Below are 72,089 nucleotides of genomic sequence, written 5' to 3'. Positions count from 1 at the left end.
GTGCGCGGGTGTCCAGATGAGCGCTACCAGTTCTGCCGGTGGTGGACTGCCGGCCAACACTCGTGCTGCTGTAGCTGAAATGCAGCCCGCGTCAAAGTTTCTAATTGCTGATTTTGAGTCACTCACGATAATTTTAACCTGTTGTTGAGTTAGAGCCAGCGCAATGGCCAACTCTTCCGCCTCCGTTACTGTCGAGTGTCTGGTGCTGCAGCACGCTACCGGGCCTCCGTTTTCCCTAGTGGCTACCGAAATGTGCCCCGAACTGTTTGTGCATTGTGCGGCATCCGTATACAAGACATCCTGTCTGCCCTGAAAGCGGGCTTGCAACGCTACTGCTCTTTCCTTCCTCCGGCTCTCATGGTAGATGGGATGCATGTTTTTGGGGAGTGGGGGTATCTTTAATTTGTCCCTAACCTGTCTAGGAACCAGGTCCGTACGTCTCGAGCACGCTCGAGGCTCGTGCCCCAGCTTCTCCAGAATGCTGCGACCAGTACGACTGCGTAAAAGTCTCTGATACTGCGAGGTCCTTGCAGCCTCAATGAGCTCTTCGAGGGTATTCGAAACCCCTAGACTCAAAATCTTTTTTGTTGGCGCACAGGGTGGTAAACCTAGTGCTGTTTTTATCCCTTTACGGATTAAAACATCCAGTTTGTCCTTTTCCGCCTGGTAAAGCCGCAAATAAGGTGCCACGTAGACTATCCTGCTGATTATAAAAGATTGCACTAGCCTAAGGAGGTTAGCTTCTTTCATACCCGCATGTTTGTTAGCGATTCGTTTTAGGAGTCGGCAAGTTTGACTGGTGCTAGCCTCTAGTCTCTGAATCGTTTCCGAGTTCCTGCCGTTCGCCTGAATTCGTAATCCTAGAACCCTAATGCTTTCCACCGCTGGAATTACATTACCGTTGACCCTGAGTGTGATTCCCGCGTTATACGGTCCGTCCTGCTTTATGCGCCGACGCTGTGGCGACCGCATGGGCGCGAGAAATAGCGCTTCCGATTTCTCGGCCGAGCACCTGAGACCGATTGGTTCTAAGTATTTTTCTGTTACATCTATAGCTCTTTGAAGCGTCAGTTCAATTTGGCTATCACTGCCCCTGCACATCCACAGAGTCAGGTCATCTGCGTACAACGTATGGTTCAGCCCCGGAATTTTGTCCAGTTGTGCGGGGAGGCCAAGCATGGCGATATTAAACAGGGTCGGGGACAAAACCGATCCCTGCGGTGTGCCCTTGTTGCCCAGTTGAATACCCGTCAGTGTGTTACCCCCCATGCTTATAGATGCCGTTCTGTTTGTAAGGAAATCGCGTATGTAGTTGTAGGTACGAGCTTCACTCGGTAGCTGGTTTGACCTCGTGAAGTAATGCTTTCGCATTGAATATTTTCTTTCTTTTTCAACTACAGATTTTTGGAGGCTTTTCACATCCGCTTGGAATCAGATAGCTGCATTAGTGATCCTTCTGTCACACTAACTGATAAAGAGATGATGTTCTTATCCGGCCAAGATGTGTAGCTTTGCGCTCGTGCCGATTGTCACCGTTGTGGGCATGATTATTAGCTTTTGTGTTGTTTTCTTTTGGTTTTTTTCCTCTTGTTTGTGTTTGGCGTACTTACAGCTTAGTATTTAGGATGCTTTGACGTGAATGAAAAATGTACTTGCGAGTAAGCACTTGTGGTGTCCTTTCTTCGTTGTGTCCCATCGTTTTATTGCGCTGTTCAAATATGTATCAATACCAACTCGCCCAGTTCGCAGCTTTAATACAGATACGTTCAACAAGGAGAAGAAAATATAGAGCCTGATCTTAGAACATGAATTGATCAGCGGGGCGTGCTCTGAGAAGTATTAATCCGGTGATTCTATCGACACTGATCCCCTCTCTGGAGCTTCGATGTTAATTCGGCATGTTCTGGTGTCTTATTCAGTTTTATCACGTGCACTAAGCCTTAGCGATGGCTCGAATGTACACCCGAAAAACTAAGTCCGCATGAGCGGGGACTAAATACGACACAGTTATGCTAAAGGAGCTCCAATGATCTCACTTCGCGCTCGATGGCACAGGATTAAGATTATATCTGATCGCGAGCTTCGACATAATCAGGAATTACAAAACTGGGCGCTCAGTTTTTGCGCCTGTCACTTCTAATCTATTCCCGTCGTCCACTCGAAAATATTTCTGTCTTCCATTTCATCCTCTCCTGTTCCCTCTTGTTCATACACACAGAGTTCTAGGGCCAAAACGCACATAGATGCCCTTTAAATTTTTAGCTTTCTTTTGCTCTGTATTGCTGGATGTAACTTTATATAGCGCTGAGGAAACGCTGGGCTAAGCCTGCCCTGCTTATCTCTTGCGACAGTATAGAGTTGATCGCTTTATTGCAATCGAGTGAGCATGTTTCTTGAAGCGTTAAGTTAGCGTGCAAATCCCGCAGCTCGGTTTCTTGAGCTAGCACGGCATTTTGCTGCTCTTTTAGAATCATTGCTTCATGTATAATTATGCTTATCTTTGTCCTGCCGACATAGAAGGAAAGTTTCACCAAGAATCGCCAAAATCTGTTTGGTCTAAATTGCGCAGCGTATCTAGCAAGGCGCATTACGACAATGCACGTCGTGTTCAAAAAAATAGTTCTAAAAGTTCGCGAATTTCAGCGATACTTGAAATAGTTCGTCAACCAAGAAAGCACGACAGGGGACTTTTATTGTCGTGTACACCACATTCTTATTCAACATTCTAATTTCTTCTCTGTTTAAAAGCTTCTGTATCGAGCCAGAAGGCAGCACACGAGGGCAAATATATTGTGAAGTTGTGATGTGTTGCATTTCTCTGGAGATATAAAAAAAAAATTATTGTAGCTTCGCAGGAGACAAGGTCTCCTCCTTTACTCATTGGTGACTACGAGAAAACGTGAGTCTAACGTTTTTTGTTTTCATTTACAGTAATCACGATAATGCACTTTTACGACGAGTTCCACCTGGTGTGTCTTTAGTTCAAATTTTTCCTTTCTATTCCGCCCTCTATTGAACTGTTTATCTTTTGTGTGGATACGCCAAGGAATAAGAAAATCCGAGTGTGAATGCTCGTGCCAATTTCAGCACTATCTCTTTCGAAAAGTTTGTCGATAAATCATGTGTTGCTTTCGAAGTTCCGAAAAGCTTCCGTAAGATACTCGCCTCACGAAGGAAATGGCGACAGGAGAAAAACGAGCGGCAAAGCATGGTCACAGACGCAGTGACCGAGGCCAATTAAAAGTATGATTTTTGGTGTTACGCTAAATGGAACAACCCGTGCTGGCAAACACAGATTGCGAACAACTTAAATGATGAGAGGCAATAATGCGCCAGTCGCTAACCTCAGGAAAATCGATACAACAAAGTGGATGTAATGCAGCCGCTGGGCTGTCGTAGGTGTATCTTTTGCAGCATGAGCCTGTGAAGAAGTTTCAGCAAACCTAAGGGGGAGAGGTATAAGAACGTGTTCAAGGTGCAGTACAAAAAGCACAGGTTGGAGCGCGTAATGCTACTTGGGCACGAAAAGTTAAGCATTCAGTGCCAACTGTTGATACGGCTAATGTGATAAAGCTGTGCCGAAGAAAAAAAAAACCATAAGAATACTGACCAAGCAGTCAGGTTGGGACTTGATGTATATGCGAACAGCGCCACGCCCAATCTTTATTGTTGTCTATGACAAAAGTGAAAACGTTCTCGTGTTAATACTGAAAGATTTCCTTAAAAACCAACTTTTAATATTCCTAAAGGCACATGCAGCAAGGAGGAGGAACGAATCAAAGTTTGCATTCGTCGAGCAAACAACGCGGTTGTTTACGGTGGTCAACATCGGCGAAGTGACCGCGGTAAGAAGATCGCGGATAACAAAAACCACAGTTCTTGTGCGAGGGACACGGACCCCTGTTTTACCCAAATTACGGCCTTTATTCGGGAGCCGCTTATCTGGAAAGACGGGCTCAAAATCGAGGCGACCAGTTCTCCTCGACAGTGCTGACCACGCGAGAGGGATCTCTGTCGCCACATCCATCATCCGGACCTGAGGCACTTGAGAGGAGAGACGGTGGTGATCGATACAGCTTTCCCTTCCTAAGCTACAAGTTCGCCTATCTCAAAACATTCTACTGAATAGCGCTAGAGGATTGGCGCTATCAGCTCTTTTCATTTCCAACCAACAAAGTTTGGGCCCAGCGCAGTGAGCCATCGTACGGATCTAACTATGAAAAGGAGACCAGCCCGAATGAGTGTGATCGAGCGGACGCTTCACAGCTAGCGTGGAAGGCTGGGTGACACTGAAGGGACAAAGCAGCCATCAAGGGCGCTCCTGCTAGCGCTGACGCCAAGCCAGTGCTTGCTTCTGTTATCACCTCCACTTCGGCTCGATTGGAGAACTTGATGACATGCATAATGCCTGTTGGCGTGGAGACTGTAGGCTCATCATGCTGTGAATGTGGGCGGGTATCTTTTCCGTGCGCATAAACCACCGCCTTAATGCCCCTCTCGGGGTGGCTGTACATATAACCGTTTGGAGTTGAGAGGAGGTTCCGACGTAATGATGGGCGCGTCGCAGTCAATTTAGTAGCCACGCCTCCTCAGCCACGAGGTAAATGGTGTTGTCAACAGGCACCAAACTCCGCCTTCAACCACTTTTAACATTTTCCCGCCCATTCCTACGACCCCAATCTTATTTTCCCGCCGCTGTCGAATCAATTCAGCGAACTTTATTTTGGTCATGTGCAGAAAAACCATGCGATTCCCAGCATACTTTTTGTTACGTGGGACAGCCTTGTCGGCTTTGCCCTTTGACGGTTTTCAGTGCAACAAGCATTGGGCTTTTATCTAATCATGCGTACAAGGAGGCGTTACTCTCGCGATGCGATCATATGGGAACAACAATCTTTCGGACAGCCGTACCCTGCTCGGATCCGGGTTCAGAGTCAGCTCGGCTGTTATTGATAAAGGATTAACAAGGAAACATGCTTAATGCATGTTTAATGCTTAATTTATGAAAACATGCTTCGTGTATGGCTGGAGTAAACACACTTGTAGCCCTTAAGAATGCGGCAGTGATTTTCTCTGGTTTGGGAGCTCGTAGTTGTTGTTATCCTAATACTATGGCACATGCCTACATAGGGGGATTGGTCATGATTTGGGGGGCACAGAGAGTTTGTCAGGTAAATATTTCCTGGACGAAAATAAAATGAATGTTAAGGAAGGAAGAAGTAAACGAAAAGGAGCAACGAAATGAAACGGGAAATGCATAACGCACGCAGGAGATTGAGACTGATGTTTATAGCCGAGTAGATAAAAGATAATAATAATTGTAAGAATAAAAATATTATTCAAAAATTAAAAAAAAAAATTAACAAGGTAGCCGACTTGATTTCATTAAAAATTTTGGACGGCAGTAAAAACAGATTTGTGGCTGTACCCAAGTATGGTGGCTCCAAACGACAATATGACTGGGCTGCTCAAGCAGAGGCCAAGCTGTTGTAGTGGTTTCTCTAAAAGCCGTCTTCTCAAAATGGTGCATCGGCGACAAAACAACAAAAAAATGGTCTATGGTTTCGTGCTCACCACAGAATACGCAGACGGGATTAAGCGCCAACCCAGACCTGTGAAAATAAAAATTTAAGGTTGGTATCCGGCAGCGGAGCCTTGATAAAGATACCTCAACCTGCCGTGAATGGCATGATTGCCTGCTCCACATATACCTCAGGTGCTGGTAATCATCAGATCTTAAAAGAGATCCAGTTGTCATTCGTAACAAATTCTGTCTCTGAAACTTCACTGCTGTAATGTACGCTGTAGGCGGAACGATAGGTAGCACGGGGCCATTGAGGGACGCCTTTGCCAGGCAGTCCGCAACTTCATTGGCTGTCACACCGCTATGACCTGGCACCCATATCATGTGAACAAGGCTCAAATGCAGAGGAAGTAATGAATGGAAGGTGTTTAGGATCGGCGAATCTACAGCCGAAGCAAGGGACGAACACGAAGAAAGAGAGTCTGTAATGACAGTCACTGAAGAGAAAGCTGGCTCGAGTTTGCGAAGAGCAAGCACCACCACCAGAAACCCCGCTTGGAAAATTGGGGTGTAGTCGGGAAGCCGCACAGAAAAAGACCAATGTAGAAGCGGGCAATATATTCCCGCCCCTGCCTTTTCATCACATTGGGAGGCGTCAGTAGCTATCGTTAAGCTAATAGGTAGGCTTTGTAAATAGTCTTCTAATAATTCATTCCAAATGCGGGGTGGTAAATGCTTAGTGTTTTTCGGAAAAAATGTCATCACAGACAATTTCTACAAAGCACCCATTGTTTTTTGTCGGAAGGATGTTAATCAAAAGAACATTTAAAGGTTCAAGCAAATTTTGTACCATAACTAACTGCGTATTATGAAATATAGGCCAGTGAACTCTAAAAAGGAAGTTGGCTGGCAACAAAAAACAGACAAGGAGCGGTGTAAATCTGATTCATATATAGGTACGTCTGAACAGTTAGGAATTGAAATCTAGATGATAAAGAAGGAATACGGGCTTCAAAATAAAGCACGTTATTGGCCACAAATTTGGGGAGGCCAAGGCACAACCGAAGCGCTTCCCGATCCAAAAGAATGAGCAGGCGAATTTTTTAAGCAGCCGTACCAGAAAACAGCACAGATCCAAATTCTAAAATTGGTCGGACATACAAAACATATACCAGCAAAAGTGCATCTCTCCGCATTCCAGACCGGGGATGACTTAATCGACGCGGATTACTTAATCAATGTTAGAGCGCCATGTGAGGCGGTCATCATAAATGACACAAAGATATTTTAATGACAACTTGAGGAATATTTTGTCGCTGGTAACTGAGAGACAGGTGAACAGGATCTTTCATTTCAAAAACAAGTACAGCGGATTTGTTTACATTTAAGGGGAGCCGTAAGTCACACAACCAACTTTCAAGCAAATTCAGGTACGATTGCCGGCGCACATAGAGAGATTGAATGTCAGCTGCAGCAGTAAAAAATGCAATGTCGTCCGCATAGACGTACGTGCGAATGTTCTGATGGCTGGGAACAGAGCTCATTAGAATATTAAAGAGCACAGGCATATTAAAGAGCACAGGAATATTAAGAGCCGGGCGGCCCCACTTCTCGTCTTCTTCTACCTCAGCGGTTAGGCGCAACGTCTTCACTACGAGGCTGTTAATTAAAAAAGGTTTAACACGGAACTCTGCTTAAAGGCTTAGGAAAGCCACTTGCTGCAAGATCTGCCTCATTATCAACGAGCACAGGACGGAATTCAATTTATGCAAACGAGCAGAGGTCATCATCATCATCATCATCAGCCTTACTACACCCACTGCAGGGCAAAGGCCTCTCCCATGTCTCTCCAATTAACCCTATCCTTTGCCAGCTGCATCCACCTTTTGCCTGCAAACTTCTTAATCTCATCCGCCCACCTAACCTTCTGCCGCCCCCTGCTCCGCTTGCCTTCTCTTTGGAATCCACTCCGCTACCCTTAAGGACCAGCGGTTGTCTTGCCTTCGCAATACATGCCCTGCCCAATCCCATTTCTTTCTCTTGATTTCTACTAGGATGTCATTAACCCGCGTTTGTTTCCTCACCCACTCTGCCCGCTTCCGATCTCTTAACGTTACACCTATCATTTTTCTTTCCATGGCTCGCTGCGCTGTCCTTAACTTAAGCTGAACTCTTTTCGTTAGCCTCCACGTTTCTGCCCCGTAGGTGAGTACCGGTAAGATTATGCTGTTGTACACTTTCCTCTTGAGGGAAATTGGTAAACTGCCACTCATGAACTGAGAGAGTTTGCCATATGCGCTCCACCCATTCTTATCCTTCTAGTTATCTCCCTCTCATGATCCGGATCAGCTGTCACTACCTGCCCTAAGTATACGTATTCCGTCACAATTTCTAGGCTCTCGCTGCCAATTGTGAACTGTTGTTCCCTTGCTAGGCTGTTGAACATTACCTTGGTTTTCTGCATGTTAATTTTTAGACCCATCGATCTGCTCTGCCTGTCTAACTCGTTGATCATGATTTGCAGTTCACCTCCTGAGTGACTCAGCAAGGCAATGTCATCAGCAAATCGCAGATTATTTAGGTATTCTCCATTTATTCTTATTCCCAACTGTTCCCAATTCAGGCCTCGAAATACCTCCTGTAAACATGCGGTGAACAGCATTGGCGAGATCGTGTCTCCTTGCCTGACGCCCTTCCTTATTGGAATTTTATTGCTGACTTTATGGAGGACTATAGTAGCTGTGCAGTTGCTATATATATCTTTCAGTATTTTGACATAAGGCTCTTCTACCACCTGATTACGCAATGCCTGTATGACTGCTGAGGTTTCCACCGAGTCGAATGCTTTCTCGTAATCAATGAAAGCTATATATAGAGGTTGGTTATATTCTGCGCATTTCTCTATCACCTGATTGATAGTGTGAATATGATCTATTGTGGAATATCCTTTACGAAAGCCTGCCTGATCATTTGGTTGATTAAAGTCTAACGTTGCCCTGACTCTATTAGCGATTACCTTAGTAAATTCTTTGTAGGCAACGGATAGTAAGCTGATCGGCCTGTAATTTTTCAAGTCCTTGGCGTCTCCCTTCTTACTACACGCTGAAGCCGAATCAGCGAAGCAAACAGAAAGTACTTCCGTCACGCCTCGAAAAGGAAATACACAGGACTTGCAGACAAAACAAAATAAAAAGAAAAAAAATGGAAGCCGTACAGCTGCGTAAAATACCGCTGTTCTATGTGGCAACGTAGTTAAACACAGGAAGACGACTGATAACAGCGCCAGAGGACACCGAGGCGGATAAAAAGTGAAAGTGAGAGAGAAATAAAAAAATAAAACTGACCGGGGTAAATCCACCATCTTCAAGTAAGTCTTAGCGTTGCACGGAATTGCAAGAAGCACAGCTCTTAGCAGGAAGCAAAAGAGCAGTGGGCGAAGAGCATCTTAGTGCCTCACATGAAACCACCACCGTTATCCATCTTGGGAGTTTTGTCGCGCCATCACTCGAGCTCTTTTCAAGATCACCAGCCGACGGGAAATCAATCAATCACCGGCCATTGTCGTGCACATCCGAAGCAAAAGTATCTATTTTCACCTTTTCCTCGCTTCAAAGAAAAGTGTTTAAGGACTCCTCTTAGACAGAACCAATTCACTTTTCAGACCTCTTGCTTTCTAGCCGATTCCTCTCGTGATCTATCAGTCACCGTTAGACTCTGTCGTCCTTTAGCACTGCTGTGGCTCCGCCAGAAAGTACGCTGCAGAAGTTGGAGGAGAGGGTATGAGAAAATGGATGCTTCCAGGAACTGGTTAGGAACCGGACCTGGTCAGTCTGAGCGGCAGCAGCTGGTCTACACTCGAATCAAAACGGTGCTTGGCGGCATTAAGCTAGGCTCCCATATCTGATAGGCGTAAAATATGACCAAAGCGTCTTTCTTGCTGCACACTCGTGGAACAAAAACTTAAAACTTGTAACAACCGGCAGCCCCCCCCCCTCCCCCCCCCCCCCCGCCAGAAAAAAAAGTCCCTAGAAAGGGCGTCACACAGTACAAAAAATGTCGAAACACGTTCTCTATAACCGTAAGAACTGCCTGCGTGAACACGTGCGGTCTCCTTTACAAGGATGTTTTGCAAGCAATAAAGTTCTCCAGATTTTTGGAAATGAAGATGAGCACGCTCGTTCATATTGTTGTGCTTGCACGACAGGATGCAACAGCGTCGGGATCTCTTCCGTTCGTTTCTTTCTTCGTCCTTGTCATTATTCTTCTGTTTCTCATTTCTTTCTCTACTCCCAGTGCTCATTAGCCAACCGAAATCCTCTTCTAGTTAGTCTTCATGCCTTCTTTCTCTCTCCCCCCCTTTCTTTTTGAGCTCAAGCTAAGGCCGCAGCAGTTAAAACGAACACTGCAGTGGAGGCGAGACAGTGAAGCTAGTCTCATGTGATGCCTTATGGGCGGAGAAAGCTCGCTTACAATCGGCCGGGTTCATTTGCAACTTCGCGAAGATGCTGTTGTCCCGATGAAAAAAAAAATGGCGGTGGTGTAGTTCTGGTTAGACCTGGAGTGACGCGATAGCTACAGTTCGCCGAGTGAAACTTGCTCAGTTGAATTACAAAGTCAGTCTTTCACCGCTCCGTTTCGCTGGGCGTTCCTTCTTCATATTCGTCCCACTTGACACGGCGCATGCGCACAGCTGTGGCAGCTGCTCCGCACCACGTGGCTGGTCACGTGACAAACCAAGTGACGAAGCACGTGATCAGCCACGGCGCAGCGCCGCCGGCAGCTGCTCCGCACCACGTGACCGACCACGTGACAGCGTGGCGGCGCCGCCACGCTGAAGGCTCGAAATGCTACCGTAATGTAGCTATCGCCACAAAAAAAAAAAACAACCTTCGGGGAGCTTTAAATTATATCTCGCCCCTCCCCTTCATTTTAATTAATGGCGGCTGGGTTTATTTCCTGACCTTGCGTCTCTGCAACCTCTGTGCTGTATTTGTAACCAAACACGGAGGCCGCGCACACCAGGACCATTAGTTTGCGAGGAGGAGCGAATAGATTGCAACACAGGCCCATCTACCCTGTTAGTCCTGGCCCCAACCCCCTTGTTTGCTTCTCCGAACCCTTTGAAAAACTAACAGCGTCAAGAACCACGTTGCGGGATATTTTTCAAGGGCCAGACCTATGAACCGATATATAAGAAATGAGAACTAATAAACGACCGCGTTTCTCTGCTTTCCTGCGAAGCTCATTAGCGAGTCAATCCAAGGCTGAGGGCGGCTTGTCGGCAGAAAGGCAAAGGCATGCATCGTAAGGAAACCGGAAAGAAAAGGAAACATTCTTCCGATCATAAATTGCTGGAATCAGTAAAAGCGCCGAAGGTGAGGGTATCGTGGGATCGTTCGTTAATCTTCATTAGCCTCGCTCAGATTGAGTCGATCGCCCTATACAGGTTGCCGTTCAAGCTTAGCACCCTCCGGCCTTCTGTTTTATTTTTGTTGTCCTTGTTTTTCCCCATGAATGTGTTTACTAGGGTGGCAGGAAGTGATCTCTTGTAGCGGTATCATCAGGGGCTGTTTCATAGAGGGTTACTGAAAGAATGTTCACTTGGGCTACGCCATTGTCTATGAATGTTTTTGGCGAACAACGTCGCGGAACGTTTACACGATCCAAGATATGCGACCCTCATGTGTAGCATGTATCATCAACTCTCGGGAAAATAGTCAGGTTTATAGTTAAGCGGGTTTGACGTCCCGAAGTGGCTCGGGCTATGAGGGAGGCCGTAGTGAAGGGCACCGGAAATTTCGGCCACCTGGAGCTGTGTAACGTGCACTGATATCCCACAGTACAAGGACCTCTGGAATTTCATCTGCATCGAAATTCGACCGCCGCGGCAGGGATCGAACCCGCGTCTTTCGGTGAGTAGCCGATCACCGTAACCACGGACCCACCGCGCTGGCGGGAAAGAACCATCTTCAATACAGTGAATGCGTTCCTTTCGTGCTGTCCGCCTGGTTCGTTTGTAATCGCGTTACTAACCGGAACAAATTGATCACTCTTAGTTCTAAGAAGTCATGCGGCATCAAATTTTTATATTAGGTGATAAACAGACATTGCTCCGTAGCTTTGCTCACATCCTACATTTTCTTGCTTTTTTTCCTTTGGGAAGCTAATAGAAGAAGTTCAAGATTACACTTTTTCTCTCAAAGAATAATTGTTTTTAGCATTAATATCTTCGAAGGAAGATGAAGCACTGGAAAACATACTAATAATGGAGTAGTACAGATGTGCTTAAGTTGTTGCTTTCCCGTTTGCAGAGTTCCATGTTAAAGTGTTTGGTTCCTCTGTGTTCAGTGGGCTTTTTTAGTTTGTTCGTGCTGTTTTGCCTTGCACCTTTTGGTATTGTTGGCATGCCATGTTCTACGAATCTTCTTTGTTACTTTGTACCTTTGTGTCGTGTTGCTGCAATTTATAGGTGTTTTCTTTTCCAGCCGGTTTGTGTGGCTGCATTACTGTGTTCCAACCCTGCTAAAGTCCTTTTTTAGTATTATAGAAAAAATAAACTAAACTTGCTCACTCGCGCGCGAAGTGTTCATATCGCTGGTCTGCTCTATGACAGCTCGGTGGATTGGAATCCAACATTAAAAGCTAGAAGAATATGAATGAAATGAAGGGGAAATACTAATCTTATGTCGTACCGGCCTCTTCGCTTATGAAATCTGCTTGTCGAAAGTGACAAAAATCTTCAGCGAGAAACGTTATTTTGTTTTTGTTGCTTACGCAAGCACTCAACAACTGCGCATAGGACTGCACCGTAACGTTCTAAATGAATACATATTTTTGTTATTTCTTTTTCATGAAACAAAACAAACGAAGGTTTAACAGCTCTTCTTGAAGCAGTTATCGCATGTGTTAAGAATGGTTAACAGCATATCTCGCGATGCAATGAACCAATCGCCACATAAATGTATGCAAGCTAGAAGACAACAAAAGGTAACATCAACATAAACGAACAGACTAATAGAGCCGAAATGGAGCGAAACTCCGAACCAGACAGAAAGTTACTTTACTTTAGTGAAACTGAATCGGCAATGTCCTTCCAGCTATATATACTAGCCTGGTTGATATAACCTAGTCTTGACCTAAAGTGATGTTCCAGTGCGGGCTGCTCTGATGGTTACTAGGTGGGTATATATTACTCAAGCAGAATCGACATTTGAGCTTGTTGGTATTGCATCTTGTAAAAATATATAAAGCGCACTCAGGACAACAGACAAGGAAGACCAAACAACACAAGCGCTTCCTTGTCCGTTGTCTTGAGTGCGCTTTATATATTTTTACAAGGGTCAATACTACGGTTCCAACAGACCGTCCCACCTTTGCACGTGTTTTGTGAACTGCGTAATACATCAATCGACGGGCGCATAATTAAATTACTACTCCCAACCCACTTTTCTTGATGCCGTGCAAACAACGCTGACTTAACGGGCACCTTCCCTCTCTCCCGCTCCCGTGAGTATGTCTCTCCGAGTCAGTATTTATAGAATCCATCTGGGCAATGTCATCTAGAGTATTCCCTATCGCTTAAAGAACACACACACACACACACACACACACACACACACACACACACACACACACACACACACACACACACACACACACACACACACACACACACACACACACACACACACCACACACACACACACACACACACACACACACACACACACACACACACACATATATATATATATATATATATATATATATATATATATATATATAATATATATATATATATATCGGCATTCGCCGCTCCGTCATCACTTCTCTCTCAGCCCACCTTCTGATCTGTGGCCTTAGATTCGGTATTCACTTGCATTCCCCGTCATGTTTACAATAGAGTGCTGTTCAACCCTCTCCTCACTTTTACACCCACACGTCATAACTGGCCTCAAGAAGTTTCCTAATGACCGCATAACTCCGCTTAACTCCCCGCTTAGTTTTCTGTGCCCTGGCCAAGAAGTGTGAGAGTATGGTCAGCAAAGCATCATTTGCACAAGTCGCCATTCTATTCCCGCTCTTCGCTAGAACCCTTCTAGTCACTGAGAAGAAGAGAAATCGGCGTATCAGAGCCTGTAAACATGCAGAAGATACGGCTAATGTGTTTCTACATAACAACGATAAAAGTAATGGAAGGTTGCCCATGAGTGTTGCTGTTAGCAGACGTAAAAGTTAACACCCGCTCATAAAAGCCAGTAGATTCGAAAACATTTCGTGCTGCTGCAGAGACACGAGGCAACAATTCAGCGGCAGCAACAAGCGGCCCCGCCACGAAACGCTCCGTTCATTAATCTTCATTAGCGTGCCATGCGTGACTGGGGCGCACGATGCCGCCCAATCACTTGGCCGCGATGCCCGTCCCGTTTTAAGGAGACTCAGATACGTATAAACCCTATTTCACCACCCTTCGTTTCCAGCATCGAGTAAATGTAGTTTTGTATCTCGATCAATGGCCGTGGTCTTCTGTCTTTTCAGAGATATTTCACCCCTCTCTCCGCTTTTAATGCCGCCGCTCTACTCCAGAACACTGGAAAGAAAATATGCGCATGCGTTGGCACAGTTAAACTTTTTATCGAAGTTAGTGACGGCCACCTCCGAAAAGCACGCAGGCAGACTCACCGCAAGGCTACGTTCTCCCCTTCCGTTACCCCCACCTTTTCGATTTCATTCTCCTGAATGGCGTATTTTTTATTTCTTTTAATTTTTTCCATAACATATTTGTTTCTGTCTCTTCCTTAAACTTTGCGATGCGGACATCGTTATCTGTTATCTTTAGTTTATTTAAAGACGCGTTTCATGGTGCACAAACTAGCTTCTATATCAGATCCCTCAGACCGATATTGAACGGCCGCTTCGGCTTGCTCCGCTGTGTGTCGCCCGGAAGGACTGGTTTCGATTTGTTTTGTTCTTCTCTGGTTTTTCTAGAACGTCAGATCTCATTACGTCATTGCTTAGTTTCGCGTCGTCGTCATCGTCCGCAGCGCCACCTGCCACTTTCCACCTTCCACCTGACTTAATGGGAAAGTGCCAAAGTGGAGGGAGAAAATTCTCGCTACTCTTGCTAATGAGAATGGAGATATCAGTCGGGGAATGGGCGGGAAGAGACAAGTGTTAAAGTGTAGGGAGTGAAGTATCTATATCCACTTTAAAGAGAAGGGAGGGAGAAAAAAAGGGGTTGAGAGAAATAATATAGGGTGGGAGGCGACGTGGTTGGATTGAAACGCACCGAAAACCACTATAGAAAGCTACTGCTGAGTAAGACTGCAGCACTGGGCAAGTGCGGATTCACTTCTGCTTGTCTGACTTTATCAGATAAAAAAAACGTAATGTGCGCATGAAAAATTATTTGCTGTCTCAGAGCAGCTGACGTTCAAATACTGGACGAACTCCATCCAAACTCGATAAGACGATGGTGACCTAGAATTCTAAATTTAAAAATGCAAGCAAGCCCCAAAAGGCGGAGCCGCTTCTTTCTCCTCTGACTTTAACAGTACGTTGAAAATTAGAGCTTTATTGATCGAAAACACATACGCGAAGAAGCAGTACAACATGATTGAAAAGTGGCATAACTCTGCATGTTGAGAACTCAGAGCCTGCTTGGTGAAAAATAAATGAAAAGAAATTCAGATGCAACGCAGCCCGAATGACTTTACGTTTCCTTGAGCTAAGCGTAAAACACATTTTGACAAATGAAAACACAACTTCTGCTGCGTTCACTCATTCCTTCACAAGTGTCAGATGACACAAACTTCCGCACTGAAAAAAACATAGTTGCATCCAACAAAACGTAATCCTGGATAAAATTGTAAGCAGGAAAAGCACAAAATCTTTTTTAGAGAAAATGCACTGTTTCAAAGACTTCCTAATGACAATCTGGTTGCATTACCAAAGGCCTTCCCTTCACATATGACTTTCTTGATTTATTAAGGCCTGTCGTTTAGCTTTACGCTCGAAATCTCCTTTTTGGTTCTGGTTCGGCTCGTTTCGCTCAGGTGCAGGAAAATAATTTACAATTAGGACCTAATTAGAAAAGCGTGCTGGAGGGTTAAGCTCTCCTCGTGCGCATTACCTGGCTACGTTGCGATCAAGAAGCGAAGTATCTAAGTGAAATAGAATAAATAATGATAAGGGAAAAACCAGGAGTTAGAACAAAAGGCAGCTGAAGAACAAGATAAAGGAAGAGTCATTTGCGAGGAAATACTCAGAGCCCGGAAAGCGCCCCCTTGGGAGTATTTATACTAATGCACGCCTTTTCACCTCGTTCTTTAACGGTCGCAAAATGCAGCGCGCTTTCGGTGTATAACGGCTATGCTAAAACTTCTTGTTTTCCATTCAATAACAGTTTCGATTCAAGATTCTGACTGCATTCTCTGTTCGTTTGCATTTTCTTCCCCTGTATCTTTTTTCTTTCTTGCTTTCTTTTTCCTTTCTTTCAATTTCCTTCTTCCCTCCTCTATTTTTCCTTAGTTCTCTCTTTATTACTTTATTTCTTCCCTCTTTTCCTTATCTCGTTATATCTTCTTTTCCTTTTTCATTCCGATCAGTTTTTTTTGTTTTTTTTTTCTTTCTTACTTTGTTTTATTTATTTCTGTCTTCTGTCATTGTTTCCTTTCTTTCTTCCTTCTATTGTTTACTTCCTGTCATGGTCTTTCTATTTATTTCCTTTTTCTTGCCTACGCCCAACAAAGACCTTACTTGTTCGTGTAAGCTGGCACGTTGGCTCAGTGGTGATTGCGCTCGGCTGCTGACCAGAAAGACGCGGGTTCAATGCTTAACAAACAACGTCTCACTAGAGACACTGAAGAGATCGCATGCGCAATTACCTAAACTAAAACCTGCGTCTCGACCTCTGCATCTTAGCGACGAAAGCGCACTTCGTGCGTAGTACCAGAAGAGCTATGCACACGCCCAGGCGATCCGGAAGAACGGAAGTCTTGTCCGAAAAACGTCAGCAGGAAGGAGAACGGTCACTGGCGGTGCGAACGCCTGGTGTGTTTTGGATGCCTCCATGTTTCTTTGCGAGAGGCTCGGATCGGCGAGGACGGTTCAGGGTGGCCCGGTGCACCCTTTTGCGAGCAAACGGAAGCCGTCACAAATATTGTCTCGTTTACTCTCCGTTTTTGCAGCGTATAGCTTATGCAAGGTGTTTCAGGGAAGACTTTAAGTAATCTTGAAAAATGGGCATTCTAAGGTAATAATAATAATTCGGCTTTTTCAGCACAGTGAAAGAAGAAAGGAAGAAAGAGGTGCCGTAGTGGAGGGCTCCGACATAATTTCGACCCCAGGTGGTCGAAATTATTCTGGAGCCCTCCACTAGGGCCCCTCTTTCTTCCTTTCTTCTTTCCCTCCCTCATTTATCCCGTCCCTTGCGGCGCGGTTCAGGTGTCCAATGATTTATTTATTTATTTACAGAATACTTACATCGCCTCGAAGGCATTATCGTAGGGGAGACAGTTTGAAAACAACGTGTTCTTTTCAGAAAAAAAGCAACAAGAACATTAAGCGAAGTTAACATCAAAGTAAAACAAAACAATCAGTGAACAATATTAAAGGTAACAGAAAGCATGAAACAATAGTAAGACAGGAGTATAGAAAGTATAGGAGTTCAGAAATTTGGGTTAATATTTCCAAAGATTTTAAGACTGCATTGATGCTACCCTTCCCTTCACAAGCAGCAATGTCTTCCAAGCCAAATTTAGCTAAGCCATCCATCCAAGCAAGTCTTTCAAGCCCAATCAAGGCAAAATGCAAAAGTCTGGCCAAGTTTTCACTTCCCGGCCACCTCGCCCTGAATGCACAGCCCCTCTTCCCCTTTGTGTAATTTCTGGAAACTGTTTAGCTTCGGGAGGCCTACCGACATTTATCAAGTGACTGACTCCTGTGACTCAATCGCTGAGACGGGCTGGCTAGTGGGTGGTGTGGGGAGTAGCAGTTTGGGGGCGGGGTTCATGATGTAGCGAGAAGTAAACTGATCAAAATGACGCTTTGCATAGTCAATTCAACATGGAGGCTGGTGGAAGCAGGTAATACCATTCACGCCTGAGTGAACCCCCAGTTCCACTTTCTCGTGGTAATACATCACCACCTCGAAAGAAGGGCTGCCTCAGAGCTCGGTAGTCAGTTCTCTCTTGATACAAAAGTTGAAAAATGTGTTTACAAATACTCCGCCAACTTCCTTGCAGTGCGAATTTCGAGCAGAGGCGCAGCTTTTCTGACATAATACGGGAAACTCTAAAAAAAGAGACAAAAGCAAGGTTGGGAACGGTAATCAATCTCGTCATTTTACTGTGAAAGTTTCTGCCCCACTGAAATAGAGGAAAGCGCTAAGAAATTTTTAGAATGAGCATTTTTAGGAGCTCGCGAGAGGGAACGAAGCTTTTCTACAGAAAATAGCTTTTTTACAGGTGCTGATTAGAATGGTCGTGTAATTGAGATACGTGGTCGATAACCTTGACGTTTTCACGAACGCGTGCGCCTCAGTACCGAGTACATGGCACTGATCTATGCGTACGCTGAATATAAGGCCTAAGGCAAATGATTCGTGGAAGGACGAAGTTGGAAGGAGTGCTTTATTTCTTTATTTTATTTATACTCTACTTCCTCACAACGTGCGCAGTCTTAATTGGGTGGAAAATTGAAATTTGAAGGGCCTAACGTCTAACAAACTTAAAACTGCGTCGCCTGAGCGGTAGCTTTCATTTATTAACATTTGCGTCCTCCGTTTTCCACTGTTCATTGCTTAACTATTACGTATTAGTATTTTATCGCGTTTTAGAGTTTTAGAGATGGGCAGTTAGCTGAAATGCGGTGAGCCGGTTCCGATGATGTCACAAGGTCAGGTGGCCTAGGTGGCATATCTGCCACCTTGGATGCTTTCCTAGGGTGATTTAGTGCATTTTTCGCTCACGGCCAATGACGCCGACGACGACGCCGGCCTCTCTGTGACAGGAGGCGCTTAACACTTTCGCGTTAAAATATAATTGAGTTTGTTTTGTACCTGTTACATAACAGCGACCTTGGCGTCGTGTTTATTATACATCCGGCTAAACAGACTTGTCTGTACTCGAAATCTGCTCTTTACACTTGTTCGGAGACGCAAAAGTTGCATTGTCTCCGGAAGCAATTTCTATGTGCCTTGTGTTTGCGTTCAACCAATGTAATGCAAAGAACAAAAGGATACAACCATCACCCTCTTCTGAAAAAAATTCTGAGCAGGTTTCAGCGCGCTTCTAGAAAGCACTGGATGGTACTCAGATAAAGATGTCTGTGGCTAACCTGACTGACTGTCTGCAGTCCGCTTATTTTCACATCAACTCAACAACATCCCGTAAACTTAGCCTGAAAGGAACTGGTCCAGCAGTTATTGTAAACGACAAATACAAAGGAGTCGAATATGACCCCGTAGAGCCGATTTTACGATGCTCACAAAACACTGAATCACCGAAGACGGTAGAATGCTGTGCTTCGAGCCCTTATTGATTCGCTCGTATCCTGTCTCATAAAATGCCTTTACTAAACGCGTCGTGGGTTGTCACAGTTAAGTACCTCCGTGAGTGGTGGTTTTTTCTGATGCGGCCGTTAGCCCATCAGCCGGAGGCGCTGCCGGCACAGCAGACAGGCATATCAAACGCTTTTTATCTATGTCTGCACGGTACCGGTTATTACCCCGACACGAATGCCAGTGCGGTCGTAAAAAAGAAGCTGGACAAAACATCCGCCTTTGGTGGTGGCGCAAATTTTTATGTAATATCCATAAAAAAAATGTAGAGAAATCCGCGTCGCGTTTTAAGGCCTATAAAAGTCAGGTATATGAGATGGCCTATGCACGTCAGATGCCTGTATTCGGTAATATCAAGCGAGTGAAAATAAAACCAAAGCTAGGTTTACGTTATACCACTTTTTGGTAAGCACCTTATGAGCTCCTGCGCTGCATAACACATTATTGCAAGCGTGCTGCGAAAAGCGCTACTAAGTCCAGCAATTTCAGACAAAAATTTTGAAAATTGCAAACTGTAAGATACTTTTACAATAATATTGAAGGTAATGGTCCATTCCTCTGATCACCCTCGAATCAGTTCAGAATCGCGCAGCTAGATTTATTTTTTCGGACTACTCGTATCACACCAGCGTCACTGCACTTAAATCTGAGGCTAATCTTACTAATCTCGAGTCCAGACGTTGCATCTTTCGGCTCTGCCTCTTTCATAAATTTTATCACAGCCAACTTGATGTTTCAGCTATCCTGCCAGCTCATCGCTTATCAAGCCGCACCAACCATCCCAAAACAGTCTACCCTCCCCCAGCACAGACTACAGCTCATCTTCACTCATTCTTCGTGCAAACTGCTCGAGACTGGAACGGCCTGCCATTCGACTCCGTGCACCACTCCGATCCACTGCACCTCAAGGCTGGCATCCAATCTCCCATTAGTGACACACTCAGCCCATCCCTCATGTAATACCCCATTCCTGGGGCATTTGAGGTATTGATAATAAATAAATAAATAAATATCTATCAGAATCTTTCTTTTAAAGTGTTTCCATCGGTCGCATCAAAAAGTAAAGACTCGCATGAAAAACTAACGGGGAACGCTTTTGACGAAAGCAAAAACGTTAACAGAAAAAAAGAATTCAGGACAGCCGTTGGGTGATCTGTAGATATATTGACTGTTATAGTGAAAGCTTACATTATATGAAAAATTGCGTTCATAAATGGTTTCCCGCTCAAAAATGTTTTTCTTCATAATTGCCGGATATGAGTCGGATAAAACATCACTAAAACGCACACTTCCACGCGCTAGAACGAAGAGACATAGAAAGAGAGGAAACAAAAATATAGTTGCGAGATGAACAAAAGGAAGGGGGTGGTTTACTGTACGCGTAAAGATAAATGACAACCATTGCTCCGCTCGTTCACTAAAAAGATTACAGTTACTATAGCTTCCAGTGCGGCCTGCATGCCTTGGAGTCTGACGTCCGTCTTTAAGCCCCTGGCTGGCAACGTTCTCATAAAAGCTGCAAAGACAACTACCTGACAAGTTCACCCGAGCCAATTGCAGTCAAGATAGGATATAAGGGACAAAGTCGAGAGCTGCGAAGCGACGAGAAGCCTGTGGAGCTTGTCCCATTAAAGCTCCTGGGATCCCAATATTGAGACGGTACAAGAAAGGAAAGAACAAAGAAAAAGAATAGATATTCAAAGAATAAATAAAATAAAAAGCATAGGACGAGAGAGTGTCGCTCTTAGAACGCCGAGATTACTTTATCCTTCGTCGCAGCTGTTAGTGGTTCTTATGAGTGGAGGAGCCAACGAACGGTCGGAAGGTGTCTGGAGTGCGAGATTGGGCAGAGCCTTCACTGGCCGAGACTCGTAAAGTTAACTACCTCTGGTCATAAAGAGGTATCTGGAGCATTCCTCCATACCGCTGAACCCCTGGACATATATGCTTCGGGACGGGGGCGTCGGGAAAATAAGCTTGCGCCAAGGATAGGCTTTCACGCGATACTCTGAACGGACGTACGTGCGCAAACATCCTGCTTATCTCTCTCACAGTTGAGCACCTCGCTCAAGCAGTGTAGGTGCGGGCGCTCGGAGGACAATATAGTGCAAAATTCGGAGGAACGAAATAGTGCAAGCTTCTGAGCCAAGCTAATACTCTTATACACATAATCATAGAAAACAAGCGCATGTAGCATTGATGTGTGTTTAACATGTGAGTGTCAGTGGTTATGCATATTTATTAAGGCGAAAGCATTTCTTGCCTAATCAGTGGCGTGGACGGAAGTTGTAGACAGAGGCTGCCCGCAAAAGTGTCCACACGAACTGTCAAACGTAAGTTGTATGGGAATTAAAATAATAAGAAAAGAAAATTGGGTCAAACTGGGAATCGACCCGACGTGCGAGACAGGGACGCTGACCCTCCGCCACGGCCACGTATTTTTTTAAATATGATATTTATTACAGTGAAGCAATGTTCTATGTAAAGAACTATGTCCGAACCATGAAGCAAACAATCGCAATTTTTTTTTTTTTACTGCCATACTTAGACAAAACTACAAAAACTACAGGAAATTAAACCTCGATGGTTACTACTGCTCGTTGTGTCGTTTTGAAGCACGGCTGTCAGTAAACAGAGTTTTCCGCAGATTGCCTGTAGCGATGCAGCATGGTCCTTCTTTCAGGAGCCACTGCTAGCACCATCAGTGTAGCTTCAGCACGACACCAGGCAGCACGAAGTTTGGCCGGTGGTAATGTAGCGACCGTTTTCTTTCGTCTTGACTTCGTCATGCCGGGCATAAATTGAGCGTAAAGTATGAAGCGAAACAAAGTAGAGGGTTTGACGCAGTAATGAATGGCGGAAAGCGTACGGAGAAAAAGCGGCACAGAAGGACGATGGAAGACAAAATGGCGGGAGCAGCGACGGAGTGATACTGACGAAGCTGTGTTGCAAGCTCTTCAATTCATCGCCCTTCCGGCCTCAAGCTTTAGCGCTCATTTTTTTCATAATTTTATCGGCTTCTGTCGTGCACGCCCTTCCCAATCCTTTTCCCCATTCTGCAGCTCTAGGAGAAGCTCCGTAACCCTCCTGTCCTACTGTTTCCCCCGCAAACTCTGTAACGAACTGCTCCTGTTTCCTTTTGGATGTGTCCGTGGTCTCCTCGCTCCCAATACCGGTTGCCGTGACGCCTCGAGTGCGACGCTTTCGGATTGTTCGCGTTTCTTGTGCGCACCGGATTCTTCGATCCCTTTCCTGGGCGTGCCGAAAGGAAAGTTCGAAGCAACCAAGTGAAGTGCGGGCGGAGAAGCAGAGGAGCAGGAGGAGGACAAGGGAAAGTGAAAGAGAGTAATGAGAGCGCGATAACCGCGCTCCCAACTGTGACGACAACCATAAATCAAAGTCAGTAGCCTTCGTTCGGCGCTGGCAGTTTTTCCCCGAAGCTGGAAGCCCTTGCACCACGAATACTTCTTTGTAACTTTTTTTTTTCCTTTTCCCGCAGGTCTCCCCTTTTCAGTTCGAAACAACAGCTTTCTAGGGTCCCATTGTTTCGGTCCGAGTGGCTTAGGGTTATTGAGAATGGGCGTGAAAGGGCATGTAATAAAATCTGGACACTTGTTCGTGACAGCGCAATTACTATTAGCGCAGGGGAACGAGAGAAAGCAAAAAAACCGGAGCACGTCTGCACTGAAGGGGCACGCTAACGCGGCGCTAGTTTCGGATGAAATTCCACCGCTGCTAAGTTATTGCTTTTCGCAAGGTTTAGGTTACAGGCTGAAAATCTGATAAAGCGCTGCTGATGCAACAGGCAGCTAGGCTTGTTTCTAGTTTTGTTAAACGTGGCGAGAACAGTGGAATGTGGTTGCATATGCTTTGAATTTATATCGCTCTGACATATTTTGTTCTTACGTCTTCAGCCTATCCTCTGCAGCGACTTCGAGTAGAAAGGCGGCTTTCTAATTGTTTTTTGTTTATGTTACAATTTTAATGGGACAGCGTTAAGGAGCTAGTGTCGCAGAAAAGGCGGTGTCGTCGGCGTCTTTGGCCGTAAGCAAAAAAATGGCGCATCTCGGTGGACACCTGGACCACGCCGTGAGGGAAGGGATTTTTCTTCCCTTACGGCGCGGTACAGATGTCCTGCGAGAATTGTCAGACAGCCGTCATTTCCTTTCCTTAAAACCAATTTTCATTTCAATTTCCTTCCCTTACGGCCCGGTTCGGGTGTCCATCGAGATATGTGAGACAGGCGTCCTTTGCTTTCCTTAAAAAGCAATTTGCATTTTCCTTGCCTGGTTCGAACCCGACCGCGGCGGCTGCGTTTTTATGGAGGAAAAACGCTAAGGCGCCCGCGTGCTGTGCGATGTCAGTGCACGTTAAAGATCCCCAGGTGGTAGAAATTATTCCGGAGCCCTCCACTACGGCACCTCTTTCTTCCTTTCTTCTTTCACTCCCTCCTTTATCCCTTCCCTTACGGCGCGGTTCAGGTGTCCAACGATATATGAAACAGATACTGCGCCATTTCCTTTCCCCCAAAAACCAATTATTATTATTGTTATTATTATTTTCCTTGCCTTACAGCGCGGTTCGGGTCAACGTTTTTAGAGATCTAAAAACGTTGGTTCGGGTGTCCACGAAGATACGTTTCCTTTCCTTAAATTGTCCGGGAAAAGGGTCGCTCCGAAGGACGATGGCGTTCGGTGGATTCCTTGGCAATGTTGCAACACGCTGTCGCGCCCTGCTCTTAAAGGCGAAGCTTAAGCGTCCTCCAAATTTTTTATTAAACGTAGACATCAAAAAAGTTTGTTCACCAATCTGGAAAAACATTTGCAATCTAACACACATTCAATATGTCATACGAATTTGTATGCATTTAAAAAAAAACATTTATCGCAGTTCTTCACTTCTGCTCACCAGTCTTAATGATGTCGGTATACAGGATGTCCAGAATAACTTTTTCCAAGGGTTAAAAAATAAGATATTTGAGGTAGGCCAGGGCAACCACTTACATACAGCTACCAGCCCACTCGCGCATCTAGGCAATTTTTTCTGTTTCTATTAATTAAGTAATAAGTAAGATAATTTTTCTAAATGTGTAAATACTGACTTTAGACAGCAGATGTGAATAGCAATGTTGGAGAGCACCTTCAGAAACCTCCATTTCATTTATTTGCGATAACTAAAGCCTCACGTGTATCTTTTTTTCGAGCTCCAAAGAAAGTCCGCGAAATACAAAAAATCACGTGACTAGCGCATCCGCGCGCCACGATTGTGTTGCTTTCAAACCTGGCTTGGCCCCGCCGCGGTGGCTCAGTGGTTAGGGCGCTCGACTACTGATCCGGAGTTCCCGGGTTCGAACCCGACCACGGCGGCTGCGTTTTTATGGAGGAAAAACGCTAAGGCGCCCGTGTGCTGTGCGATGTCAGTGCACGTTAAAGATCCCCAGGTGGTCGAAATTATTCCGGAGCCCTCCACTACGGACCTATTTGTTCCTCTCTTCTTTCACTCCCTCCTTTATCCCTTCCCTTACGGCGCGGTTCAGGTGTCCAACGATATATGAGACAGATACTGCGCCATTTCCTTTCCACCAAAAACCAATTATTATTATTATTATTATTAACCTGGCTTGAGTGAACGAAATCAGCTGCTCTCATTGCGCGACGACACCGTAGGTCCGGCAGGCCTATATGTCGACGGTGGTTGCGACGCCCGCGCGAGCCAGTCTGCAAGCGTGACGGTGCAACCACCGTCGACATATCTGCCTGCCGGAGCAATGGGGTGGTTGCGCCATGCGAGCAGCTGAATTCGTTCACTCAAGCCAGGATTGAGAACAGCACAATCGTGGCGCGCGGATGCGCTAGTCACGTGATTTTTTTGGTATTTCGCGGGCTTTCTTTGCAGCACAGAAAAAAAGATACACGTGAGGCTTTCGTTATCGCAAATAAATGGAATAGGGGTCTCTGAAGGTGCTCTCCAGCTTTGCTATTCGCATCTGCTGTCTAAAGTCAATATTTACGCATTTATAAAAATTATCTTAATTATTACTTAATTAATAGAAACAAAAAATTGGCCAGATGCGCAAGCCGGCTGATGGCTGTATGTGATTGGTTTCCCTAGCCTACCTCAAATATCTTATTTTTTAATCCTTGGCTAAAGTTAGCCTGGACACCCTGTATTTGCTATGAGAAGCGCGATTTAAAACAAAGGCGGGAAAAAAAAGCAATTCGAAACCCCCGCTACACCCTGCAAGCATGGTTTCCTGGCATTAAGAAGGCCCGTTCCAGCTCCTCTCTGCCCACTCCTTAAGCCGATTAAAGTAAAGAGCAATGCGTCGTACACTGACATTCGTCCATCGCGTCACAAGCCTATCTTCCTGCACAAGTTGACTCTCGTAATATCACACTCAACTTTTTGACAACTAGTTTTATTAAGAAACACTGGGGTTACATTGGATTCGATCTCTATAAATATATTATCGCAATCTAACGACAACGACGCAACATTCCATGAAGACGGACGTTTTAAAACCTTCAAAAGGTCCACAAATAAAGCGCAGGCACTGGCTCCATCAGCGGTCCTCTCATCCCAACTGCTGTGCCCCAGTATACAGCTTTCTGTGCGCAGATCTCAGGAACTAGGGCAGGCCACCATACACTTCCAAGCCATGAGCACTGCAAACCATGTTCGGTATCGACGTTAAGGAACACACGTCGCTGCCCTTTGACACAGGTCGCTGCCCTTCCAAGGCGTGGCCTTTGAAGGCCGCGCCTTCTAATAAAGGGATCCGGGAGCCACACACTGACTCATCGCAGGAGTAACACGTCGCAAGTGAGAATTAAGGCACTGTCACAAACAGCCCGGCGGCGTAGTGGGCCAGAACCAACCGAGACAAGAGGCCGAAGCCAAAGAACGCTGTTAACATAATCAGCGGCTTGGAATTTTGAGCGAATTAAAGCAAAGATCAGAAAGCAAGGAAGAATGCTGCCGACGCGGGCATGACGCTCGACGATAACAATCATCAGAGCGGAAGAGGGCATATCTGGCTATGGCGAAGCAGTTCAGCAGTTACTAGCACCACCTAGATGTGGTCAAAGGCGCCACACAGAGCAAATATAGCATAACGACTAATAAAATACTAGGCTTCGCCTATCAGGGCTCCATGCCGACGACAGCGCTTTCTGCCTCGGAAAGCCTACCAAACAGTGTAGGGAATATCTCGGCGGTTCGGGAAACGCGACGCTACGCAAATCGTAGCTTAACGCGACACTATTACTGGGCTACGCAAGACGTAGCCACTCACGCCGGGTAGCGCTCCAGTCTTCGTCTCGATGCTGGTTGCCAATGGACCATATCTGAAGAGCCGGGAAGGGCGGCACTCCCTAGGAATGGTCTAGGAGTACCTCAGCGGGTGGCCCGCGTTGGCCCGGCCCGGCCCGGGCCCCCGGAACCGCGATGCCTATGGGCAGCCCGACTACGCTGCAGCAGCGTTCGCACCGAGCACTCCCCTGTGGGCCGCTCGGTCTGCTCTTATCGACGCTGCGATCAGGCGCGCGTTCATGGCTCTCGGCGAAGAACGTTCTAGTCATGCTATGGTTTTTTACGCGGGAGTGCAGTCGCTCGCAGCTGGACGGAGGGTAGGTCGCGCCCGCTAGTGCACTGGTACCACGCATGGTAATGCAGAGCTACAGAAAACTATGAATCCCCCCCCCCCCCCCCCCCGATGTTATGGTTGGGCTTGTAAAAGTCGTTTCCCTGTGAGTCGTGGAGTCATTTCCCGGTGTATATTAAACAGTTCGACGCAAAGCATGTCACGACACTACAAACAGAGGAGGATGACAAAGCTCAGATGAAAGACCGCCGCTGAAAGGCATTTTTCGTCTTATCCCGACTGTTTTCAAGCGGGCCAAGTTCCAAAACTGCGCGAGAGCTACAGTATTGGTTGAAAGGTATCGTGAGTCATGAGAACAGCAAAGACCGATGATGTAGCTCTCCCAAGCTGGCTGAAGATATGCTTTTAAGAGATTAAAAGATGCGGAGGCTCCTTCTAACCACTCTTGGCGCGCTCCTCGCAGAAGAAGGACATCGAAGGACGAATCAAACCGCCACTGCATGCGACCTTCATTATGAGTCTTTTTTCTTCTTTTGCTTGCTTGGTGCCTTCCCGCAGCGCGATGACACATGCAGAAACGATGGTGATATGCGGCTTTAGAGGGCGCACGAGCAGGCCACCATTCAGAAATGCCAGACAGCCGTTCATGCCATCATTAAAGTTGTGTGTTAGATGCAAGTTCTTGTGCTGCTAACAAAAAATGCAGACATTGTCTATGTTTTTTTTTATAAGAACACTATGTTTAACCTACCGCAGCTCGTGCTTGATCCGTCCGCTTAAAGTGGCTGATAGCCCAACGCATGCTCCTCCGTTCACTGAGCGCAGAACTCAGCTGTGAGAAGGTGACAGGCTAAGTAGGGATGGGCATTTGCAAATATATGTAAGTAGGATACTCTCCCAGCTCTTACGAGGAATGTGAGAAGCTATACCTAGAATAGCACTACTAAACTGCAGCGTAAGATGGAGCTCGCAGTGTCCGCTGGCACACCCCAATGTTTTTAAAAGCAATGATGCTCTATACATTATGTAGAGGCTGCGAGATCTCATTCATTCATTCATTCATTCATTCATTCATTCATTCATTCATTCATTCATTCATTCATTCATTCATTCATTCATTCATTCATTTCTTTCTCCTCCCTATACAGTGAAAAAGGAGCCAAGAGAAAAGCCGTTCAAACATGGCTTGAGGTGTCCTTGGCCCCCTTAGCAGGCACTGAGAGCAGAGAAAAATACGCGAAAAACGCAAGACAACGTAAAAAGACGCAACTAGATTCGTCACGTATGAAACAAAGTATACAGTAGAAATTAAAAGGTATTAAAGGATAGAGACAAACGACTTAATATACCTTGCACAACACAGCGCACGTCTAGCGCATAATACACAGTACATGAAATTAGCCTCAACAAGATGCCTGCTTGCCTCAGAAAAGTGAAAGAATAGCAAACATAAAACATAACAGAGTAAAAATTTATGGCATTAAAAGCCTCCTCCAAGTTTAATGGCCGTTGCTAATTTTCAAGGGATTGCGCTGGACCATCTTGGCGCTGGACAACATGCACTTAAGCACGTAGCACTTATTAAACCCAAAGTTCGTGCTCTCTAGAACTATTCGATGCCTGGCAGATTCGGCAGAAAAGTGGCACTCTTCGCTCATCTCTGCCCAGTCTTTTCCGATTCACGAATAAATCACGAGCATTACTTTCGCGTCTCTTTCCTCGCCTTCACTTGCTAGAGTACATATTTATTCCAAGCAACAACGCAGGAAAAGCGAGAGATCACGAAACGAGGTTGGATGCTCTTCAGTAATTCGGGTGGATGGAAGCAAGGCTATGCGAAGAACTCGGAGCGAGCAATGAACTTTAAGTTATTTAAATATTCGCAAAGGCGAGATAATGCAGTTAGCGCGCTGCAACGGTAGCGATGGCGCACTGTGCGAGGAAATGTTTAACCCCCTAGAAGACTAGGACGAGCCAAGGTTGTCATAAGCCTAGCGTCAATTCTGGTTCATGACGAGTCCAGCTCGTCGTATGTTTTCCGATACCCTAGCAAGCAGGGCTTGATAGATTTTCACTTTGCTGACAGATGGCAGCGCGGGCACTAAATGACGATTTGTAATAAAAGCGTGATTACTCATTGGCATCCACCCAAGCGCAGCCATACGGGTACAAGGGAAAGCTATACAGCTTTCTCACAAAGTTCGCAGATAAAGAATCCTGGTCCGGGGTTCGAAAACGGGACCACCGCTTCACCGGAACAACCGCTCTACCAACGGGGCTAACCGGGACAGCGAGCTTACGGTTGGGCGAGAGAGAATTCATCAATAAACCTAAGTGGGAACTGTGAAGTGACGATTTAAGTGCCAGTTTCGAAATAAAATGTGTCCATTGAGGGGTTAAGTTCCCTCTCCTCATCCAGTTTTCTCCTCGAGGCTCTTATTGCGCTTTACCCGGTCGCAGTGTCGACACCAGGCTCTTACGTCCGCTGGATCAGCAGAGCACTCACCATGCCTCAGGACGACGATTCAGGGAAGAAACGTCCGAGTGGAGGATTCTCATAGTGCGTAATCTCGGAAAGCCCTAAGCAGAAGAAACCGGCCCTAATGTTGATCACTTACGGCTTGCCTGTTTCTCCCGCGGCCAGGATGTCGTGGAAACAGGAGGGACGAGCATCCGTTGTAGTCAGTTTCATCTACAGAAGCCGGCATTCGCGCAATGTCCGTGATCATTACTCATATTAACCTGAGAGAAGACAGTGCGCTGTTGTGTCTTTCAATATAAAATATGTGGGGGGGGGGGGGGGGGGGGGGAATTGAGGTACAGGTGATACGAATGCAACTGCGTCCGTAGTAATGAAAAACCGACCGCTGCTTTGCTCCACCATGAACTAATAACGCGCGCAACCTGTACATAAATATTATTGTGTAAATAGTTTTTGTGTATCTTACATCTGCCCCCTATCCTCTCTTCCTGTCTCCTCACCTCTTTCGATTAATTTCTGCATTCTTCCTGCTATTGTTTATTTCCACTGCCCCAGCTCAGGAGCTTCCGTGACGATGGCAGATGCCGGGGCTGACAGAAATATTTTCCTTGTTTTTTTTATTATTATTTTATTAAATTACTACTACTACTACTGCTACTCCCAGCTGTGTGAGCGCCCCTCTCATGGTTCTACGCTCTCTGTATGCATACCTTGTCCGAACGCAATACACGGCGTGAGCGCGATATCACACGCGCACATGCAGATAACTGCGACAGTTAACGGTTTTTTTTTTTATTTTGAAACTCTGAAAACTGCAAAGAAAAGAATTTAAGGCTCGCACCAGAAAGTAGTTAGTGCCCTGAATGCACCCACATTGCAGCCTGAAAAATGTAAAGTGCTTTATGAGGCAAAGAAATGCTTGCCGCTAATTTATGCTCCGCTTACAGACACACGGGGATCCGCAGCCACAGCGACCGTAGGCATCACATCTGCTCAGAATGCGTGCGGCGCTGTATTCTGTTGCGATGCAAGCAAGTACACCAAACTTTGAAAGTAAACACACATTTGTTCAATCTAGATGTATTCGTTGTGCATTCGCCACGACAGCTCTAAGCTGACATTCTATACCCAGGAGTGGAATTAGCCGGGCTAGTTGGATCAGTTTCCAGTCAGCGCTCGCGTTTGTGTCTCTTCCTTACGGTCCTGTCTGTCGCGCTGTTATTTATGTGTATATTCTATACAGCCTGCCTTCTTGGTCTGATACTTCTTACTCTTCTTCATTTTCCTTCAAGCGAACAAGGGGGACACGAATAACCGACCTCCGAGCCTACGTGGACATCTGTACAGTGTACGTATAAAAAGACACCATACAGAGTTCTTTATTGTTATTCAGGGGAGATTTTATTGCTGCTTTGGTGAGGCGCCCATCGGTCTAATGGCGGTCGGAGATATGCAGACTGCGACGAGTCAAAATGTAGGCATATGGCGAATTCCTCTGTGAAAACAAAGTTGTAGACTCAATGGAAAAAGTATCTATGCAAACATCGTGTATAAACTAACTCGGCATTTCATTTTAGCCAGTCGGCACTAGAGCTTCCAATCAGCCGTTGTCTGTACGTGCCCTCTGTGTGCCCACTGGGTTGTGGTCCACCTGCTTGCCACCAAGGTGGCAGGTGGACACATTGGTCACGTGACCTTGCAACTTCATCACGATCTGCCAGCCGGATTTTGCGCAAACTGCCCGCCGTGGCAGTTAAATTAATATCTGGTCAAGAGAGGTTGCTCGTGAAGAGCAAGTTGTGTCTCACAAGCTTCACCGATGGCAACACCTGCCATCATAGGTCAGTGCGCATCGCTTAACCGCTTCACCATTGCGCCACATTAGTATGAGGACTCCAAGGGATCTATGAATGTAAATTAGAGATTGACCGATTGCTCATATATGGGCATTAACCCATTAATGCTATCACGTCTTACCATTAAGGCGGAGCTTGTGTCTGATTTCGCCGAGCATTGTCTGATGCTGCTTGAGCTTGAAAATCATGACTCGAACCGAAACTGACGTAGTAGAGCACCTAATTCGAGTTTGGCCTGACCACGCCACGTCATCCGCTATTTTTTATTGATAGTTTACCTAAGCAACCGGTCGGACGTACAGATCAGATTCGTCCATCTGAGGAATTGCAGTCTTATATTTCAAGTTTTAATTTTCCGGTCTGGGATGTTGCCTTGGTATTTACAACTTGCGTTGTTTGCTTGTACCTTTTTGTATATTTGACGGAAAGGCTCTTCCACTATGCAAAAAACATTATCCAGCGGTATTTTCAAATAAACAAATAAGAGAGGTGCCGGCTTAAAATGTGAGCGTGAAGTCGTGAGCCTGTTGCTGTTGCACGGTTCCAACACAGGGCGACGGAGAAGGGACAGACGTAATGTTTGCCATTGATTTTCTTATCTACGACTTTTCTGTGTTATCCTGTGTTGTTGCGGCTAAGCGTAGCTGATTTTATTTCAACGAATATCTTAATTCTCGACTTTCAGCTGCAGTCTCAGCGCTATCTGTGCATCAAAACAGTTGCATATAAGCGCTACATTTTTTTCGCCTTCAGGTTTCTGCTTCTCGCTTGCCAAAGTAGTGTGGTGCCCGTAAGTATAAGAACTGCAAGCATGCGGTAACATATGCAAATGTTGCTAGAATGTTAGTGTCGATATCATTAAGGTTTTGCCTTAGGACCAGTTAATTCCTAATCATAGGTTTCAATTTCACTTCTAATTGAGAAAATGGATCCTGTGAGTGTCTTAGCTATTGTCAGAAAAACCACAAAAGATATGCTCGCATCCTTCTCACGGGCCGCAGCCTTGCAAATATTTTGTGTCGACAAATACTCCACACCATAGTTGCTTGTACTTGTCCACCCGCTTTTTTTGGCTTCTAGCTAGGAGCCTACCCTTATATACCAGCACGGAAATCTTCCGTTTTCTGTAGATGTGCCCTTCAGGCCCAGAGAAGGCATTCGTCATGCTCTATTCATGTCTCTTATTCTTCATAAAGCCCTTCCTCTCCGCCCCTCCACCCGCAGTGTTGGTCCCAACAATCCCAACAATTGTTAGCCCGACCACACAACCCTAGCTGTGGAGCTCCGGGTGTCAGGAGCGCCCTCTGTGTGAGGCAGGCAAGGCCTCAAGAAGAAAAAAAAGGAGTTCAGGCTCATGAAACACGCAGTGGCAGTTCTCTTAACTAAATTGGCCTGTGCAGCAAGACTTGGATGCGGAACTTGGCACTGCAGAGACGACGTCGGCGAAGAGAGCAATGGAATAGACTTAGTACTGCGTCTGGGTTGAAGGTTCGGTAGATGGCCTGGCTCCGACTGACTCATCACTGACCATGTGGCTGAGTGTGGCAGATCCATTGCGCTGGCAAAACAAGGGATGAAGCGGGAGAACTTGCAGGTTGCGCCGACGCCACGTATGTGGATGGCTGGCAAAGCGGCGTATTATGAAATGAAGCTATCGACTTCACCATTCTTTGGTCGAAAGGCGAAGAAGTTTTGACCGGGTTTGCTGCCGTGAAAACTGGCAGAGAGTCACCGGAGTAGTTCTTATGATCCTGCGTCGTCAGTATCACGATGACCGAGCTCATTGTCTACGTACTCAGAACTGAAGCTGTGGACGGTAGTAGCAGCGTCGAACTCAGTGCAGATCAATTGCTACCACGCGCGATGTGAGCAGCTCAAGGAAGCGAACGAAGTCCGACAGCTACGCGAGCCTACGGTTGCCGGCTGCGCCAAGGGAGAGGCGAGGCCACTGAATCTGAAGCGGGTGAGTAGAGGACCTCCCTGCCTTTTCTCCTCCTTCTTGAGTAGAGGACGGCGTTTCATGACTAGGACGAGTTCAAGGCACGACGATTAGGTCTTGTGCGCGCTGCCGCGCGACACACGCAGGTCAGGACTACAACATACCATCAGCACGACGGCAACACTCCGACTGCTTATTGACGACTGGCGGGGTCATCGGCGAGAAACGCGGAGGAGAGTGAGTCGCAACTGCTGCCATCTGTTGGCTAGTGGTGAAGTAGGGCTGGGGCTGCCTGCATCGGGCACTTCGGCGGGCTTCCTCCGGCCGTTTCACTGAAGCGTTTGCAACTGCCAGGATAAGTTATACTTTAAAATAAAAGGGAATCAAGTAACCGGTGAATACAGGATTCGCACTTTCTTGTATGCTCTTGCCAGCTATTCTTGTTAACTGACTTTTTTTTTTTTTACAAAATGAACCTTTCGATTGCAGGAACCCGGGCACTCTCAAGCAGCTTAGTTCTAGCTACCAAACCCAACATATTGTGCCGATATCGCGCCAAAATAGATGCGTTTGCAGAAGCTTCCAAGCGAAGCAACCTCGCCACTGTACGTAACTCGTCGAAATAGCGAACATTTCGTGGACCAAAGCACAGAGGGTAAACGCGTTATTGACATTATAAATACTGATATGGAGTTTACTTACGGTAGGCTACACGCCTCTCAAAAATTAAGGAGCCTGGCAATCATAGTTAAGTTAACTTTTCAATATTAGTTAACCAGCCTGCTAGTTAGCACTCCTTAGCTGTATTCTTATGTACTACACCGCTGACCTTGCTATGCCGAAAAAAAAGCTCTCTTCTAATTGAAAAAGCCTATATTTCAGAATTGAGTAATGTCTCAGGCGAGACACTCTGTATATGTCCGAACAATTGTTATAAAAGGCTGGCGTACAGGAAACACGAGATAGAGGTTTGGGAAGGCCTTTTTCGCCCTCTTTATTTCTGACGTCAGCGGCTGTTTTCATCATCTTGATCCGTGCGACTGAGATGTGAAAGTTACAGTTAAGCTACGTAAGGCGGTAAGTAAGGAGGAAAAGCGCATTATTCACGATTTTTGTCCGTCGCCATCGCAGATTCATATTAGAACGCTCGGGCGGGTTTTAATAACGTCGTTACTTTTCCACCGCTCTCGGAGGACCCCCCTCCCCCAACACACACACACACACACACACACACACACACACACACACACACACACACACACACACACACACACACACACACACACACACACACACACACACACACACACACACACACACACACACACACACACACACACACACACACACACACACACACACACACACACACACACACACACACACACACACACACACACACACACACACACACACACACACACACACACACACACACACACACACACACACACACACACACACACACACACACACACACACACACACACACACACACACACACACACACACACACACACACACACACACACACACACACACACACACACACACACACACACACACACACACACACACACCACCTTCCGCGCGGCGTATTCACTGGAAGAGGGGAGGGCCGCCGTAATGACTCCATGGCATGCAGGATTTGCATCTTTCTCCTGAATTTTTGCGAACACTCCCCGACAGAGGTATAACAGAGAAGCGAGTTATATATAACCAAACAAGAAAGCTAACAGGGAAGACAGCTTTCCGAGAAAAGGGATGATAAGAACAGCCACAACGGCTACTTTCTCGATAACGGCGTCCATTCTCATGTGTCTGCCTTCACACGGTGGGTTGGGCTTGCTTCTCCGCAAAGCAGGCAAGTGTCGCCAAAAAGCAAAAGGCTCAGGGGAAAAGTATTGCCCCGTGCGTTCTTGCTTTAAGTGTTCCCAAGAGAGAGCGCGCCGGCTGCGACCGAGAGCTCTGAGGCGTTTCGAATAATAGTAAAATAGGGTGTGTAAATAAATTTAAATTTACCCAAAATTCAAAAAAGAAAAGAAACGTCAGCGTGCGCTTGACGCCGTGGGTGGAAACTGCGGATCGAGTAATTTAGAGGCTGGCAACGGCGGGGACCACACCGATAGCGGCAATTGCATCGTAAACTCGATTACGCTGGCTCTGTCCAGACTGTGTGTACTTTAAGGAGGCCCGCTCTACAGGCGACGGCGGGGCACATGCAACGCTCCGAACACGACCAAGCCGCTTGGTCATCCTCTAAGAGGTCGATCTTTTTTAATTTATATGTTTTTTTAACGCCACGCTTTTTCATGCTGGTACTGTTTTCGCGCATGTGATACGGTAACACTAGATTTAAAAAGCGTTCCACTTAAAGCCCGCTCGCCTCGCCCGCACAAGGCGGAGACTCTCCCTCCCCCCATCCCAGGCTTCTGACGCCGATAGTACAAGACCAGAAAATGGGAAGCATACACGCGATCCTAATCAGGTCGCGATCAGGAGGAGAAACTGGATGGAAACAGGTTCACGTTTTGCAAAACGAAATATGTCCAGGCATACTTTACCTGTTTATTTTTTCTTCCTCTCGTAGCCTTTTTCAGCGAGAATCGTTAAAGCGAACGAGGGGGGTTCCAGCGGTGTAAACCGCAGCGACACTAAATCTTTTTTAGTTTCTGATATCAGCTGTCTTCTTATTCTCCTCTTGATATGTGCCTCAGTTCGCTTGAAATAAATCGCTGTGCTAATAAATAGTGACGGAACCCACACCATAGAAAAACACTGGAGGGGACACTCAAGCTGCGGTTTAATGGAATGACGCAGCAGAAAAATGGGTAAATTTTCATATATATATATATATATATATATATATATATATATATATATATATATATATATATATATATATATATATATATATATATATATATATATATATATATATATATATATAATACCAAAAGTGATTTCTGGCAGCTGATTTGGTCAATATAATATAAAATCACCAAAAATTGAATTGAAGAAACATAAAAGGATTTATTTCACGACGTTTCGGCTGGAGGACCAGCCTTTTTCGAGTGAACCCCACTGGACCCCCACTCGGAAAAGGCTGGTCTTCCAGCCTAAACGTCGTGAAATATATATATATATATACAGCATTGGTGATTCTCTACGCCGACGTTGGATTTTCTGCGTAATGGGGCCTTTAACGTTGTCGCGGTAATAATAATCTTCTAAGCGCAGCAGAGAACCCACAAAGGCGTGCAAAAGTTGGCCAGCCCTTTCCGGCGACTTTTTCATACTCACGCCCTCCTTTATTTCACGCTCTTGCATATGTTCATTACGAGATGACTGTTAGACTTTTCCAGGCGTCCGCAGCTACCATGACCTCGGCCAGTCAAAAGCGTCGCTCCAGCAGGTCAGAAAACTCCTGCCCCCCCCCCCCCCCCCCTCGGCACCAGGAAGGAGATCCCCACGCTCATCGGCAACGGGCAATGGGGCCGAGCAGTTGGGGCCGGCGGAAGGGCGGCAATCTTTCAGCCTGCATTAAGTGATGAGAGGAGAGGAAAAGGCGTGAAAGCGCTGAATATTCAATTTGGCTACAGATAACACAGCTTCTAACAAACGCATAAAAAAACTGTTGACTATCTACACTCTTGAAGCGGCGTCCTCTCATAACCCAGGCATGCCCTAATTTTACTGACAGCCTCTTTCAAATCCTCTTTAACTGCATGGTTACGATGCAGTTGGTGGCTTCTTCCGGATTAGAAACCAATCGAAAATCCTTGCTTCTGATTTTATTCCGCGTGATTCCATAGCCCACCGTTCATCGTCGAGTACAAGTTAATCTGTTCGACGAAAAAAAAAAAAAAACGAAGCGCACTCAGTGCCGTTGCCGTGTTGCTTTTCCAGCTGTGGCAGTTCAATCGAACTTGGTTCTTGATTTTTTTTAATTTCTTTCGCTGCCTTCCGATAGCTACTCACGCACTTCATTTCATATCGCCCTATCTTCTCTGCCATACATCATGTTGCTTTCAAGTTCCCGAAGGACTCAGCACTGAGTTCAAGTTTATTAACTTTAATTGTGTGCCCTGTGTACCCTGCTAGTAATCGCCTACGGACACGTGAACTGATAGATTTTTCTTTTCCGCTCTTCTCTTTCTATCTCTCCCTCCGTCCCCCTTCCCACGTGTAGGGTAGCATACTGGGCGTCGCCTAGTCAAGCTTCCTGCCTTTCAGTTCATTTCTCTCTCTCTCTCTCTCGAGACCATTTCCCTTTTCTCTATTCGTGCTCTCAGACAGGCCAGGAAGGCAGAAGACACCAAAAGCCAGGTCTCGCTGCCGCCTTTGTTTCCTGGACGCACATATGCGGCCACATGCGGGTAGCACGTTCTCTTCACTCCAGCCCTTCTGAAGAGCGTAGCGTTTTCGTTCGGTGCATCGACCTCGGAAGAAAGGATCGAGGCACTGGCGTTCGGCAGCCCTCTGGTGGAGTACGCGGGGAGGCTGCCCCCTCCCAGTTTTAATTTCCGCTCTCGGACGGCCACTACCGATCAGTTCATGACTGATTTCCCGCCGGGGCACCTTTGTCTCCGCGGCAGGCGGCGACCGCCGGTACCATTTGTGCGCGCTGCCACTTTCTGCACGACCGGCCAGCAGCTTCTCAGGGGATTTCCTTTCGAAAGTAACGTGTGCACCCGCTGTTCACTGTGCAAGCTCGAGTGCGTAAGCAGTGTTTATCAGCGTCTCCTCGTTCGAATGACCTAACGGTGCTTCTCTCTGTGTGTTGAAGAACGATCGCGTGCGAAACTGCGACATCCGCTGGCTACTTCCAGCCCCTCTTCTCGGTGCGGCTGCCACGGACTTAGCGCCTCCAGAAGGGAGATGTGACCTCGCAGAGACTCAGGAGACAGTCCGCGCAATTTTCCGTGCTGTCCGTGCGGAACTTCCGTAACTGTCAGCTATCGGCTCTTGTTCGAGCCCATGCCAGGACAGACAAAGTTCTTTCAAGTTATACACTTCAGCGGCAAGCGTATACGGCCTATCCCGTGGACTTGTATGAAGTTGGGCAGAACTCGACGTAGTAAGCGTCACGTCTGTGGCTCTCTGGAGAAATGACGTGTCGCTGCAGTGACTGCCTTGCTAGAAAACACGGAGCACACATCACCTTGACAGTGACTAATTTATCCTCGAAGCGCAAATGTCCTGCTATACTGCGGGCATGTCCTATCTACCTCAGGATCTGGTCCCGTCCGTACGGCGGTTAACATCGCGGCATAGGTAAAGGCACGCCTTACACTGTTCGTTTTCATGTATGGACGCGAGAACGCTGAACGACATCAGTGTCTGGACCAACTTATCAAGCGTAACCATGCACAGCACAGGCGGAAACTTGGCGACTCGTACACGTTCGTTCATATAGACTCCAGCGAGAGCGACTCTTTATTACCTCTGGGCGACCTACCATTCACGCGCGAATTCACGCATACAGAGAACCTTAGATGTGTTCCGAACATGGCAGTCACAAAAAAGCAAATTTTTTTTTTTTGCTGCTTCTGGGCTGCCTGATATTGAAGGGCGCTCTATGCAGGCCATGCGGTGGAGTGCAGAGCATGCACTTCATTTCATGGTGAAATCCAAGGCTACCAAGAAATTAAGATTTTTCACGAAATTTGTGTTTTTGGCGAGAACCTGCGCATGTGGTCAAGCGTTCGCTGCCTGATTATACTATATGATATATGCCCTGTCGTCAGTGAAGAACACTCTTGTCTTAGGTGGCCTACATATTCGGAACAAACCGAACAATAAATAAAAACCGGCTGCCAAATTAAGAACACCAGGAATGTTGATATTATGGAGACATACTGCCCTAGCTGTGTGAGAAGCCGGTAGTACTGTACACTCTAAACAGCAGGGAGTAAAAAGGAAGTAAGCTGTCCTCTAGGGCACTCCCTTTCATAAAAAAGAATTGCTCTAGAGGAGGGAATAGGAGTGGAGACTGTACACGATGCCTTTACAGCACCTGATCTTTTGCAAAGGTGCAAATTATTAACTTTGAAAAAACTGGCTGGAGCTTTGAGTGTGTACTAATGTACACTTTGTCACCACAGAACTAGCTATGGGGTATAGAGAGATGACCATCACAACTGCACGACGCCTTGGCCGCTTTCTTCTGACGAATTGCACAAAACTAAATATGTAATCGGTAGCACTTATCGCGTTGTGTTGGCGTATATACAGCGTGTTATTCACAAGGGTACACAAAACAGAGCTATAGATGGATCGTGTAAATCGTGTATGTTTGGGACGGACCCTAATGTCCGCGTCCTCGTTGCATACGCATCCACGCTATTTGAGACGGAGATACCCATCCCAAAGGAAACCTTTCCTGGCCTTCCGCTCTGGAGGCATTAGGAGAGAAATGAAAACACAGCCCAGATTACCTGCAGCAAAATTTACGATGCCAAAATCGATCGGTTGGCGGCGGGTGGATGGCACGAGGGGCAGGGTGGGTGAGAGGACGGGGGAGAGAAGAAGAGGGATTCTGCATACAAACTCAACTGCGACCAAACGTTCTCAAATGTCTTGCGCGGCACATCGATAAGCGGCACAGAGCCTCCATCATTGCTCACGGGGACCATCTAGAGCGGAGGGGCAGGCCGGGCGTTTTCCCGCCAAAAAAGAAACCGCGCGCGCGCGATCTCTCTCGATGGCACACCGTTTCCCCAGTGGACGTTCATTTGTCATTCGCATCTGGCCAATGCATCAAACCGCAAAGCGCCCGCTCTCCGCGCTTGGAAACGTAGTGTTGTATGCCACGGCAGTGAAATAAAAAAGAAAGAAAAAATCGGCCGACTCTACTTGAGGCGTAGAGGGACAGAGAAATCTGTAGACCCTGCGTGCGTGCGTGCGTGCGTGCGTGTGTGTGTGTGTGTGTTCGTGTGTGTGTTTCTCGGGAAAACAAAAGGAATCGGTGCGCGCACCACGACAAAGACAAACGCGTATGCATTTTGGATGGCAGCTAGTCAACGACGCCGTATACCTTCTCTAGAATATGCGCACTTGCATATGCTAAGAAACATTTCGCGTTTTAGCGGAACCAGAATGACAATTAGTGACAATCAACCGCGCGACATCTGACGCTCAGGGAAACCTTTCAACACTCTTACGTGAGAGACAGCGTTGTCACCAGCTTACGCCAGCTCTCCAGCTTCCACAGTGCTGCATGGATTTAGCGGTTGAGATGAAACAACGCACGGGTCCAAAGCTAACAGAGTACTCACGCTGAGGTCGATTATTCCGGTATCGCCTATTAATCTGCCGGGTCGAACTGACAGCCAGTCACGTCGATATCCATATTTGTGGTAATTTCGATCGAATGATGATAACGTTGAATTCTTTGCCCAATGCTTGCTTTAGCCACTTGCATTAACAGCCGGTCGTCAGAATGGCTTGGCGCAAGCCATCGGAAACAGTGCATAAGTATGACAGTGTGATAGAACGTTTCCTGTTATTGGAACACAGAATGCGCACGTGATATACATTATCCGTCGAGCTCCAATTAATGTGCCGGCTAATCAGTTTTCATAACTGCTGTTATAATAATGGGGCAGAACCATGCGCATATGCAATAAAGAGTAGTTTGATGAGCTCTGGGTTGCCGTCTTGACAGTTAGGCAACAAATACTCTGTGTTCTTCATTGCGTCTTTTGGAGAAATAACTATTTTCTACATCTCCCAGGCTTTCCGTGGGCGTTCCACAGCGAGAAAACGCCATAAAGAGGCTCACAACGACGGCGTCTCCCGGTGAAAAAGACGAGAAGAATCGATAGCCGGTTGTGAATCGAACTATCCACAAGAATTGCCCTGATTGATTTCCCTGTCTGCGCGCGACAGTTTCGACACTTGCGTCGTCTTGTTTTTGCGAACAACTGCAGTATCCCGGCGCTGTGCTCTCATCCATGCACTTAATTTATGCTCAAAACTGAGCTCATAGTAAACAACATAAGAGGCATCTAGACTCCGTTGCCAGTATGTATTTTTTGCTGCGTACACGCCGCTTCGGCCTCATGCGTACTATTGGGCTCTACCTGGTGGCTTTAAGCGGCGGTTACAAACCTACCTGTGCTGGTTTGAGACAGGTGTGTGCATAATGTAGCCCAAAACTGTCGTGTGATGCCGCTTAGTGGGAGCCCCAAGAGCCTCACGGCTTAGAGGTTATGTATACCTCATGTATAACCACTGCGCAGAAAACTTGTATCATAAATTGCAAAAGTTCTGAGGCTAGCACCTGAGGCTAGTGCTGAGGCTAGAGACAGCATTGAACGCGCTGCCGTGCGCCGACACAGAAACCGCAGACTCTAGCTAATTTTGGTAATAAGGAATGTGACCACCGAATTGACTTTGACGCCACTATTCTACTGGAGACCGAAGCTAACCAGCGCAGGAGGCTTCTGCTGCAGTCGTGGCACATACAACAGACACGAAGGAATGTTAATCGCTCCGTGGGGACACTTCCTTCGTTTTTTACATCCGTGGTTTGCGGCCATTGACCCGGAGGTATTCAACACGAGCCAAGCTGCGCCTCGCCCGTAGTCACACCTTGAAGAAGAGACCGAGCCGGTCCCGAAACGTCGTGTTTTTCAAAAATTAACCTGGTTGGCGTCAGTCATCTTTCTACTAAACACCGAAAAGCAAGCGCACTAACGCTCACGTGTGCTTGCGACCGCACTTCAGACACGGGCGAGGTTAGAGAGGACAGCCTTGATTTTTTTTTTTAGAGAATGGGGTGGGAGTTGTTTTGCTAATGATTTTCCTCGACATTTTTTTAGTCAGAAAAAAAATACAAATCCCGATGTGCTCTTCTTATAAAAAAGTTTCAGGCCTAAAAACCCCATTCCTCTCTATCTGTTAAAGCCGCCCCTCGCAAAGTCACGAGACTGGCTGTCGACTTTATCCTTTACAACTCGATACAACCCACTCCTCGCGATCTCAAATGCTTGTATTCTGTTACAAGATTCTATAGATCGCAGTCCCTATGAGCGCATCGACGCCAGTCGCCATAGACACAGGAGTTTATGTGCAAAAACTGGAAGCAACCGTGAACGCGCAGCTCACTTCCAAAAGCCAGGCATTGCAAACTGCTGCCCGGACAACTTCTAACGCCATTCAATACTCACCGTGTTAATCAGAAACTCAGCCGACCAGAAATAACACGCAGCCCTTCGCATCGAATTAATTCCCGAATCTGGCATGATGCTCAACAAGGCTGCCTGCTCGACGGGCGAACAAGCGAGAAGAGCTGAAGCCCCAGTGAGGGCTGAGCCGGGGGGACATTGATAAGTTCTCCGGCTCTGAAAGGCGCATACATCAGACACTATGCACAGCCGGGCTGTGGAAGTGTCAAGCTGACAAGGGAGGCGCGGCGCTGGAAGCCCACCACGGCCACCGTCGCCACCACCACAAGCGGCAGCCCTATCGGCGCGTTGCGAAAAAATATATAGGGGCCAGAGCGACGGGAGAGTGACGAACAGGAACGCGTCCCCAACACTGATGCCTTCGACGCGTCGAAGCGACAGGGAAAAATGCATCACGCGCGCTCACTTCGTCACAAAAAGAACGGCCTACAGGCAGTGGGGTCAAGGATGCACCGACTTTGCTCCGAATGAATAAAAAAATTGAAATACAAAGGATCGGGAACAAATGGCGTCGAGAGGCTCTCAAAAGGATGCGAAAGTGTGAAGGAGGCTACGACGTCTTCATCTCTACACCCTTTTTGAACGCTTTTTCACTAGCTGTCTGCCATATGCGGCGTGCGCTAGCGGTGCGACCCCCCCCCTCCCCCTCCCCCGCCCCCGGCAGCTAACTTTTCTGTCCTCCTATTGGCCCGAAGTTTCGGCGTCACAAAGTTTCCCGAGGCGTGAAGAAGCTCCACACAGCCCACCCACGCGCTGAGTGTAGGGCTGGGTCGGGATCTCAGAAACATCGCGCTCGCATTACAAGCTCTACCGACGACACTCTTTTCACTTAGATTCCCCGTCGCTTGTAGCCCAGTCTCCAAAGCCGAAGAAGAAAGTTTAGAGCATAATGCAAGAGGCGGTTGTGACGCTAACTTGTTCGGCGACGAACAAAGTTGCTGTCATGTTGCCGTGATGTTGACCGGATGTAGCCGTGATGTTGCTGTCATATTGCCGTCATGTTACGGACGCGACGCCGCAGCCGCGGCAGCGACGACAAGGTACCTTTAGCTGACAGGCGTTCGCGTACTATTTGCTGCTAATGAAAACGAAATAGGTCTCCGGTGCTAGAATGGGGCTTTCATGCCTTATGAGGGGAACACGTCTTCTTCAATGGAGATAAAAATGTTTACACGCGGAGAAAATCCCGCGTCGCGTCATCTTCTTCCTTGCCGACACTTAATTCAGCGAGGAGTGCAGCGTCATTGCATAGCACTGCATAGAGTAGGGATCTATGCGTGGAGACGTCGCCACGTGAAACAAGAGGCAAATAGCCATATGCGGGGGAATCTTAGGAAAGGGCGCATGTTGCTGAGATTTTTAATCAGGTGCTCTGCACTTTTGCACGGCGTTGTTGACGAGGTCCTTGATTGGATATGTTGCCACATGATGGTCGTTGAACGGGAAGCTTCGCTTTCGTTCAACCTCGCTCGCATTGCGCGTTTTCTTTTTGGCCTTTGGTTTTTCTCCTCAAGCCTTACGTCCCGGTCATGCTCCGGAACATATGCCAAGAAAAATATATCTTTCATTAACATTTTTTCCTTGAACCCCAAAGATAGCTGGAACGCAGGCTGCCATATCTACCAAGTCGATCATGAATTTATCGCTGATGCAGGAATGCATATCCCATTGCACTATGGGCAGGAATGATCGCCTCGTGTTCAGCGTCGCACGGCTGTTGTAAAGCATTTAGGCTTTCAGGGAGCGAAGTAAAGAGACCTCAATTCCAGGAAATCTCCTGTCAGTACGTATAGCGCTTGAGCCCTCTTTCCTAACTAATACATAGGGAGGCAACGGAGACTTAGGGTTTTGCCTAGAACGACGCAAGGTGAAGCTGCCGGCAAGAAAAGAGCGCCGCTTATGCCACAGATGACAATAGGACAGATGAAGAGAACCAGGATTAGCGGCCAGTGCAATCGCTGAGTTTTGAAAGCGCGGAATGAATGGACTGGTGGAGGTTATCTTCTAGTATCCGGTGTCGAAACAAAAGAACCATCACAGCATCGAAGCGCGTGTAATGGACTGCGATGGTGCAGGCAGAGAGACTGCATCTGCTTTTTTTCTTTTCAATGTTTTTTTTTCGCCTCTCGTCGCTGTCTTGCCTTATTCTGCTTTCGAGCCAGTTGGTGGCGTTTCCATTAGGCTTCTGACGGCTTCCGGCGGAAGGGGAATCCAATTCCACATGATCCCTTCTCGCGGGCTGCGTATGTGGCAAGTTGAACAGGCTTCGATCGTTTTTTTATATATTATTCGTGCGGCGCAGATCGTCACACATAGCGGAGGGTGAATATTCAGCGGACTCGAATACAGACTACGTTCTCGGCACCCGCGTGTCCTGTAAGCTGCATTCGCGAGCACGAGAGACTTCTACATTCGGTTCCCGCAGTGTGGTTATTAAAAAATTGTGGAATCTGTGTCAACTGCCCACATTTTTTGTCAGGAGCGGATTTGTAATAGCTCATCATTCAGATAGGAGTGAGGATTTATTTTTGCAAATCTCTCCGATTTTAGAAATTAAATATCGCTACATAGTTTGCCAGTGAAGGATTCGTTCTTGAACATGGCCTTGAACAGTGTAACAACTTCCAGTATTCGGCGCCTACCTCAATAGTTCTCGCAGTAAACGTTGTCCGCTGCGGTTCATGCTGCTTAAATGTCTGATTTCAAAGTGTATTGTGCCATGAAATTTAAATGAGCAGTATGCGCCTTTTCATGGACTGGCAGTTTTAACTAAGGTAACATAGTCGTATTTCTGGTTTAATTCGTATTACGTGTATCCTCTTGCAGTGACCGCCGGTTCTCGGTGGACTTAAGGGGGCTTTGAAAGTAAAAAAAAAAATATTTTGATCTAGACAAAAGATGGCACGAATACAAATGAATACAAAGCGAATGTGTTACAAAAAAAAAGGACGCAATGCGGGGTTGAGAGCCAGGAATCCAATGTAGATTTGGAATAATTGCATCAACCGATACAGTAATGATTAGCTCTCCTGCATTTTTACAACCAATTTTTTTCGAGGAGGGGGGGGGGGGGGTCACACGCTTCTACACTATTCTGGCGCGTTCTTCGTCAAGAAAAGACCAGTGATTCCTCTCCTGTTATTCATCTCTCTTCAGCTCAGCCTCATCTTCCTGTGGGAAAGTAATACCACCGCCCCTCATATCGGCTGCAAAAGCCTTGGAGAATTCACAAAGGGCTTCAAAACAAGAAATCGACTGGCCGAATAGCAGTCGCTTCGTTACTGAGAGAGCCGCGTCAAAGGCGGGAAAAAAGCATGTTCACAAAGAGCCAGTAATTAAGTTTTCCGGCACCCAAACGAACGTCATCAACAAAAAATACAAATCATATCCAGCATATTCAAGTCGAGCTTTTTTGTATAAGTTTGCAATTCAATTCATCAGCTAATTTTGATCAGTAGAAAATGAACGGAAAAATAATATCTGTCTCAATCAATATTAGGAAGATAAAAAGAGAGAAAAAAAACGTTTATTAAGATGGCCGACGTACGGGTCCGTGTTCATCAAGAGAGTTACCGAGGACCTAGGAGGCACATTTGCAATTTGACATGAATAAAGAAATGAATCGGATGAAAGACGCATCGTTTTCCTAATTTCCTCAGGAGCTTCATGTCTGATCCAGACGCATAGTTTTTCCCCGCCTAAGGCCCATAGATCTACACATGATCGTGCATACGTCTTGTGCATAACATTTCTGGTTTTGTGCACAAGCAGTGGTGATCCTGGTTTCACGTTTGGTGTGCAGTGTTATGCTGCTGATGAGGCACCTCCGAACACGCCTTTTCTAAATGTACAAAGGCTAGAATATGCCTTGAGAAATTCATGAATGTGGCGTTCAGAACGCTTCGTTTACCCTATTGCTCCCGATTTGGTTGCTGTGAAGCAGCTGCCGCGCTGCACAGTATTAAACGAGACAGGGTCGAAGATATTCTGCTGAGCATGCGTCTGGGACCCAATTGTTAGGCGCACAGTCGTTTGCATCGCAATCTTCGTGTCAGCTAAAAAGTTGCACCGCAGCCCATTTCCCTATTCTTAGGCTGTACTACTACATTTTGCTTCGCGTTTAGCCTGTGGGCTTGGCTGCTTAAGAGGCGGCTGCGAGAAATGTTGCGAAAAGCGCGGAATTTTCTCGTTTTCCATCCTGCGGGGAGCACGCGTGGAAGAAATCGAATAGACGAGCTCATTGCTCCGCTGTTCCTTTGTCGCTCTCTGGGTGGGATTGTGATTAATTCCACAGTGGTGTGACCAATGTTCCGGCTCAGCACAACGAAGATTTGTGATTGCAAATCCGCAATAACCGCTCTCGAAGTGATGAATAGACGGACTTCAGAAATATGGCTGGTATATTGGCCACAACGCGAAAATTAGACGTGGCCAAAGTAAAGTAACAGAGTAGTCCACGAGAGCAACTGCAATGTGTCGCAGTGGCTTGATTGATACTACATATATATAGTATCAAGCCACTGCAATACAATGCACACACACATATAATATATATATATATATATATATATATATATGGAGGTTTAGCGTCCCAAAAGACTAAGGCTATGAGGATGCTGTAGTGAAGGGCTCCGGAAATTTCGCCCACCTGGGACATTGAACAGTATACCGCGGCCGGGATCGAACCCACGTCATTCCGGTCAGCAGCCTACCGCCATAACCACTAAGCCACCATGGCGGCTATATATATATATATATATATATATATATATATATATATATATATATATATATATATATATATATATATATATCCTGTCCAAACATCAGTAAACCCTTTTAAGCGTGTGTGGTGTCAGTCTACTTTATAAGTTTGTATATATATATACACATAGGCACGTGTGTGCGCACGTGTCTCTATGCGCAAGTAATGACAAGCGGAATAACAAGAATCCTCAACCTAGGCACCGGTACAATAACACAAAAAAAAATCAGGAGGAGAAGGAAAGTACACCGGCGCTTAAACTGGGAGGGGGGAAGAGGGGGCAGGCTTTCAGAGAAGAGGGAAGGAAAGATATCTATAAGAGGCTCGGAGCGGCGACAGCAGAAGAAGGGTTCTGACAGCGCCTTTCGTATAAGCAGATTCTGAAGCCTCTCCGGTGCGCCATTGTTATCCAAATACGAGAACGGTTTCCTGGCAGCCCGAATAGTCCTTCGGGGCTTCTCCACATCTCTGGGCCCTGCTATGCTGCACTGGATGCGGCGAATATATATTGGGTTGTGACGCGGCTGAGGCAGCGCAGAAGTAAAGAGAATAAATCGTAGTACATCGAGAAGGGCCCAGAGATAACGTCGAGGAAAAGAGGCTCCAGGGGGCGCGTGTGTTGTCAGGGATCCTCTGAAGAAGCGAAGCGTCTGATGTCCCCCTTTCCCAGGTTTTATATGTATGGAAGTCTTTTCAGCGAGTTCACCGGTGACGAGGCTTTTGGCGGCTCGTGTCCATCTTTTATTACGTCGTCGTATAAGCATCTGCAGCGCGCGGGTGTCGCCGCTGCGACTCCAGCGGAGTTTTTCATTTTAAAAGTTAGTTTCCTATATAGCGATTCAAAAGAGTCCGCTCGCCATGCGTTTATAAGCAGTAAAGGTTTACTCTCCACGCCTGGGCCGCACATTGATTGATTGATTACAAACGTCTTTATTTCTTCAATGTTCTCCGAACATGTGGGTGGACCGCCTAGTCCGGTAGTCCACTGGCTGCTGCTGCTGCGCTGGCCCTCCCCACCAGCCAGTGCTGACGGTCAGGATCATCGATGAGCAGAATAGCCTCCCACTGCTCCTCCGAGGGGTTGGGAATGGGGTCAACTAAGGGATTATATTGGCATGCCCACACCATATGGTAGAGGTTAGCTACCGCTCCACAATGTGGACACTGTGGAGAGTATAGTGTAGGGTACCACTGGTGTAATTTAGCTGGTGTTGGGTAGGTGTTGGTTTGTAGTCTCCTAAGGGTGTTCTCTTCTAACTTGTTGAGGGATTTGTGTGGTGTTGGGTACTCCTTTCTGGCTGTTCTGTATGGCGCAAGATTGTCAGCATACACTGCTAAGCCTATTAGGTCGCGGCACCCTTCATGGTCATCAGGGAGAGACGTCCGGTATAGAAGAGCTCGGGCATGCCTGTGGGCGGCTTCGTTTCCTCCTGGTAGTTCCAGGTGACCGGGGAACCAGATTACTGAGACCTGGTTGGGTGGATGCTTAGTCAGCAATGACAACCCTGACTTGTGAATTAATCCGTTATTGAAGTTTCGACAGGCGTTCTGGGAATCAGTGAGCACAACGGCGTTGGGGTTAGATGCTACAGCTAATGCAATAGCTGCCTCCTCTGCGTGAGTGGGGTTAGATGTTTTCACCGAGGCGCAGTTCACCATCGACCCTGAAGGCGTTGAGACCACAATAGTCATGACTCCATTATTTGGTCCTGCTGCGTCCACGTAAAGGGTGTTAATTTGCTTGTCCCATTTCTTCTGCAGGGATTCACCTCTTGCTTTCCTCCTCTCGGTGTTATATGCGGGATGCATATTCCGCGGAATGGGGTGCACGTTTATGCGTCTTCTCACATCGCGTGGGACCTCTTCCCTTTGGTCAATTGTATAGGGCAGATTAACATGGATTTTATCGAGCAGTTCTCTGCCGGGTTTTGTGAGTGCGAGCCGATTCAGTTGTGAGAACCATTATGCTTCCCACATCTCTTTGAGGGTATTATGTACTCCTAGAGCCATGAGCTTTGCTGTTGGCGTGGAGTTTGGTAGCCCCAGTGCCGTCTTGTAGGCTTTCCTGATGAGTACCTCCAACTTTTCAATTTCTGACCTGGAGAAATTAAGGAATGCCGTCCCGTACATTATCCGAGAGATCACGAAAGCTTGCACTAAGCGGATGGTGTCCCTTTCCTTCATGCCATGGTGTTTATTTCGGATACGATGTATCATGCGGAGGATTTGCTCGGTGGATGTTGTAAGCTTCTTCATAGTGGTGGTGTTCTGTCGCCCCTGCGGGATATACTGCCCTAGTATCTTGATCTCCGTGGGTTTCTGTACTGGGTGGTTCTCTATATACACCGAGATGTTCTGCGCTAGGGGTGTCCTCGGGTTCTTCAGGATTAGCAACTCGGACTTTTCCGGCGCACACTGGAGACCTCTCTCCCTGGAGTACCGGTCCACCGTGTCGGCTGCTGCTTGAAGACGCTCCTCGATCTCGGCGTCACTCCCCGAGTTGCACCAGACAGTGATATCATCCTCATATAATGTGGGTTTGACGCCGGGGATTTCGGAAAGAAGGCCTGGTAGATCTTTCATAGCCAAATTGAACAAGAGGGGTGACAGTACCGCCCCTTGCGGAGTTCCCCTCGGGCCTAGAGTGATGGGATCTGATTTTATTCCACCGAAGTTTATAGTGGCTTGCCTGACTGATAAGAAGTTTTTGATATAGTTGTAGGTTCTTGCGCCACAGTTGGTATCGGCGAGGCTTTGCAGGATGTTTTTATGTAGAACGTTATCGAACGCTCCTTTCAAATCAAGTGCCAAGATGGCCCTTGTCTGTGACTTGGGAGGTGTCTCAAGGAGGTCTTTGTACAGGTACAAGAGGGCGTCCTGTGTCGATAGGTGAGGGCGAAAGCCGAATTGAGTATTAGGTAGGAGGTTGTTTTCTTCTAAGTATCTACTCAGTCTCGTGTTGATGACCCTCTCTATGAGCTTCCCCAAACACGAGGTCAGCGATATCGGTCGTAGATTATCCAGTTTAAGGGGTTTGTTCGCCTTCGGAATGAACCGAACCTCGGCTGTCTTCCAGGATATTGGTAACGTTCCTGTAGCCCAATGCTGCTCGTTGAAGCATTCCACCAGCGCGGTGATGGTGTCATCGCTGAGGTTAAATAAGAGCTTCGCTGTTATTTGATCTGGACCTGGAGCTGCATTTTTTCTCATGGCCGCGATTTCTGCTTTGATTTCTTCTTTCGTGAGTGGGAGGTCCAGCTTGGGATTTGGCAGTCCAGGATACTCCGGCTGTTCCACGACTTGGTCCGTGCACAGATACCTGGTCTTGAGCTTTTCGATCAACTCTGTGTCCGTACCCGGGGTGGTGTGTACGATCTTCGTGAGCCTGTCTTTAGTGGCCGACTTGCTGCTGCTGGGGTCGATTAGGACACGTAGGAGCTTCCAAGTCTTTGACACACCTAGCTTCCCCTGAATACCATCGCAGAGCGAATGCCAGTTCTGTCTGGTTAAGGATATGGCATAGGATTCTGCCTTTTTGTTTATCGCCGCACACGCTGGCTTTCTTGCCGAGAGATCACGCGCGAGCTTGATGGTATTTTTTTTTGTTCGTTCTTCGACTACTGGTCCGGAATTCCCGGGTTCGAACCCGACCACGGCGGCTGCGTTTTTATGAAGGAAAAACGCTAAGGCGTCCGTGTGCTGTGCGATGTCAGTGCACGTTAAAGATCCCCAGGTGGTCGAAATGATTCCGGAGCCCCCCACTACGGCACCTCTCTATTCTTCCTTTCTTCTTTCACTCCCACCTTCATTCCTTTCCTTACGGCGCGGTTCAGGTGTCCAACGATATGCGACAGATACTGCGCCATTTCCTTTCCCCAAAAACCAATTATTATTATTCTTCTTTCCGTCTTCTTCGGCGCATAAGTGCTCGCACCAGAACGCTTTGACGAGTAACCGAAACTGCGATCTGACTTCTACGTACTGCGTATGCTGGTGCAAAAGGTGCACTGAAGCTCGCCTCTTAGGTATGTTCGGGATCAGCTAGGAGTAACTTAAAGGGCTACTGCACTACTTTTTGAGCATTCCGCGCAATTCGATTGTTCAAATCCATATCGGTTTTAGTGGAACAAATGGGCTTGGACAAGGCATGTAACGCGAAGCCAAAATAACCGCTGGTTCTTATAGGTAACGGAGTGGATCCCAAGAGAACACGAGTGCAGAAAGTTGGGTTGGCTGATGAGATTAAGGAGTTTATGCCGCCGCTGTGGCTCAGTGGTTATAGTGCTCGGCTGCTGACGCGAAAGACGCGGGTTCGATTCCGGCCGTGGCGGTTGAATTTCGATGGAGGCGAAATTTCTGAGGCCCGTGTACTGTCGATGTCAGTGCACGTTAAAGAACCCCAGGTGGTCGAAATTTCCGGAGCCCTTCACTATACGGCGTCCCTCATAACCTGAGTCGCTTTGGGACGTTAAACCCCCATAACCCACCCAAACCAAACTGAGAAGTTTGCGGGGATACGGTTGCCACAGCTGGCAAAGGACAGGGTTAATCGGAGATACATTGGATAGGTCTTTGTCTTGAAGTGGGCGGAGTCAACCTGATAATGATGATGATGAAGCATGCCAAGTGTTTAAGGCTAACATTTAAAATAGTTATACAATCAACAACTAAATTACGGATTTAGCCTCATGGCACCGGACGATTGCATAGAAGCTTAGTGTGACGTCACGGAAGGGAAGATTTCAAATGTCGTTGCCATTAACTCCACCCTACCTGACTCGTTGGAAATTGCCACGCAGAGGTCGGCTGTCTTTGCCTTCGGTGGCGTTGGTTCTCTTCGTTGAAAGCAAGCGTTTAAGCTTTTTAAATGTACCGGTACCTTCGATGACGTCATGGTACACTCCCTGCTTAGTGCTGTGCGCTGCGGAGCTTTACCTTCAAGTTTCACACATTCGTCCCCTTTAAGCTCGTCGATTTCTAAAACTTATACAGTGTGTACAGCACCTCAGTAAGAAATTTTGCTTTATTGCCTCCTAGATGGCACCACAGAGGCATTCATAAAAGGGACTAAGATCGTATGCAGTGCACAAGTGTGAAACAGATCGGCTTTTCCAGCATTCAAGCGATGTGGCTTAAATTAAGTCGTACTTTTGTTCCTAAGGAGGTACATGGGATGATTTCATGACAATTAGGCGCCATTTGTTTGCATTTAACTTAACAGCCTTTCTTTCCGCAATCGTTCTTCCGGCTGGGATGCTCCAGCTTAGTTTTGTAAATTTCTTTCACTGGTGAGTGATAATTACAATATATATTATAAACTGCTCTATGCGCACGTTGGCGTTTGTGACTGTGCGAAATTGATGCCGCAGCGCTAAGCTTCAGTACTCTATTTATTCTATTACAATACATTACATATTCTGTTACACTGCAAGCAGTCGATGCCAAATAATGACATCATAAATAAGAGATATGGGCCCTGACTTCCAGCTAATAGAACAACTGACCGTGCGGCCCTAACTCAGGCAGTGCTGCACGCATTTTCTGAGACCGGCTATGCAGTTAAACTGTCCTGAGGAAAGTGCAATTTCGTGCGAGTGTCAGGATGGAAGCGCTGACGCCAGCAGCTCGTTGAGAGGAATACGATGGCCTCGGAAACTTGATTAAACAGGGGCCTGCATCGGCCGGTGTTAAAAATCCCCTGCCTAAACCCTCGAAATATTGCTACATGAAGACTAAGGTTTAATAAAACTGCGCAGATGAATAAAAATAAAGGCAATATCGCAGCGCTGCTACTGGCTTTAATAATCTGTTTAAATTGCGATGAAGAGTCTTCGTGACAGAAAATGATACAATATGGTCTTGACAAACACTTCTCCCGGAGTCAAAGAAAAGGAAAGACCATTTGTTTTCATTTTGGTTTACATTTATGTATTATACAGCTCGTAATCCAAGTTCAGATGCAAAATATTACGTATTTCACGCAGTAACGTTTGGGTAGCACTGTACCGCAATGCTTTCATAGATGGCGCACAAGCTGCCGTGCAGACTGGCCATTCGGACAAAGAATGCACTCCTCGCAGAGTTTTTTGTAGATTTAGGAAAGTTTCGGCAACATGCAGTCAGCTGGGAAGCCTTGAAAAATGCAAAAACAAAAGTACTAAGTTAATTACTGTACACAAGACTAAGCCGAAAATACTGATGAGCAAGGTGAGGTAGGCATCAACTGGCGGTTTATAACCTGTGAATTCCAGCCAGCAGAGAAGCAAGGCTACTACGAAACAATTTTCAAAGCCATATGATGACATTAGTGCCCACGAGCAAGCTTTAGCAATTTAAAATCAAAGCGCGCAAAGAAGCCTGTTCAGGTAGTCCGCATAATACGTGTAAACGAGGCTGTTCAGGTAAATGGCGATCCTAGAGCACCACCTAGAAGTAATCGCCTTGATTGATGTGGCGAAGGTTACCAAAACGAAGCATTTCGCAACGAAGAATTTACTGACAAGCAAATATCAAGAAAGAAGCGTACCAATCTGCAGAGACTTCTCGAAAGCGCGAAATCTGTGCGAAAGAAAAATCGCGAACGAGTAAGTTAAGGAAAAGAGAGAAAAAGACGAACCTAATAAAAAACGAAAGGATGAAAATACGCTAGCTCTGGGTGCATATCATTTTTTTACTTTCGAAATTAAGAAAAAAATGGTGCGTTCAATAAAATGAAGGAGTTTCAGGCCTTACTGGCACTTTCCTTCTAGCAAGTTGTGTATTACACTTGCGCAAATGCGCAGGACAGGAACAGTCGATGGCGAGCGCACAGCCGTGCGGTGTTCCAATTGATCACCGCGGGCAGGCGACGTCTGTATCTTGCTTCTCGCACGCGACGAAACTTTCGGAGTGCATGAAAAGAGAATGAAAGCGGCAAGAACGGGGTAAATATACATAATGTTTCAATAAGTTTGAAAGCGCCATGTGCCGTGACGCCGCGCCGTTGCCCAATCCATTGCTTAGCACACATTTTATGACAGCGCGGGATGAATGCAAAAACTGAAGCAAGAAGACACGATGAGCGCCATTTGAAATATAAGAATTTCTTCGCACGCATTTTTGAAAACATTCTGCATTTCGGATGATTTGAAAGAGCTCATTGCAAAGCCCTCGTAAAAATGAGGTATTCCTTTTCTGTTAGTCGGAAAGGATAAAGAAAGTAAAGCAAAGACCTGATCAAAGTGCGCACTAATGCTGGTTGATTAATGCGATGGCGGGAAAACTAAAGCACAGAGCCAGCGCGTTCTTCCAAATCGGTTTGATGAGTTTTGTAACCCATACTTGATGAATTATACGCGCTGCATCAACGACAGGCCTCCGAATAACGGCTGCTACCGAAGGCGGGTGCATACTTCATCTCGTAAAAGAGAAAAGAATAGCTTTCGCATATCTGGTACAATAAGTATGATGAAGCTGTTACTTACACAGATTGGATGCGTTGGAATAAATATTAGCGGAAAACCTGAAATAAACGAGAATGCAATTAGTACAAAATAAATGAATGCGACCAATTGAAGAAAAGAAAAAGCTATAAGACATGGCTGACCGAAACCATTTGGAGCCTCTTCTTTCAATGTCGTAAGAAGAAAACTTAGTTCTAGCCAAATGAGAACCATCTTTTTTAAAGACATATCCCGTAATTACTTCATGTAGGCTAAACTCCAAGTGCATTAAAGAAAAATATATATAAGACGTATTGTGCTTATTGTAGAAGTATAAAGCGAGTTGCCCGTGTTGGTAGTGATCCACTCGTCTTAGTGTTTTTTTGAGGGGGGCTGTTTGTTTTATTTGATCCTGCTAATTTCAAGAACAGAACAAGACACACTTTGTTATAAGGCTTGGCAGCATCTGTCAAGAAGCGCGAAAGTTACTCTGAAATGGTCTTCCTGAATAAATGGGAATAAAGCGAGCAGCTCGCGGAACTATAATGATGTGCTTTTCCAAAGACGTGTGGAACGGAATGTGCTGTCTTCGTCAGAAGTTTCCACTTCAATGCGTTTATGACCAACGCACGAAATATCGAGTAGCGTAAACGGTTTAAATAACGACTGGCAAAACTGGCAAGGCGACATTGGTAATAGTAAAATGTTCGAAATCCTCCCATTAGTGCCCTCGGTTCCTGGTCTGCTCTCTATTAGAAAGTGATATGCGAATAATTGCTGTGCAAAGAATCGCACTTATTGCCAGTGGCTCAAAAGCAAGTAACATACGTCGTCGTGAAAGGATTTCACACTACCGGACGTGCCATGATGTATCCCATAATTATACGGTGATTACCGCAGAAACCAGGCTTGCTAGAAATCAGACATTCACTTTCATTATCCATGTTCGCTTTCGCTCGTCCACAGCAGTTGGATAGGAACAGGCCATGCACTAAATCTAAAGTGCTAGGTTAGGTCGAGCGCAAAGAATTGCTTTAATCTTGATACTCTCGGAATTTGACGTCAACGCATTTATCACCGACCCTCAAAACATTATCGTTCCTAAGAGTACACTGCTCGCAATGAGCTCGGAGCTCCGGTTCCAGCTTTGCTACACAGCCGCTAAATTGTTAGCCTTTTTAACTACAGAGCAGTCCTGAAACAGACAACGGTCCCGGCGGCACACAGTCTTACAAGACAGCTCATCCTCATCTAGAAGTTGCAAGGGATCACAGGAAATCCAAAAAATAAACATTATTTTAACCTTTCTTTTAGTAAAGATAAAAGAAAAAAGGAAGAACAAAAAAAGCGGTCAGAGAGGTCAAGAACCAGAACGGGAGAAGCAGGGAAAAAAAAGAACCCAAGTCACACAATCTAAACACTCCCAGGTGAACGGCGCCGCAATTGAGAGAAGGAAAAGGCCCAATTTCTTCACGGCCGATAGTTCTGCAGAAGTTGCTTAATGGAATCAACTACGGATGCCGTGACATGAGAAAAGCAAGAACGCCAGGCGCGTTTCTCCAAAGTGAAGTCAGCTAACGAACAAAGGAAAGAAAAGGGAAGAGAATGGAAGAAAACGGAATAAGGTGCCTCTGAAGGCACAATTTAATCCCTCGCGCGCATCACTGCGCCTCCGAACCCAAGCAGCAAAGAGTGCGCGCTCACATCTGAGAGAGAACGCCATGCCTCTCTTGCCGGCCCACTTTGCTTTGTGCCGACAGGGACGGCGCCAGATAGTCGTCTTTGCTCTTCCAAGTGGGGAAGCGCGCGCTACAAGCTCCTTCGAACGTCGTCTCCCCTTTTCCCGTCCGGGAGAGAAGTTGAAACGTCAGGGTGAATCCCGCTCCCTATTTGTAAAGGGAAGTTGACGCGGGTAAAATTGCCGCCGCTGCGCATCGGCCAGCGGCGTTCTCCTTGCAGAGACAGAGAGACCGAACCGTCATCCCTATTTTTCGTCGCCATCTATTGATTCTTGTTTTTACGAGTCCTCTCGGCGCCGGTGGTGCTGCTGTTATCTCAAGGATAAGGTCCCATTTTACTGAGAAAGTACAGGTGGAGGAGAAGGAAGAGGAGGAGGAAAGGCAGGGATGAATGTAGAGACATTCCTCTTTTTCTGCCGACTTCCGCTCTTCCGTTCTTTTTGGCGTGGACGTTGGCGTTGTCATGCCAAGCAACCCGCCGCGGTGGCTCAGTAGTTAGGGCGCTCGGCTACTGATTCATAGCACCCGGGTTCGAACCCGACCGCGGCGGCTGCGTTTCGATGGAGGCGAAGCGCTAAGCCGCCCGTGTGCTGTGCGATGACAGTGCACGTTAAAGATCCCCAGATGGTCGAAATTATTCCGGAGCCCTCCACTACGGCACCTCTTCCTTCCTTTCTTTTTTCACTCCCTCTTTTATCATTTCCCTTGCGGCGTGGTTCAGGTGTACGCCGATAAGTGAGACAGATACTGCACCATTTCCCTTTTCCCAAAAAAACCAATTTTCATTTTTTTTTCTGAAGAGCCGTGCCGTCATAGCCACATAATCTTGGGCGGGTAATTCAAACACCCTACAACGATCACACAGTACAACAGTGGTGACGTCACTACACAATAATTCATTGGTCTATGGTGTCGTGACGTAATTCCACTAGCATTAAGTATCACCTCTGAAGAAAGAAAAGCAACTGAGTTAGAAAGAAAAACGATTGATTCGGGAATCGTTCTGCGCCTTGTGGTAAATAAACTGAAAGTAAGGACATAAATATATGTAGTCAATGATATAAAAATAACAAGCATAAAATGAATAAATTAAAACGACATAAACAACAGTGCCCGCATCTGCGAAGTGTTTAGGGGTAGATAAAAATCTCCGCCGTCGTAGCTAGGAACACGGCCACCTTTGCTTTTCTGGGTAATATGGTACATTGAGGCATATAGAGAAAGAGAAAACACCTTAATTGAATCACCAAATGAGGTGTTACGCTTCTAAACGACAGCTCTTTAAGTGCTTTCCCCAGACATTTCAATAGCATGTGCGAAGAAGAGAGACGAAAAGTCGCAGCCAGAACACCTATGAAACAGAGCCGTTTTAAACAGAGATGTGACACAGGATGGTTCGAACCTATGGGCGGATTTAGAATGCATGAACGTTCAGGATATCCCACGCTTTATTTTAAACCTAGGTGGTGGGTTAACCACCGGAAAATTTCTGTTTGAGAGAAGCAAAATAAATTAATGCAGAGCGTGCCAATGTCCTTAATACAGTTCAATACCTGTCAATGAAATAACGCATGGGACAAAGTAAAAACCACAAAGCGGAGACTCAGTCTTTCCTATTCCGTCCCAGTCTACGAACAACACAAGAAGTTTTTGCTTGCAGACTATCGATCGTCTTCATGTATGCTACATTATTGCGATTGAAGAGACGGCAGAAAACAACACGACCTATAACAACTTGTCTCGAACGCGCGTTGGTTTTCTTTTTTTGCGCCTTGCTATAGTCTTTGAAAGCTGCAGCTGAAATGACCCGCATACCCATTAAAGTCAACGCCTGTTTCCAACTTCTTGTCACGCAATCAGCTTCGACGCCAAGGATATGCGTGCGACGACGCGGTTAAGTACGTTCGAAACACCGAGGTGACGTGCCGATCGCGTGACGAAACCCGGTTTCGATTGTTCCCGGGTTCGAACCCGACCGCGGCGGCTGCGTTTTAATGGAGGAAAAACGCTAAGGCGCCCGTGTGCTGTGCTATGTCATTGCACGTTAAAGATCCCCAGGTGGTCGAAATTATTCCGGTGCCCTCCACTACTGCACCTCTTTCTTCCTTTCTTCTTTCACTCTCTCCTTTATCCCTCCCCTTACGGCGTGGTTCAGGTGTCCGCCGATGTATGAGACAGATACTGCGCCATTTGCTTTCCTCAAAAACCAATTAGTACTGTTATTATTAATGTACTACAAAAAGGAAGCCTGCATTCAGTGCGAAATCCGAGAAACTGAGGAGTAAGTTCGCAGGGATAATGTGCTCGGTGGCTTTGGCAACAGGCAAGGCACCGTATTGACGCGAACATAAGCGCGTTTATTCATTCCGCTGTACATAATACTATCCGCATTGCTAATTAGAATAGGGGAACTACACGCTAGCCAGAGCGAAGAAAAATTACTGAGTACATTTTGATTCACTACGATTGGTACGCGAAGAGAGTAATGGCCATAGATGCACAGGTATGTACAGAAAATATTCCAGCTGTACCTTGACAAAACGCGCAAGGAGCGTTTGCAGCCAAGAAAAACGGTAGCCCTGACATGATTAAAAATGCAATTCAAAACTCTCCTATGGCATGGGACGACCAGATTTGGAGATAAATATAAATTGGTTTTTTGCGGAAAGGAAATGGCGCAGTATCTGTCTCATATATCGTTGTACACCTGAACCGCGCCGTAAGGGAAGGAATAGAGGAAGAAGTGAAAGAAGAAAGGAAGAAATAGGTGCCGTAGTGGAGGGCTCCGGAATAATTTCGACCACCTGGGGATCTTTGACGGGCACTGACATCGCATAGCACACGGCGCCTTGGCGTTTTTACTCTAAAAAAACGCAGCCGCCGCGGTTGGGTTCGAAGCCGGGAACTCCGGATCAGTAGCCAAGCGCCCTAACCACTGAGCCACCGCGGCGGGGTGGAGATAAAGAGAAGTACCGAAATGGAGCTCTAAGTGCATTGTATACAGGTGACTAATTTAGGCACAGCTAACGAAGCACGGGGCTAAACGCGGGCACTAACATGAGCGGAAGTGCTGCTTATTACCGCGATAAGGCGGGCGACTTCACAGTCCACACCCACACATAAAGTGATAGACGCTGCAGTCAGCCGCATCTGTCGGCCACATTCTAGAAACAAGAACCGCGCCGCTGTCAGAAGCTAAACAGCGCCCACACTTGAGGAAATAGCGTACACTCTGCGATTTCGCCTCTTTGCGGCCCGGTACACGTACTGTCTTTACCAAAAGTAACCGGGCACAGGTGGTGTGTTTCTTAGCGGCGTAGAAAAGCGCTTATGGCAGCCCTTAAGCTGTGAATGTGTGTAAAGCAAGGTGAACCCTTGCCCTCACGTTTTTACACCTTTAGGTCTTTATGGGTGCCGTGAATGCTTCTTTATACTGTTTAGAAGCAGAAACTTGTTGATCGGTTACTTTTGGCAAAGGGGGTACGTGCACCCAAACAGGCAATGCGTGACTGAAATCTCTTGACGCATGTTGGTTAAATTAGCTTAAATAGCAATCTAAACCTGTGACCGCGAAACCACGTCGGTTCTGTGCTCCGTGCACCATTTTACAACGGACGAGGGAAGGGGTGGAGGAGAGTTAAATACGGGATAATACGGTAACTCTTTCGAATCAGAGTCGTGCGCAAAGCAATATCTCTTTGTCGGGGCACCGCCGCCGTGTGGCGTGTTTCCGACTCGCTCGTCGTCGTCTCATATTTCGGGCGCATCCATTCGGAAACCGATTTCTCGCCTGTGCTTCGCGAGACATGAAAAAAAAGACGTAAATAGAAGCAGAAAGACGAGACGAAATCTCTTCCTGAAAAGCCCTGGCAATAATGTGAATCCAAGCTATAGAGCTTTCAGAGCGCACATTTTCTTTAGCGGGGTTTCCTATTTCATGCCGTCGCGCAGTTTCGATAAAAGCGTGCAACCGCGTGTAAGCTGCAGCGAAGCATTCACCAGCCCGCAGTATAAAAGGTGTCGTCCAAGATTTGAGGCATCTGAGAGAGTATGCTGGCTGCTAAAAAAGAAATTACTCGAACGCGTACGCTTTACGTAATGCGAATTTCAGCGGCCGCTAAGGTGGGGCGAAATTTTGACGCTAGTCGGAGTGCTTTTAATGCAAGAACATTTGAATGCCCATGTCGGACATAAGTGTCCTCCACCTGCCACATGCCACCTTCCACATTTGGAAGGTGGCAAAGTGGAGAGAAGGAAATAAAGGTCACGGGCTGAACTCAGATGGTGGCTATCGTGTACGGAGCGGGTTCTGACGTGGGCATAAGGAATGCGCGCCCTGAAGGTGGTTGCTATGGGAACAACCCAGCGGGTGGCTACCGCAGAAGGTGACTGGTGAGGAGGAAATTGAAATGAGAAGAGGAGCGGAGATAGCAGAGCGGCGCGAGAGTGCAAAATGCCATTTTTCTATTGAACTGGTTGTGTGCGACCCACATCCAGATGCGAATGTCGACGGAGTGTGGAGTTCAGACACACAAGAGAATGCCAGGTGTGCAAGTCAGTCAAGTTTAAAGAAGTGTAAAGAAGGCTAAGTGTGCAATGAGGTTAGACGTAAATAAATATGTGTAATGTGTCCTGTCATGCGAAGGGGATTGTATTAAGGGGAATAATGCTACGCATTTTCGACGGATTGGCCCGCCTGTCGCGTGCCAATTTTTGAAGCGAAAAGCTTCACTACACTAGGTAAAGCAGTCTTCGGGTAGGCATCACAACGGCCGTGAACGATCTTGTGGTACAGTTATGGTGTCGATTCCTTGACCCCTGACTTTGACCCATTACCTTTAATTGACCTCTGACCTTTGACATTGGATGACCTTTCGTCTTAAGAACATCCGATGGGGTTATGTGAAGCCGCGAGATGAGTAACCATATGTCCAGAAGCTTTTCGCCTAATTCCTGGGTTAGCCAAGTTAAGCCACAGCCAATTATTTAAACTCTCATTACGGGTGTAGGCCAGTCTGCTGCGTTTATGTTGCTACAATCTATTAACGCCACGGGCGTGTAGTCGCTGTTTGCGTCATTGTGCGCGGCATAATCAGTGATTGACATTCTGGCCAATCAGAGTTGCGAGCTGTCATCACGTCATGCGTGAGTGACTTCATTCTGACCAATCGGCGTGATTGCACAACTGGTGTGTTACTTCAGCGATATCGACGCCACGTACACAAAGGGCAGATGTGGCCTTTACAGCTGCTAATGAAAAAACAAACAACAACCCTTGCGTTAGTTTCACACCGGGCTGCGCAGTTCCTTATGGTGATATTCAGGGCAGCAAACTGCGTCGGGATGTGCAAGCCTATCGCAAGAACTCTGTGCGCCGGTATGCACTCAGCGAATACTTTTTGGGTGCCCTACTCTCTGCAGTCTCCACTGCGCTGCACTGATTTAGGGATACATGCTCTCACGTACCACGCGGCATACGGAAGAATATATAGCGGCGCTTTCCGCTGCATATGAGACCAGTTCACTCGGGCGTAATTTCGCTAATGTAAACCGCGCGCTCTAGAGCGCGCTATGCATCAGCGTAAACACGTTATATGTAGAATAGGGCTCGCTGAAAGGAAAAAAAATTCAGCTCACGCACTATATTCGGAGAGAGACAGAAAGTCTTTATAGACTGGATCAAACACGCGGGCTTGGCTCTGTCAATATTACTCTGCTCTAATCTGTGGGGTCTCTCAACGACAACAAACGATGTGTCGGCCGGCATTCGACTACGTCTGGGGTTCTTTTCTGAAAACGGTGCATTGGATGAAAGTTTCGGATTGCGGGACTAGATGCCAGAAATGTTTATTCACGCGTTGTTTCTTGCGCGGTATTGTTGTGCATAAAGCAAATAACGCGCGTAGCGCTTCACCTCCTCCGTCGTCTAGCACACGCTTTTTTTGGGGCTGCTTTAGAAGATGCTACAAACAAGATGTGCTTTAAGCGAACAGAAACACTCCGTTGTCTCTAGACAAGCACTAGAAAACAATGGTAGCGATGTCTCGAGAAAGTGCGGCACCATTCTCCAATACAATACGGACAAAGTATCGCGTTCTTTAGATTTATTGCATGAACGCATACACCGTTTCCGCACGAACTGTGAAAAGGGGGCGATTGCGCGATTTACGGCGGTGCAGTGCTGTCGGAGCGTATATTGCTTGACTGCGAACGACGCCGCAACTTAGGCAGGAAACAAGAAGCTGCCTTGAGCAAATACGCTAGGACCGGTGGGCCACACTCTAAGCACGAATAGGCCTATATGGGAATAAAAAGGAAGTAAGCTGTATTGTACCGCGCTCTCTTTTATAGAAGGGAGTGTATTAGAGAAGAGTTTACCCTCTCTTTACTCCTCTATGTTTAGAGAGTATGTGTAAGCGCAGTCGAACGTGATGGTGAAAGATGGGAGTAAAAACCTTCAAAAACAGAATGAACGCATCCCACTGAGCTAGTTCGTCCATCATTTGTGCTAAAAAACAAAAAAAGAACTTGCGCTTCGTCCATTTTGTCCTCGTATGGTGCGGCGGCGTTTATGCCGTGCTTTTAAAAGCGTATAGGCGTCGAGTCACAAATTCAAATCACGAGCATAGTCAGTCGGGAACGCTTTTACGACAATTGATAAAGATATACGTGGCTTTTGCCGTCAGCGCCAATGAAAATGGATGAATTATGGGAGAAGAAAATATGTAGAAGCGTAGGGCGAAAACACTTGCGGTTGTTTCAGTTGCCCCTATACTGTGTGAGTATTTTTGTGCAATGCGGGTGCATGGGCTTGTGGCGCGTTTCCCTCGTCGAGTGGGTGCGTTTAGGGTTTCAGTCATTGGAGGCCGCTCGACGACGGACGCAATGGTTGGGATCGGAAGAAGCCTGCAGTACAGTGCAGTGCGGTGTCATTGCATAGGGCAGCCCTTAGAGCAGCAGCAGCAGCTTACCCGCTGCACGCGAAAGAGGCTACGGCAGCATAAAGGCTCGTAGCCATGTATCTTTCGGACGCTTGTCCTCCACGCACGTCACACCGCGACGCGGTCACGGAGAGAGCCTAACCTGCTTTGTTTACCTCTTCTGCTGTCGTGTAACGCGTGCGGGCACTTCACCCTCCGCTGTTTTTCGGGGGTAGTTGAACGAGAACCCCGGTTGAGCGACCGAAATCGTTAAGCTCACCGACCCGGGGTAGAGGCTTTTTTGTTCAGAATCCGTTCATGGTTATCTACGCTCCACTGCTTTTTCCGCGAACGCTCAAGACGAAAGCCACAAGTACGGCGGTTGCGGCATATATCGGCATTAAACCCATAAACGCTATCGCGTTCTGTAGCAAGTAGATAGCGTTCGCTATCTACTTGTTCTGTAAATATGTATAATTTTTGATTTTATTAGTTTTGTAATTTATCATTGCTTCTTTTTTTGCCTTTTATTTCATCGTGTTTAATTATGTGTTGTAGACAGTGACGATTTGCAAATAGTTACTGCCTGTTCTACACTATGCCTTGTATTTAGTTTCCTGGACCTCGTGAAGCTGCGTTCGCAGCTTTTATCCAGGAAACCGTCCGGAATATATCTGCTGAATAATTCGAATCGAAAAAAAAAATAGTGTCCTCTCTAATTTTTGTTTTTGTCGCGGTGTTTATTTTCTAACAGGTGCCAGCAGAGGCTGTTTTGCAGGTGCCGTGATGAAACAGCTCCTCCACCACCATATTTGCGACACGCATTCGATAGAAGTAGAACAAGAAAGAAAGAAAGAAGGAAGGAAGGAAAGAAGGAAAGAAAGGAGGAAAGGGATAAATAAAGGAAGAGAGAAAGAAAGAAAGAGCGAAAGAAATAAAGAAAGCAAGAAAGAAAGAAAGAACGAAAGAACGACAGAAAGAAAGAAAAAAGCGAATGAAGGAAAGAACGAAAGAAAGAAAGAAGGAAGGAAGGAAGAAGGAAGGAAAGAAAGAAAGAAAGAAAGGAAGAGAGAAAGAGAAACAAAGAATGAACGAAAGAAAGAGAAAGCGCCGAATTGCTTTCATTGAACGCGTCACAATGAAGGCAGTTAGTGATGCAAACGTGTGTACAAGACAAGAAAAGGCAGTCGACCAGATGGTGGTGGTGGTGGGGGGGGGGCTCGAAACTGTGATGAGCGAGTACTGCCACTCCAGTGCTCAGCCGTTCAGTAACACGAAAGAACGGACGGGCTGCCCCGCCGGCTTGGGTCCGATGTCGCACCTCGGGTACTCGCCAAGTGAGGCAGGCCTCGCTGTTTCTGCCCGTACCCTAGCCGGGCACTGTAGCACACACCGTACAAGCACACTCGGCTGCCTCCAATCCAAATTCCGCTCGTTCTCCCACCACGTATTCATAAGAGCGCACCGCAAGCCGACCACCACAGATGCGGCGCGTGACAGCGATAACCATCACTAGTTTCTATTAGTTAATGGGATGGCCCAGCGAGGTCGCCGAGTGCGTTGTGCTTCATGCGCTGGCGCCTACGTGTCCTCGCGTGCGCCGCAGTGATCGTGGTACAGGTCGCAATCTTCGTGGCACGGCCTGCCCAAAGAGCGTAAGAATTTGCAGCATGCAGGCGCAAAATAAAAGACACCTTTAGCATACCGTGCACCCAGTTGCCATTACCGTGAACGGAGTACCGGGAGCTCTTGCGCCGTCATTACGCATGCGCAGATCGCCTAAAAGCCGCCAGATGGCGCCAGTTACCCGGAAACTGCGTGCACGCCTTTCGCATAGGGACCAATCAGCGCACGCTTATTGCCAGTGGAAGAGACTCCGGTACTCCGGTGTCGTAACGGTAACACGGTACACGGTATGCTAAATGTGTCTAATAGTACTGAATCACAGCGTGGGTGGCAGACTGCACTCTAAGCCAGAAATGACTAGAGGGAACTGAACCACTTAGTTCACGCGGGAAACATTTAGTCCGCGGAAAGAGAAATTACGGCTGAAGATCTCTTTCCATTTAGTCCTGTTAGGAAGTAATGCTTTGCCCTCGAAGCACTTATATGGCTGCGGCAACAGATTGTGCCCTGGAAAAAAACAACTCTTGCACCTCTTCAACTCCCTGCTGACTTAGAGTGTACAGACCTGCAGCCTGTTGGATATTTTACCAGTGCGACAATGGGCAGTAGGCTGAATAACTTAGAAACGTTATGTATATGGCCAGATATGGAGGCTAACAATTATTTTTTCTCGTTCCCATAACGGCATCGGAAATGTTCTCAGGGCTGAAAATCTCTTGAAAAATTCTTTACTATTCCATTTCTAATAGGCGAATGGTGCGTATACGCCGTTAGGATATGAGTTTTATCTGCTGAGGCAGTGTACAAAACGACGCAAACGCTTTCTATTGTGTAGAAGCGTTTCTCAATCTGGTTTTGAACGACGCGTCTGCTTTTTAAAAATCAGATGACGGAAACAAACCCGTTTTCAGGGAGGGTTAACCATGATGTCTTAGTAAACTTGTTTTGCTGTTGGGCTTAACAAATGGCACATTTTAAACCATAGACTCCGCCCCTGGAGACGCTGCGGATTATTGCAATCACATGTTTATTTATTTATATTTTATTTATTTATTTACGTGTTTTCAATGTATTGCATTTGGTACGTTGGCTTATCGTGCAGTGTCGTACACTCGCTGGTTGTGCTAGCTACTTGGTCCTTGCGAGTAGCCTGTTAAGAGCACTTGATATAAAGAGAAAGAGCACAGACGAAGCGATCACTTGAGAAAGATTAAATTACAAACGTTACCGCTAATGCTTTCGACGGTGTTCTTCTGGTCAGCATGGTCCCGTGGAAAGGTCAGCGCCAGTCCCACAGCAAAACAGCGAGATCGTCGAAAACGTCCTGTTGAATGCCACTGACTGCACGGAAGCTGGTTGTGAACAGAAAACATCAAACGCGACGTTGTAAGCACGTTTACGAAAAGAGAGACTTAGCCAAGGATTTACAGCGTGTTCCTGACTGAATGTGAAGGACACGTGGCTGGGACGCAATGACAGGCAAGAAACTGGACGTGCACAATGCATGGCATGGAACAGCGATAGACTCGGAACGCTGTTTTATAACAAATAGTTCGTTATACTGAGAGTTTCGGGAAGTAAGATGAGTTTCACGAGGTGCTATGTGGATTCTTTTTTTGCGCCAAGCTGTTTTTCTAAGCCAGTAGGTGACTATCGAGAAAGAAAGAAAACAGTTGCGTCGTACATGTGCTATTCAATGTAATGAATAGTATACCTACACGGCACAGCAGTAAACGGGTGTGTAGCTGTTACCCCTACGCTCTGCTGACGTCACCGTCGACGAGTGAAATTTTAAAGACAGGCGCTCATCAGGGTGGGATCATAGAGCGCTTCTTTTTTTTTCATCCGAATCCCGTCCGCTCTTATCGTATAAATAAACAGCCGCTGATGGAAATCAATCGGCTTCAGTGTACACGCGTGGCGCTGGTAGCAGTTTGCTGGATCAGCAGCTGTGCTGTGCTGCAATGGCAAAAGCTTAAAACGAAGACCGAGAAACGCGAAAACATGAGAAGGGTGCTGGTTCGGAAGTACAAGTTCTTGTTCCTGGTAGACTGTGCGAGACACATAATGCTAAAGACCTCCCCTTTTATTTTTATTCATTTGGATTACTGTGCGCGCTGAATTCTCGCTACATTGAATGTCAAAAACTTCGGGCCCCAACGAATCACGAAAGACATTTTTTCCTTGTTTAAAATAAAGCGCGCCTGACTGCTGTTTTTGTCGCTTTAAGTTGGCAATTTAACAGAAGCGGACAAGTTCTTTTTTAGTTTAAGCCTCGCGGCTGTACCGTGCCTCAAGGGTAGCTTTGATCCAGGTTATTTGTCTGTTTGAAACCTCTGCAAGACAAAAAAAAAACATAAATGCATCCTCGAAGCTATACGAAAGCTGCACTGGCGCTTCATAGAATATGTTCATATTTGCTCTATACTGGAACAACAGCACTGCATACATGGAACCAAAAAAGCAATGGAAGGAAAAGTACAGCCATGAATGGCACGCCTTAATATTGAGCTTCAGTGTTGCGAGACAACCAGGCCTACCTCAGTGCTTTGCAGTATTGTAGCAATCCTCACAAACTATGCACACTTAAGACAGCCTCACATAGGCAAGCTTGAGTGCTACAATAATCTCCTCAGCTGGCCTTACTTGCTGGAACGGCCCGGGCAGCGATCTGCACATCATGAGGACATTGACGAAACCTGACATGCGAACACACCTCACTGAGAAGCAACAATAAAACGTGTCCGTCATGTCTCCCTGCAGTTACGTATGCCTAACCGAAAGACGACCAGGGCAACCTGGATATCTCAACAGTCTCGCTTTAAAGCATGGCCATCTTTTTAGGAAATGTTCATTCTCTTCTGGGATATGCTGGTGCGAGAACGAGGCAGCGCTGTTTGAATTTGACAGAAATAGTGCAGTTGGTTTCAGAACGGTCAGTCTGCCTTTCGTTAGTGTCCATGCCAGTCGAACCACACGGACATTTCGACCTCAAGAAATTTTCTCGTCAGTTCGACTTCGGACACGTATCTGCAAATAGCATTCGATTTTATTCACTTTTTGTGTTTATTCCACGGCGCATGTGCACTATTCAAGCACTCAGCGATGGTGCCCGTCGATGGGTGGCCACTGAACCCTGAGAACCGCTCTGTTACTGTGTTGAAGTCGCGGCCAAAGCGGCCAACGGCTCGGCGAGGCAGCTGCGTTTAAAAGTTTCAGTTTAGGTCAATCGGGCAAAACACAGAAACAAGGAAAACAAGAGAACAGGCAACAACTCGCTGGTATTAATCAGCACCCCCCCCCCCCCCCCCCCTTCCCGTCCGCGATCTTGAAGACGAGACAACGGCGAAACGCGCCGAAGCCTCTGCCAACAGCCGTGGCGGTCGTCTGCTGCAACGCTAGGAAGAACGCGTCATCATCATTTCCAATCTGCGGAGCGCGGCAGCTGAACGGGAAGCTGCTACGAGCTTGCGCATTTCTCAGAGTTAGCCTGATGAGGCAGAATTTGTCCCGACACGGAGATAGTGTAACGCAGAATAAAAATGGAAAGAAATGAAGACGGGAGAGTAAGAAATTGAGACCGGTCTACGCTTCAGCTCTCGAGGCAAGAAATGGAAGCTATAGCAGAGAGGCAGAGACGGAGGCTGCAAGGTAGGAAAAATGTGAGAAGGAAGGAGGAATTAAAGTAAGAAAAAAGGAAGAAGGAAAGCAGGAAGGAAGGAAAGGAAATAAGGAATATGGAAAGAAAGAAAGAAAGAAAGAAAGGGAGAGATGGAGGGAGGGAGGGAGAGAGGAAGAAAGAAAAATAAAGGAGGGAGGGAAGGAAGAAAGAAATAAGTAAGAAAGAAAGAAAGAAGGAAGGAAGGAAAGAGAGAAAGCGAGATAGGAGGAAGAAAAGAGAGAAAGCGAGATAGGAGGAAGAAAAGAAAGAAAGAATGAAAGAAAGAAGGAAGAAAGAAAGAAAGAAATAGAAAGAAAGAGAGAAAGCCAGAGAGATAGGATGAAGGAAAGAAAGAAGGAAGGAAGGAAATGAAAATCAGAGAGATGTGATGAAGGAAAGAAAGAAGAAAGCCGGAAAGAAAGAAAAACGAACCTATGTGCCCCCGCCATTTAATTTACGATAAGGTCCACAAGAAAGGATTTACTGAGAACGCCATAAAGCAGACGCCACCTTTTCATTTTACTTCCATTCGGACAACAATCCTGGTAAGTCATATGGCACAAATATTCGGCGCTCATATATTTTGTCTCTTTAGCTCTCATTTTTCCTTCTTCAGCCGTTGTGTACGTTTGAAAGGAAGTTAATCCTGCGCGTGTCATCGAATATTGAATGCCTTAATTGATAAAAAGAAAATTATCACTCATTTATTATTAGATTTTCAACCGTTCGCCTGACATTGTTGAGTGAGACAAAAGCCCGACTTTTAGCCACAACGTCGGTGCATCAACTAGGTTCGAATGAAACGCTTAAAAATCGCGGCATTTGTAGAGTTTCTATCAATAACTGAGTCTTTGTATTGGTGGCAACCCCAAAGAGCACTCGGTGCTTGACTCCCAAGCCAGCGCCATAGCGAAGACACGAAATGAGGATTTCGCGCTCTCTATATTTTTTCCCCCACGAAGTGTCGAATGGACTCTTTAGCATCGCATTCTCAGTCAGGACAATACGTTTAGGGAATGACATTCATTATAATGCCAAGATGGAAAGTCGACCGAATGCCAGCGTAGTAGTGACACAGTGCGTTTATCGAAGCACGAACTGCAGCTAGAGTTTATGCGACGTCGTTACTCAAGAATCGTTATTCGACATCTTCAATCAAGCCTCCCTGACCGTCGTCAACATGCTGCGCTGGGCTTTCGTGAGCTTCTGTCGACGCCAGGTAGTCACGGCAGAACACGACGTTACAAAAAAAAAAATCACGCGAAGCATAAGAGAGAGTTCCAGGGCACTAAGCTGACAAACATGAATTACATGATTAGCAGCAAATAAATATCTGTCAAAAGCAAAGCGTGCGGCCAATGCATCCTGCTAGCACTCATGGTTCCGACACAGAAGTCCAACGAATAAATACTGAGTCCAGTGGTAGCTCAGAGAACAGTGGAAAGAAAAATTGTTGGCCTCGCGTTATGTGAAGAAATGAGAGCAGCGCAGATTGGCCAACAAACGCGAATTGATAATATTATAGGTGAAATGGAATTTAAAACTGCGTGCGAACAGATGAATAGATTGTCGTCATCATCATCCTCGCTGACGATCACTGTATCACAAGGACATCTCCCATACCCCTCCACGAACCCTGTAACAGCGAATTGTGTGGGTTGGTGATGTCTCAGCATGTTTTTCCAGCATCAGACTGAACATTGCACCGCGGGATGATTTTGTTCAGATATGGCAGTAAACTTTGTCGAGAAACTGCCGAGTCATATCTCATTCCCATGACACATGTGTAGAAACCCTATCTGTGGCCTTGCAAATAGAATAATAGCACCTCACAATAATGTGGCATCTGTGCCACGTGTCAAGCTTCGATTATGAGCAGCGCTTCCCTTCAAGCAACAGAACTGATGCCTCTGTCAGCCGACAGATGACACCAGTGGTCGATGTACAGAATTCATTTCTATGGTGAGGTTTCGCCGTATTATATAGCGTCTCCTCGAAAGATATTTCTAGCTTGAGCCCTTTCTAATCTGGCTGGGCTGGCATTCACTTCTTTTTCGCCTTTCTTTTGTTTCGGAGATACCGTTGTGACTGCAGAATATAAAACAACATCCGCCGAGAATATAAAACGCTGCTCACGAATCAGGAAGCTCAGTGGTTTAGGAAGCCACCGAATAGGATCCAATGAAACGAAAGGAATGTATCGAGCACAGGCAAGCCGATCCCCTCCTTGAGGGAAACGTGGAAGCGGAGAAAACAAGCCAAGAAAAACAAAGGGCTGAAAGCGGCACAGGAGAAAGCCCCGTTTACTGCTGACGACTTCTCCGTTTGATGGCTTCTGTTTCCGGGTCGAGAAAGAAGATTCTACGGGACCGCGCAAACCTGGGGCAAAAGACGAGGGTTCATGCCCTCGAAAGGACGAAATAGGAGAATGCAACACAAAGAAAACACGAGGCTTTCGGCCGTTCTAGTGCCATTCCGGGCCGGAATCTGCGCTCATCTTATTTCTTTGCAGTCTAAAGACAATGTGGAGACGTGCTCAAATGGAACATAGCGAAGAAGGGCAGTGAAAAGAAAAAAAACATTGCCCGTGGTTTTGTTCAGTAAAAACAGTGTCGGCGGGAGCTGTATGCTTGGAGCGATTCGATTCCGTATGACAGTGGTTATATACATTTTAATATAAAGTAACAATATTTTATATTTCAGCAATTTTATTAACAGGCCAATTAGCGATTGGTGCAATTGGACAAAATAAAATGCATAGCACGCATATGCGCTTCATCGATTTTGTCCACGAAGAAAAAGACCCTCCTTAATGCTGCGTATTCGCACACAGAACAAGGACATTTCGAAACGTTGAAACAACCCCTAAACAGTGACAGCCCACCTGGCTCGACGCCCGCTTTGAGGCCCACAAATGGCTCGTAAAGAGGGCCGCCGTAGGAGCTTCTGCCAATGGAATCCTGTAGTAGGGAATCTAGTCGCGGGGTTCATACTCAGTGTGGTCGATAAACATTTCAAAGAAAAACAGCAGCAAGAACAAGTTATTTTAATTGACGAGCCCGCGAAGTTTCTCGGAAAGAGATATCATACAAAATGTTCTGGCATTTTTATTAACTTATAAACTCCTTTTCTCTTTGCCATATTAATGCGTAAGCATCAGAAGCCTCATCGTGAAGGAAAATCGGTCTCCGTAGTGTGTCGGTGTTTGTGCGGTGTGTTCACCCTGTACTCTTTTTCTCAAACGAGGGGTTGACAAAACTAAAGTGAACCCGTTTAACCCGCGTATGGCTATCGCGTACAAACTAGGTTTAACCGGAGCTAAAGCACCAGCAATTTTTTTATTTTCAACCGTTTAAATTTTAGCGGTGGCGAAAGTCTCGAAAGAACGAAGACCAGGTTCACTGGTTAAGTGTTAGACAAAAGAGCCTTTGTTAGACAAGGACACCAATGTAAATAAATAACTAAAAATCCTACCATACATAGAGGCCTTTCCATTGAGCGCTTCGTGGGCGTCGCTGTATTGCCTTATTATCTGTTGTGTGCAGTCTGCACTAGCGTGGTGGCATTGATATGCTATTGGCGGCCTCCGCATATTGATGGAATTGGATTATATTGGCATCCTCTTTGAATTGGTGTGAACAGGAGAGGTGGTGGGAGCCACCTTTCCCAGAGAGTTAAACAGGCACTTTTATTTATTTCGTGCTGTTAAAACCTTTAACAGTTTCCGAGCATCGTACTAGTATTTATAAGGGCCACTCCCCCTACCCTTTTGCGTTCATTTTCCGCAAGGGCAAATCT

The sequence above is a fragment of the Amblyomma americanum genome, chromosome 5, assembly GCF_052857255.1.
Source record: "Amblyomma americanum isolate KBUSLIRL-KWMA chromosome 5, ASM5285725v1, whole genome shotgun sequence".
Classification (NCBI taxonomy): Eukaryota; Metazoa; Arthropoda; class Arachnida; order Ixodida; family Ixodidae; genus Amblyomma; species Amblyomma americanum.
This window is presented reverse-complemented; position numbering follows the sequence as displayed.